Source organism: Mustelus asterias, unplaced genomic scaffold (assembly GCF_964213995.1).
Source record: "Mustelus asterias unplaced genomic scaffold, sMusAst1.hap1.1 HAP1_SCAFFOLD_941, whole genome shotgun sequence".
Classification (NCBI taxonomy): domain Eukaryota; kingdom Metazoa; phylum Chordata; class Chondrichthyes; order Carcharhiniformes; family Triakidae; genus Mustelus; species Mustelus asterias.
In genome coordinates, this window is record NW_027590887.1 from 75 (window position 1) to 72,163 (window position 72,089).

Consider the following 72,089-nt stretch of genomic DNA (forward strand, 5'->3'; position numbering starts at 1 on the left):
CCTCCCCTCTCCCCCCTCCCCCTCCCAAACTCCCTCCTCCCCTCCTCCCCCCTCCAACCCCCCCTCCCTCCCCTCCCTCCCACCTCCCTCCCCACCTCTCTCTCCTCCCTACCCCACCCATCCCTCCCTCCCCCCTCCCCCTCCCTCCCCCCTCCCACTCCCTCCCCCACTCCCTCCTCTCTCCCCCACTCCCTCCTCCCTCCCTCCCCCTCCTCCCTCTTCCCCCCTCACTGCCCCCTCCCCCCTCCCCTCCCCCTCCCCTCCCTCCCCTCCCCCCCCTCCCCTCCCCTCTCCCCCTCCCCCTTTCCCTTCCCCTCCCTCCTTCTCCTCCCCCCTCCCTCCCCCTCCCCTCCCTCACCCTCCCCCTCCCTCCCCCTCCCTCACACTCACTCCCCCTCACACTCCCTCCCCCTCCCCTTCCCCTCCCTCCTCTCCCCCTCCCTCCCCCTCCCCCTCCCTCCCCCTGCCCCTCCCTCCCCTCTCCCTTTCCCTCCCCCTCCCCCCTCCCCCTTTCCCTCCCCCTCCCCCTTCCCCTTCCACTCCCCCTTCCCGTCCCCCCTCCCCCTTTCCCTCCCCCCTCCCCTTCCCCTCCTCCCTCCCCTTCCCCTCCCCCTTCCCCTCCCCCTTCCCCTCCCCTTCCCCTCCCCTATCCCTCCCCCCTTCCCCTCCCCCTCCCCCCTTCCCCCCCTTCCCCTCCCCCCGACCTCCCCCTTTCCTTCCCCCCTCTCCCCCCCTTCCCCCCTCTCCCCCCTCCCTCCCCCCCTCTCCCCCTCCCTCCCTCCCCCTCTCCTCCCTCCGCCTCCCCCCACCTCTCCCCCTCCCCCTCCCCACACCTCTCCCCCCTCCCCCACCTCTCCCCCTCCCCCTCCCCCACATTTCCCCCCTCCCCTACCCGCACCTCTCCCACTCCCCCTCCCTCCCCCTCCCCCTCTCCCTCCCCCTCCCCCTCTCCCTCCCCCTCCCTCCCCCTCCCCCTCCCTCCCCCTCCCTCCCCCTCTCCCTTTCCCTCCCCCTCCCCCCTTCCCCTTCACCTCCCCCTCCCGTCCCCCCTCCCACTTTCCCTCCCCCTCTCCCCTTCCCCTCCCCCCTCCCCTCCCCCCTCCCCTCCCCCCTCCCCCTTCCCCTCCCCCCGTCCTCCCCCTTTCCTTCCCCCCTCTCCCCCCTCCCTCCCCCCTCTCCCCCCTCCCTCCCCCCCTCTCCCCCCCTCCCTCCCCCCTCTCCCCCTCCCTCCCCCCTCTCCCCTCTCCGCCTCCCCCCACCTCCCCCCCCCTCTCCCTCCCCCCCACCTCTCCCCCCTCCCCCCATCTCTCCCCCTCCCCCCACCTCTCCCCCCTCCCCCTCCCCCCACCTCTCCCCCCTCCCCCTCCCCCACCTCTCCCCCCTCCCCTACCCCCACCTCTCTACCCTCCCCCTCCCCCCACCTCACCCCCCTCCCCCTTCCCCCACCTCCCCCCCGCCCCCCCCCCCCGCCTGTACTAGATGGACAGTGGGTGATGTTGATATTCAAAGTGCCTAAACCAGAGGTGAAAGAGGAGGATCCGGCCGATGAAAATAAAATGGTAAAATCAGGAAAGGAAGCATTTGTTTAAATTATTTTCATTTGTACATAGTATTGCAATTCATTCATCCATGGAAAGTCACTTTGCTTTACATTCATTTTAATTTGGATCAAGTAATTAACAAATTAGAATTTGTTAGGTTATCATTTAAGGGGAGCTAATGGCCGAGTGGTATTATCATTAGTCTATTAATCCAGAAACTCAGCTAATGTTCTGGGGACCTGGGTTCAAATCCCACCACAGCAGGTAGTGGATTTTGCTTTAGGGCGGCACGGTAACACAGTGGTTAGCACTGCTGCTTCACAGCTCCAGGGACCTGGGTTCGATTCCCGGCTCGGGTCACTGTCTGTGTGGAGTTTGCGCATTCTCCTCGTGTCTGCGTGGGTTTCCTCCGGGTGCTCCGGTTTCCTCCCACAGTCCAAAGATGTGCGGGTTAGGTTGATTGGCCATTGTAAAATTGCCCCTTAGTGTCCTGGGATGCGTAGATTAGAGGGATTAGCGGGTAAAACTATGTAGGGATATGGGGGGAGGGCCTGAGTGGGATTGTGGTCGGTGCAGACTCAATGGGCCGAATGGCCTCTTCCTGCACTGTAGGGTTTCTATGATCTTGGGGACCAGCTGTGTATCACTGCCACCACCCAAAGAAAGTACAGCTTTGCTCGAGGGTGCTGGTCTTGTGAGCTTTTTGTTTTAAATTCTTCAGCTTTACCGCTCCATCTTTTAGAGCAGGAGCCCATTTAATCCTCGCCCATCAGTGCTGACTCGCAATACTTTCACCCTGAATTTCCCCAGAAGTGTGAAGCAGTGAGGTGAATGGCCGTCCATGACATTGAGGGAATATTTGACTAAGTGTGGCATCAAGAAGACCCAGCAAAATTGAGCTCAGTGGGAATCAGGAAAGCTGTCCACTGGCTGGAGTCATACCTCACACAAAAGAAGATCGTTGTAAATGTTGGAGGCCAATCATCTCAGCCCCAAGACATGATTGCAGGAGTTCCTCAGGGTGGGGCCCGAGGCCCAAACTTTTTCAGCTGCTTCATCATAAGGTCAGATGTAAGGGCGTTTACAGATGAGAATTGCACTGCGTTTTGTACAGTTTGCACCTCCTCAGATACCGAAGCAGCCTGTTCTTGCACGCAGCAAGACCTGGATAATGTTCAGGCTTGGACTGACAAGTGGCAAATCACTTTTGTACCACCCAAGTGCCAGGCAATGACCACCTCCAACAAGAGAGACTCGAGCCATTTTCCCCCTTAATAATCAGCCGCTTTACCATTGTTGAATCTTCCGCCATCAACATTCTGGGGGTTACCATTGACCAGAAACTGAACTGAGCAGATAATTACTGAGAGCTACAGGAGTAGGTCAGAGGCTGGGAATTCTATGGCGAATGACCCACCACTTAAATCCCCAAAACCTATCCATAATCCATAGGCAGGAGTCAGAAGTGTGAAGGAATATCCTTCATTTGCCTGGATGAGTGCAGTCCCAACAACATTCAAGAAACTCGGCACCTTCCAAGGCAAAGCAGCCACTTGATTGTTACTCCATTCACCACCCATAAATTAGCAGCAGTGTCAACCAGATGCAAGATGCACTGCAGTGTCTTTTCAAGGCTCCTTTGACAGCACCTTCCAAATCCATGGCCTCAAACACCTAGAACATCAAGGACAGCAGATGGAAGACAACACTAGGAGGGGCAACAGTAGACCACATGGCTCTTCGAGCCTGCTCTGCCATTCGGTTTGATCATTGCTGATCTTGGGCTTCAACTCCATTTCCCCTTCCATTCCCCATATCCCTTGATTCCTTGAGAGACCAAAAAACTGTCTATCCCAGACTTTAAAGTATTTATGGAGCATTCACAACCACCTTGAGGCCGAGAATTCCAAAGATTCACAACCTTTGGGTGAAGTAATTTCCTCATCTTGGCCCGAAATGATTGGTCCCTTATCCTGAGACTGTGCCCCCATGTTTTAGATTCCCCAACCAGCAGAAGATGCTTGGGAACATAACTTGCAAGTTTCCACCCAACTCAAAAACAGTGCCTGGAACTATATCACTATTGCAGGGTCAAACTCTTGGAACACTCTCCCTTACAGCATTGTTGGTGTATGTACCACACAGACTGCAGCAGTTCAAGAAGGCTGCTCACCACCACCACCAACTTGAGGGTAATGGACGCCAGTCTACCGAGTGATGCCCATATCCCATGACCCTCCATTTTGTGGGGTGCGATAAGTGGAGTTGTGGCCTTTTCAAATCAGCAATTAGTTGTCTTTTTGCATTGTTCAACTGTATAAATATAAACTGTATAAATATTCCCTGGTGGTTCATGGATGGAACGAATCATATTTTTAATCCCTCAAAATTGAACAGGTTTTGACTTTCTAAACTTGGACACACTTGCTTTGGCTTTGCAATATCCTCTGAGCAAATGGAGCAGTTTTAGCATCAGGGTAGTGCCAGCAAACCATTGGAAATGGTATCGAATAGAGGTTATTAACTACTGAGCTATTTTAGAAATATTGTGGGAGATAAATGGCTGCTTTTACCATAAGATTTTAACCACCAAGCTTCCTCCTCTTGCCTGCACAAACATTCTACTAACTAGTGCTTTTAACACTTTTTATAGAGAGCTAACATGAACAGTGCTAAATTTGAAGCTGGCACGTACAGTACTATACACATTTGTGTACTGTCCTGTATGTAGAAATATAGGTTGTGTTTGAAGAGCATTTTTGAATTTACTAGCACAAAGTGAAATCTCAATTACAGTGGGAATGATTTAATAGCCCCACAGCAGAGAGGGTTGTCTTTATTCTTCTTTCCCCACCTCACCCAAATGTTACTCAGTTGCCCAATTTACAAAGTAATAACAGGTGAAAGGCTGTTTTCCAAAGACACGGACTATTACGCTTCAATAAAAACAAATCTGCAGCCCCCACAAGGAGAACTGTAGATTGACTGTAGATTAAATGAGATGTGTTTGCACACTCTTGTGACGTTAATTCTCAATGCTTTATTTTCTTATTCACATTTTTTTCTTGTTCAACAGAAAGCAGACAGGGCAAATATATTTGATTATCTGCTCCAACAGACTGAGCTTTTTGCCCACTTTATCCAACCTGCTGCACAGAAAACTCCAACGTCTCCTTTAAAGATGAAACCCGGGCGCCCTCGATTAAAGAAAGATGAGAAACAGACACTTCTGTCGGTTGGAGAGTAAGATATATTCCAGCCAATGTGTTTTTGGATTCATGATGCAAATTCTGAGAGATTTCAACTTGGAAAGTGTTCCTCGCGTTCGAAGGCCAAAGAGGCGTTAATGTTGGGATCAAAGTAGAATGGTGGAAGTAAAGCTTTCGTTCCTCCTTGAGGTTTTGGGGCCTCGGCTTTCAGTGATTTGGATATAACTCTTTACTGCTTCATCCATATTTACAGACTAGGTTAGGAGCAACCACAAATTGGGATCATATGATGGAGTTGCAAAGAGGGCATAGCCCAGTGAGTGTGCAAAGCTGTGGCAAATGTAGTTCAGTGTGGAGAAGTGTGAGGCCACCCACTTTGGAACTGAGAAAGGTGAATCTGAGTGTTTTCGACAAGAGAGATTAGTTGTGGAGGAGCAAAAGAGATTTGAGTTTCCATATATACAAATAACACGATATTACTGCACTGTTACGAAAGATAATGGAATATGCTAAGAGGAAGATGGCATTTATCTCAAAATAGATTGGGATGAAAAAATGAGGAAGTTGTACAGAGCCTTGGTCAAACCTCAGCTGGAGAACTGCCTTTAGTTCTGGGCAATGAACCTCAGGAAAGTAATATTGGTCTGGCACCGGAATGCTGTCTGGTCTTAGTGTCAGGTTATGAGAACATAACATGTTCCATAAATTTGGCTTTTATTCCGTTGAGTTTAGAGTATTAAAGAGTGACCAAATTGAGGTGTTTAAAATGATTAGGGGATTTGATAGGGTAGATACAGAGACTAATTTCTTTTGAGGGAAATCTGGTTCAAGGGGGCACATCTTAAAATTAGAACGAGGTTAGTTAGGATTGAAAGTGAGGGCTATTTCGTTCCACTTGGTGGAAAGGTCTGCCCCAAATGGCTATGGGTGTTAAATTTTCTGAATTGATTTTTTTCTTTGTTGGGTGCACTATCAAGTGATATGAAGCAACAGCAGGCATGATTTAATTGAATAAACAGATGTCTGAGGTTGCATGGCCGACACCTTTTCTCTGCCTTTTTAAAGTTGAAACAGCATCTGAGTCACCAAGTGTTAAAATATCTTGCATCCGTATAACAGGCGTGGAATTCCTGTCAACCTTGCATTAAAAACACTGATGTTCTTAAATTTGTCACGTGTATGATTGAAGAGTATGTTGACAACTATTGGCACAAAAGATTATACATGTGTAATTACCTAATTAAATTAAAAAATACTCATATGCTGTGCAATCTACCATGGTCTTGGTCGAGTATTTACATAACAGTAGATTTCAAAGTTTATGTTTGGAATCAGCTTTAAATTAAAATAATGGCCATCTGCATGAATTGCAATTTTGAATCTTAGTTCAAGAACATGCTGTACGTAGGGCATGGTGGCACAGTAGTTAGGATGGCAGTGTGGCAGTGGTTAGCACTGCTGCCCCACAGCGCCAGGGACCCAGGTTCAATTCCCGGCTTGGGTCACTGTCTGTATAGAGTTTGCACATTCTCCCCGTGTCTGCGTGGGTTTCCTCCGGGTGCTCCGGTTTCATCCCGCAGTCTAAAGATTAGGGTTAGGTGAATTGGCCATGCTAAATTGCCCCTTAGTGTCAGGGGAACTAGCGAGGGTAAATGCATGGCATTATGGGGATAGGGTCTGGGTGGGATTGAGGCCGGTGCAGACTCCATGGGCCAAATGGCCTCTTTCTGCACTTTAGGATTCTATGTACTAATCTTCACCACAAAAGTGATGCACAATCTCCAAAATAATTTGTAAGGTGCTGTGTATTCTGAAGTGATTGTGGATTTGAAATTGACTGCAGTAACAGCTCTTTTAAAATTGTTTGGAAAGTAATAGTAACCCCTCGCACAAAACAATTCACTTTTAATTCTTAGCTATCGGCATCATCGTACGGAACAGGAAGAGGATGAAGAGCTACTGTCAGAAAACAGCAAGACAACCAATGTCTGCACAAGGTTTGAAGAATCCCCATCATGTGTGTAAAGCCATTTTATTCATTATTTCAGACATGAGTTAATGTAGCTCAGTTTTCACTCCCTTTTCCCAATTGCTTTCACATTTTCAGTCACCATTCATCGATGTGCGGTATTCAATTTTGTCAAAATTAGACTTGTGGGACATTTGAGACTGTTGTAATTAAATCTCCAAAAACAGCACCTCCCGTTCTCCTGGTTTAATTGGCTGTATTTATTTGCATAAGGGGTCTTTTTAATGGAACAATCTACTCATGCTGACAGACACCACGGGCCCACTCCAGCCTAACTTGGAATCTGACATCATATTTTCTGACTGGATATTGTGGATATTGAGTATTTTGAGGTCAAATTAAGCATGAATAAAATGCAGGGTAAAGCTGAAAGATCTCCCTCATGCCAGTATGACATGTGTTTCATATATCAGCCTTTCACCTTGCTCTTTGTTTTGTTCAGCTTTGCCCTCTCAACCAGTGCTCCCAAGGAACTGAGTTGAAACTGCTCCAACTTATTTTTCGTGGGGTCCGAGCAGCCATTTTAACATGTTAGTGTGCGCCACATGGAAAGGAACCATCTGTTTTCATGAGGAATAATTGGATTATCATACAGATTGCGTACATGTAACATGCTGTCCTTTTGGTGTTGAGAATCATGTATAATCAGTTCCTTACCCTATGAAATGGTGAGCTGAATGATCTGTTCTCCCAAATGGCATTTCCCCAATCAAAGAACAAAGAAAAGTACAGCACAAGACAGGCCCTCCAGCCCTCCCAGCCTGTGCCAATCATGATGTCCTTACTAAAATAAAGAAAAAACCTTCTGTCCTTATTTGGGTCTGTATCCCTCTATTCCCTCCCTATTCATTTACCCGTTGAGATGCCTCTTAAATGTTGCCAATGTGCCTGCTTCCACCACCTCCCCTGGGAGTGCATTCCAGGCACCCACCACTCTGTGAAAAACTTCCCCCACACATCTCCCTTAAATTTTATCCCTCTCACCTTGAACCTGCGCCCCCTTGTAATTAACACTTCCACCCTTGGAAAAAAGCTTTTGACTATCCACCCTGCCTATGCCTCTGATAATTTTGTACACCTCTATCAGGTCTGTCCTCAGCCTCTGTCTTTCCAATGAAAACAATCCTAGTTTATTCAACCTCTCCTCATAGCCAACACCCTTGAGACCAGGCAACATCCTGGTGAACCTTCTTTGCACTCTCTCCAAAGCTTCCATGTCCTTCTGGTAGTGTGATGACCAGAACTGCACGCAATGCTCCAAATACTCATAACATATTAAAAATCCCAGTAATGTCCATGCAATGATTTCTTACAAAGCAGTCAAAGCCCAGTAACCTGGTTCCTCACCATCATTCCTTCTCTCTGCCCTCCCAATCTTGCTCATACTTGCCTTAGTGAAGTTTAGGTGCTTTGTTTAACTGTTTATGTTTCTGTATATACTTTGGCCTTGTTTTATTGGTCAATTTAGCTGCTATAGAATGGTAGTAGTCATGGTGAAAATCACTACCTTTGTTTTGGAGCCTGCGTCTGAACGCTGACATTCTTTATGCAAACATTGAGACCCTAATACCAAATGGATTGTGCTGCTTGCTTTTTGTTGTCTCAAGCTATCATGGTGCTTTCGGTTCAATGGTTCCTGAAACAGTAATACTTTTCCTTTTGGTCATGGCACTGATTTCATTTCCCCTTAAGCTGTATTTTGTGCTGACTCTTGCAACGGTTGAAGGCTCTAAATGTTTGGGGTCTCTTCCACAGATGTAAAAGGAGAGAAACTCCGCGACTATCAGATCCGTGGAGTGAATTGACTGATTTCTTTATATGAGAATGGCATTAATGGTATCCCGGCAGATGAAATGGTATGAATACACATTGATTGTAGACATAACAATTGTTTGGCGTAGGCATGTGAGATGTTTAGTTTAAAGGATTTAATAAGATAAATGTCTCTGTCATGTACTGGTTATCACGTTCGCCCAACGTGAAAGGTTCCCGGTTCAAAACGGGGCGAGGCATTCATTATATGTATTCAAGAGGCGGCTCGGTAAAGCACTTGGGGTGAATGGGATCAAAGGTTATGGGGGGGGGGGGGAAGCAGGATGTGGCTATTGAGTTGGATGATCCGCCATGATCGTAATGAATGGGGGAGCAGGCTTGAAGGGCCAAATGGCCTCTTCCTGCTCCTATCTTCGATGTTTCTCAATAGGGAACAAGTATCTTCTCCCGGATGTTCGAGGGTGAACCATTCAAAGATTAGCGGAAACCTGGAACGTTTGTTTTCTCCTCCTTCCTGCCAAAACCTAGCTTTTTATTTGATAAAAAACTTGAGGCATGGTTAGTCTGGACATGTCAAAACTGAGACTCAGGTTTTTGTTACATTAGTGTTAAGGGAAATGGAACCAAGGCAGATAAATGGAGTTACGATGTAGATAAGCTATGATCTAATTAAATTGCAGAACAAACTTGATGAGCCGAATGGTTTCTTCCAGTACATTTCAGAAATGCTTCAGGACAACACTGATGAAAAAACAGTCTTTGATTCTAAGAGAATTAATTGTTTTACTTTGTTTAACAGGGTCTCGGGAAGACTTTGCAAACTATTGCTCTTCTTGGGTACATGAAACATTATAGAAACATTCCTGGACCTCACATGGTTCTAGTCCCCAACTCTACACTGCACAACTGGATGCTTGAGTTCAAAAGATGGAGACCGACTCTTCGAGCTATTTGTTTAATAGGTGACAAGGATCAAAGGGTAAGAACTGCGTTTTATGTTCCCAAAAATACTGTTGGAAAATACAGCTGATGCATGGAGTTTAATTTGAAAATGCATTGCACGTTGTGGAAGTAATCCGTGCAGTGCTTGTTGGATCTCCTGCCACATGTTGGCCGACCCCAGTGGGAAAGTACAACTACCCTTGGTGCCCCAGCATCGGAACAAGAAAAAACAGCCAGGATTCTTAAAGTTGGTGCTATCTCCACATCTGTCATTTACCAAATAGGAATTAAGTAATCCGCAAGCACTTGCTGTCAAAACTTGTGTGTGAAAAAGCTGCAAGGGTGAAGTACCAAAGGACATACAGCATCTGTTGGGCAAGTCGCGAGAGAGTCAGTTCATTCACGGGGGAGCAAGATTCTTTTTACAACTCAACACGGACCCGTGAACCATAACGGCAAATTTTGGAATACCTCCCGAAGGGAGGGGAGTCACACTCGAGGGCATAGGTTTAAGCTGAGAGGGAAGAGATAGGAAAGGGTCCAGAGGGGCAACTTTTTCACTGAGGGTGGTGAGAGTCTGGAACAAGCTGCCAGAGGTAGTAATAGAGGCGGGTGCAATTTTGTTTTTTAGAAAGCATTTAGACAGTTAGATGGGTACGGAGGGATATGGGCCAAACGCGGGCAATTGGGACGAGCTAAGTGGTTTAAAAAAAGAGCAGCATGGACAAGTTGGGCTGAAGGGGCTTTTTCCATGTTGTAAACCTCTATGACCTTGTTCAAATTGCTGAATAAATAACCACGAGCATTGCAGTTGTGTGAACAAGCACTTTGTGTAATAAAAGTACAATAAATGAAGGACTCATAAAACCTGGGACACAATTTTAATAAATGTAGACTTGACAAATTGAAATTTAGTATTTGGCCATTGTTCAATCTTTAATATTAATCCTGCCTTTCACTGGATTGAATTTACTTTCGTCGACTCTCTCAAAAACATGTTTTCAACATGCATGCGGAGAATGGATCTGTCGCCAGTGTTCACGTCAGCCCTCAAGGTTCCTTGAGACTGGCTTTGGAGATCAGCTTTCCTTTGCTCTGTGTAACTAAAATCCGAGATTTGCCACGCATACAACATTTGAGTGTAAATTTGCAAATATGTTCAATTATATTGTAATTTATTGCTCTCTCCTTGCTTTGCAACACTCTGGGTGGGATTTTCCAGCCCCATCAGTGGCAGGGAAAATCGTGTGCTGGGCTGGAACATCTTGAAGTGGTGGCACAGTGGTTAGCACTGCTGCCTCACAGTAAGAGTTTTAACAACACCAGGTTAAAGTCCAACAGGTTTATTTGGTAGCAAATGCCTTTCGCTTTCGGAGCGCTGCTCCTTCGTCAGAAGTCTCACAGTCCAAAGAAGTGCAGGTTAGGTTGATTGGCCATGTTAAATTAGCCCTAGTGTCAGGGGGGGTTAACAGGATAAATATGTGGAGTTACAGGAATAGGGCCTGGGTGGGATTGTGGTCAGTGCAGACTCGATGGGCCGAATGGCCTCCTTCTGCACTGTAGGGATTCTATTCTATTCTATTCTAACTAATACAGTCCCATAGATCCTGTAGTTAAAATTCTGCATCTATAAGCCACAAGATTCCGATGGACTGAGTCCGCTCCAGTAACAGGAGATTTCAACTTCTGGACTACAGAGAGGGAGAGCTGGAGAAAGATCGAGGAGGCCATGAAATAGAAAGAAAGGGAGAGAGGGGGTGAGAGACAGACAGAGCCAGCTCCAGACAGAGAGGGATTCTATGCTTTGGAGAATAGGGCCTGGGTGGGATTGTGGTCGGTGCAGACTCAATGGGCCGAATGGCCTCTTCCTGCACTGTAGGGATTCTATGGTTTGGAGAGTTGCCAAGAGCCAATTGACCTTTGGCCGCTCTCCACCTTTGCCCGTCCTGCCCTTGACGCTGCTCATTGCTGGCGGGGCTGGAAAATCCCAACGTCAGTGTTTTATTCAGCTAAATTTGTCTGATTAATGCCTGTGATCAGATCTGTTTCTGCTGCATCCCAATTCTATTCTCGAAAAATAAATTTCTGATGTTTGGAAAACTGAAATGTAACCCATTTCTTACTTTATCAGGCAGCTTTCATCAGAGATGACCTCCTTCCTGGAGAGTGGGATGTCTGTGTGACGTCGTATGAAATGCTCATCAGGGAGAATTCTGTTTTCAAAAAATTTAATATCTGGTTCTAGATGAAGCCGACAGGATCCAAAATGGGAAATCCAAGGCAAGTTTGTTTTCCCTTCATTTTCTCTGCTCTCTTCCCCATCCCGTCCATTCCCACCAGAGTTAATGGCTACCATTGTACTGAATGCTACATTTTCTGCCTCATCTTCAGGTGAATTGGGGAGAAACGCAGGCTTGATTTGTAGCATGGGGGCATGAACAGGGGGCGACATGGCAGCTCGGTGGTTAGCATTGCTGCCTCACAGCGCCAGCGACCCAGGTTCGATTCCCAGCTTGGGTCATCGTCTGTGTGGAGTTTACACGTTCTCCCCGTGTTTTCGTGGGTTTCCTCCGGGTGCTCCGGTTTCTACCACAGTCCAAAACAATTGCTGGTTAGGTGCTTTGGCCGTGCTAAATTCTCAGTGTACCGAAGTGTGGCGACAAGGGGATTTTCAGAGTAACTTCGTTGCAGTGTTAATGTAAGCCTACTTGTGCCACTAATAAATAAACTTTAAATCTTTGTAAACCATGTGTCACATTCTCGGTTATATATCATGGAGTGAGGTTATTTTTGAGCAAGGTGCATTTATGTGTGGGACCAGACAGAAAATGAGGCACAGAAGTTTGCTGCACACTGTTCCCCTGGAGAGGGGAATGCAAAGACGGGGTAAGACGGAGTGGCAAAGAACAGTAAAAAAGAATTCAGTGTGGATGGAAGTGACTGTTCTATGGTGAATGAGATAACGAAGGACAGGAAGATTGAAACAAAAGGCTGGAGGGAAATCCAGGAATAGAGATTTTGAAATGAAGGAAAATGATACATTTTGAGTACTAATGGTTAATATAATTGTTATTTGCTGCTTTCACTGTTCCTTCGCACTTCCATCAAAGCTTTAAGAGCGAAATTAAAAGGGTTATTTATTGTCACAGATGGAATGCGAATCTTGAGGAAAAGAGCGCTTTAATCTCGCAATCCAATGCAGACAAATCATTTTTTAAGTTAAAGTTTAATAGTGTCACAAGTAGGCTGACATTAACACTGGAATGAAGCAACTGTGAAAATCCCCTGGTCGCCACACTCTGGCGCTGTTCGGGTACACTGAGGGAGAATTTAGCACAGCCAATGCACCCTAACCAGCATGTCTTTTGGAATGTGGGAGGAAACCGGAGCACCCGGAGGGAACCCACACAGACATGGAGAGAACATGCAGACTCCACACAGTGACCCAAGCCGGGAATCGAACACTGGCCCCTGTTGCTGTGAGGCAGCAGTGCGAACCGCTGTGCCATTGTGGTGAACCATCGTTGGTTCACCACTGGGGGTTGTTATGATGTTACTGTTGGGCTAGGGTGTTGTTACTGTGGGGGTTGTACAATGTTGTTGGGTTAGGGTGTTTACCTGTTATAAGTGTTATCATGGCACATTCCAGTGGGGTTCCGCCTCCGGTGGCGAGGTATAAGACCCTCTGCTCCGGCAGGACCCCTTCAGTCTGAACTGGTGTATTCGTGTTAGTAGTTCCATTGTTACACAATAAAAGCCTTCAATATCGAAGCCTTGGTTCCACGTGCTTAATTGTCACGCATCAATTTTATTGTGTAACAGAAAACTCACAGCTGTACAAAAAAAAAAGAGTATGGAACAGATCTTAAAATCGGATCGTCTGACACTGGACCCACGTGCGGTCGGTGCCGCTAACACATTCGACCATTGGTGGAAGTGTTTCGAGGACTACCTGGCAGCCTCGGTAGCTATCACTACAGACAGTGATAAACTCCAGGTCCTCCATGCAAGGGTAAGCGACACGATTTATCTCGCCATTCGTGCAGCTCCCACTTACCCGGGTGCCGTCGAGCTCCTAAAAAAACGATACACGAAGCCACCCAACGAGATACACGCTCGTTACCTCCTCGCTACACGACGTCGGCAGTCGGGCGAAACCATGGAGGACTACGCCAATGAGCTCCTGCAGCTTGCCAGGGGTTGCGATTGTAAAGACGTATCAGCCGAACAATATATGTACGACCTCGCCCGAGACGCATTCGTAGCAGGGGTAGGGTCCTCGTACATCAGGCTTAAATTGCTGGAAAAGGGGAAACTCGACTTGACCCAAGCAATGGAGATGGCTGTGATGCTGGAAGCGGCGTCGAAGAGCTTGGCGCTGTACCCCGAGGACCACGTGCAGTCAACGTGGCTGGAGCAAGCTCAGCTCCCTCCTCGCCCCGCTAACCCGCGCTCCCAGATCGATCCGACGACGGCGGCAGCTCCAGGTGGCCAGCGATGCTATTTTTGTGGTGGGGCCAAGCATCCACGGCAACAGTGTCCGGCAAGAACGGCAATCTGCAGCCAGTGCGGTAAAAAAGGCCACTACGGCAAAGTCTGCAGGTCCAAGCCTAAAAACGGCAGTGCAGCTTGTAACCCTCCAGAACGGAGACAATCTCCTTCGGCGTCGCAGTACCCACGAGGTCCGACCACGTGCGAACCCAGGACGGCGCCATCGTGGCTGACGGAGGAGGAGGAAGACCACCAGGAGTCGCTGCGTTTGGCGCCCTCGCCCACGTGCGATTCATGGGGGCGGCCATCATGGTCCACGACGACTAGGAGCGACCAGCAGGGGTCCTCAACATCAACATCGGCAGCATGCAGTGACGCCCAGGGGCCAACGGTGGCGTCGATCTCCCTGGATCAGACCAGGCACTACAGACTTGAAAATTCCATGATGGATATAAAGGTTAGTGGTCGAACTGTGAATTGTCTGTTTGACAGTGGGAGCACCGAAAGTTTCATACACCCTGAAACTGCTAAAAGGTGTGGACTCCGGGTTCTCCCTGCCAAGCAGACAATTTCCATGGCATCACGGTCCCGGTCTGTACCGATCCAAGGATGATGTATGGTAACTCTTGAGGTACAGGGCACAATTTACGAGCAATACAGGCTCCTTGTGTTACCTCACCTTTGTGCGCCAATTCTCCTCGGACTAAACTTTATGGTCCACATGAAGAGTGTGATCCTACAGTACGGTGGGCCACTCCCTTCACTGGCAGTAGGGAATCAGCCGCAGCCTCCAAATTGCCCAAAGCGCCCTGCATGCAATCTATCCACCCTGAAAATCACTACACCATCCCTTTTTAAAAATCTGGTACCTGGCTGCAAGCCCATCGCTACTAAAAGTAGGCGTTACAGCGCTGAGGACCGGATCTTTATTAGATCTGAGGTTCAGCGGCTCCTCAAGGAAGGGATCATACAGGCCAGTGCTAGTCCGTGGAGAGCGCAGGTCGTGGTAGTCAAAAGCGGGAACAAACCTCGGATGGTCATCGACTATATTCAGACCATTAATCGTTATACGCTGCTGGATGCGAATCCTCTCCCGCGCATTTCTGATATGGTCAATCAGATTGCGCAGTACCGAGTGTTTTCTACCATAGACCTTAAGTCCGCCTACCATCAACTCCCCATCCGCCCAGAGGACCGACAATATCCGGCTTTTGAGGCGGATGGTCGTCTATACCAATTCCTCAGGGTTCCATTTGGTGTCACCAATGGGGTCTCGGTCTTCCAGCGTGCTATGGACCGAATGGTGGACCAGAACGGGTTGCGGGCTACCTTCCCGTACCTGGATAACGTCACCATCTGCGGCCATGACCAGCAGGACCACGACACGAATCTCCAACACTTTCTGCGCACTGCATCTCGCCTGAATCTGACCTATAACAGGGAGAAGTGCGTATTCCGTACGCGCAGGTTAGCCATCCTCGGATACGTGGTGGAAAACGGGGTCATTGGCCCTGATCCTGACCGTATGCGCCCACTTACTGAACTTCCCTTGGCCGCTAGCACGAAAGCACTGAGGAGATGCCTCGGGTTCTTTTCGTATTATGCACAGTGGGTGCCCAGCCACGCGGACAAAGCTCGTCCGCTCATTAAGTCCACGACCTTCCCACTTACGCCGGAGGCCCAATTGGCCTTCAAGGCTTTGAAAAGCGACATCTCGAAAGCCACGATGCACGCGGTGGATGAATCCATCCCTTTCCAGGTGGAGAGTGATGCATCTGATTTCGCCCTAGCCGCCACACTAAACCAGGCAGGCAGGCCCGTCGCGTTCTTTTCCCGCACCCTTCAAGGCCCCGAAATTCGGCACTCAGCGGTGGAGAAGGAGGCTCAGGCCATTGTGGAGGCAGTCAGACACTGGCGCCATTACCTGGCAGGGAAGCGGTTCACCCTGATCACGGATCAACGATCCGTGGCGTTTATGTTCAGCAACACGCAGAGGGGCAAGATCAAGAACGATAAGATCTTGCAGTGGAGAATTGAGCTCTCCACCTATAATTAAGATATTATGTATCGTCCAGGGAAGCTCAATGAGCCCTCGGATGCCCTCTCGCGCGGAACATGCGCCATCATGCAGGAGGACTGCTTGAAGGCTCTCCACAATGATCTGTGTCATCCTGGAGTCACCAGACTCTACCATTTCGTCAAAGCCCACAACCTGCCCTACTCGGTGGAGGATGTCAGGTCAGTGACGAGAAGCTGTCGGATTTGCGCAGAATGCAAACCACACTTTTATCGACCAGACCGGGCACAATTGGTCAAGGCCACTCGCCCTTTTGAGAGGCTGAGTGTGGATTTTAAGGGCCCCCATCCCTCAACGGACCGGAATGTCTATTTCCTCAACATAATAGACGAGTATTCCCGGTTTCCGTTTGTTGTCCCCTGTGCGGACACGTCGACTGCCACCGTCATCAAGGCATTCAGTGAGCTTTTTACCCTGTTCGGGTACCCCTGCTACATTCATAGCAACAGGGGCTCGTCGTTCATGAGCAACGACTTGAGGCAATTCCTGCTCTCATTCGGGATTGCCTCTAGTAGAACCACGAGCTACAACCCTAGGGGTAACGGACAGGTGGAAAGGGAGAATGCTACAGTCTGGAAGGCTGTCCTACTGGCACTGAAATCCAGGGGCCTTCCAGTCTCCCGTTGGCAGGAGGTCCTTCCAAATGCGCTCCATTCTATCCGCTCCCTCCTGTGTACGGCAACCAATGCTACTCCCCACGAGAGGATGTTCTCATTCCCTCGGAAGTCGTCCTCGGGAACCTCATTGCCAGCCTGGTTGACGTACCCAGGACCTGTCCTTCTGCGGCGACATGTGAGGGCTCGCAGGTCCGACCCCTTGGTCGAACCGGTCCAACTCCTCCACGCCAACCCTCAGTATGCCTATGTGGCATATCCTGACGGGCGAGAGGACACTGTCTCCATTAGAGACCTGGCGCCCGCAGGGGACATCGCAATTCCTGTCGCTCCTATTCCCCCAGTCACGAATCCACTACTCCTCATTGCTTCCCCAGACGTGGCGCGGTCAGCACCGGGACCCGTGCATAACACTTTTACTCCCACGTACAGCTTGCCTGAGACTCGGAGATTGGCGCCACCATCATCACCACCACCACCACCACCAAAGGTTCCAGGATCCCCTGCATCATCGCCTCACCAGGGCCAGCCGGCCCGGGAGTCTTTGAGGGGACAGCCAGACGTTGTTTTGGAAAGAACGCCACCGCAAGCACCTGCTCCGGTTTCGCAACCGGTGTTGAGGAGATCACAGCGTTGGTGGGGTCCTCCAGACCGTCTGGACTTGTGAATTCTGTTTATATGACCTGTTTTTTTTCTTGCACCCCGCCACCTTTGTTCTTAAAGGAGGGGTGAATGTGGTGAACCATCGTTGGTTCACCACTGGGGGTTGTTATTATGTTACTGTTGGGCTAGGGTGTTGTTACTGTGGGGGTTGTACAATGTTGTTGGGTTAGGGTGTTTACCTGTTATAAGTGTTATCATGGCACATTCCAGTGGGGTCCCGCCTCCGGTGGCGAGGTATAAGACCCTCTGCTCCGGCAGGACCCCTTCAGTCTGAACTGGTGTATTCGTGTTAGTAGTTCCATTGTTACACAATAAAAGCCTTCAATATCGAAGCCTTGGTTCCACGTGCTTAATTGTCATGCATCAGCCATATTCAACCAAATAACTCCTGGAGTTCAGAAACTTCTGGGAAAGTTATTGCACCATCAATTATTGAGGCTCGATAGTTAATCTCTGGGTTTTAACACTCGTGGAAGAGTGGAGTGGAAACATTTGAATTGAAAATCAAAGATCAGATCTGCTTATTCAGACCGTAGTGTGCTCTTGTTTTAAAAGCTTTTGAACCAGCTGCTCCTTCCACAACCATTGCTTCGATTTGATAGAAATACCATTCAATTGTGGACGGCTCTGGAAGTTTCAATATTCCCGTCTTGCAAGTTATAGATAACCGTTTGTAATCTTGATGTACTATTACTACACTTGCTTTTTGCTTCCTAATGCAAAGCATTTGGCGCCACTATATCCGAATTCATTGGAGAAATGTCAAACACGAATAAACACCTAAAAGATCAGCGAACTTTTAAATGCAGTCTGAATCTACAGTTGTGCCAGTTGTATGATTCGAACTTGTACCCAGTTTGTACAGTAATGTTTTTAAATCTGCTAAATTTACAGCTCTCTGAAATAGTGAGAGAATTCAAAACAACAAATGGATTATTGCTCACGGGTTCACCACTTCAGAACAACCTGCACGAACTCTGGGCTCTGCTCAACTTCCTCCTCCTGGATGTCTTCAATTCGTCTGCAGTAAGTAATGAGAAAGGCAGCTTGACAGTGACTGGACCGTTTGTCGAAGGTTCAATTACCGTGTTTCAACCTATTTCCTTTTGGAAGGCATGAGAGAATGCTGCAAAGTTGTGTCTTTTTCATTTTTGAAGCTAGTGTCAGGGGAAGCTGTCCAACTTGCTGGAGGGTGTTGTGTGACACCATTGTTCCTTGCATTGGGAGCAGCCAGGTCGCTAAATGGCCGCAGTCTGTGTATTAATTTGTTCACCTGCCCACATTTTCTGAGCACTATATTCACCATATGTGTGCCGATGCAGAGTCCAATTGGTGATGTCTGCTCCTCGAACCCTTCAAACTGCTATTGACCATTCCTGATGCTCAGTGTCACATCTGCCTTACACGGCGAAGCGGATTTAACATGCTTGATGTTTCCTTGAGCAAAACTGTCACCTTGTGTCACAATTCTAAAATTACATTAAAAGCATGTTGGGGTGAGAGCTTCCTTTATCCATATCCATCTCAATCCACAAATTAGCCATCAGAAGTATATTAGTATTTCATTTTTGTTTGTTAAAGTAACAAAAGCTATGTTTATAACTGAATGCCTAACTGACCATTCTTCCTGTGTGGGTGTCCTGTAGCTTGTTACAGAGATGGAAGTCGGTTGTCCAAGGGAAAAAATGATTTTTTTCCATGTTAAATTGCTCACCTGCCGACCAGCTGAAACTGATTTGCAATTGTTATGAGCAGCTGTGCATCTGTTTTATGATATCATTTGTGAACGATCTAATTTGGATGCTACCTTTTAAAATTGCCATTCTTGTTCTTCGAGTGATAAACAATGTAATAATTGAAACCATTGGATGTGGCGTTGATGGAAGTAACACAATATGCTAAAACGTTTGGGGTTGGCATGACTAGAGCCGCTTGTTGTTCTTTGCAGGACTTTGATTCTTGGTTTGACACAAACAACTGCTTCGGGGACCAGAAGCTGTTTGAGCGATTGCACATGGTAAGCTTCTTATCTTATCTGTATTCTGATGCTGGGACGTCATTAAAATGCAAAGTTATTTCGGGCCCATCGCCCTCAGAAATATGATTCAAAAAGTTGTATATTTGTGTGATGAAGTGATGTGCCTTGAGAGTGTTTGGGGCTAATTTGAAGAAACAGCAAGGTTTCTTTTCTTCATTTACTGGGTGTGGATGTCGTTGACTAGACCAGCATTTATTGGCCTTCCCAAGTTGCCCTTCAGAAGGAGGTGGTGAGCTACCTTCTTGAACCACTGCAGTCCCTGAAGTTCTAGGTACATCCACAGTGCTGTTAGGGAAGGAGTTCCAGGTTTTTTGACCCAATGACGGTGAACAAGCAGCGATATGTTTCCAAAGTCAGGATGATGAGTGACTTGGAGGGAAACCTCCAGGTGGTGGTGTCCCCAGGTACCTGCTGCTCTTGTCCTTCCAGGTGGCAGTGGCTGAGAGTTTGGAAGGTGCTGCCTAAGGAACCCTGGTGAACTCCTGCAGTGCATCTTGTAGATGGTACACACGGCTGTCGCTGTTCATCGGTGGTGGAGGGAGTGAATGTTTGTGGAAGGGGCAGCAATCAAGTGGGCTGCTTTGTCCTGGATGGTGTTGAACTTCATGACTGTTGTTGGAGCTCAACTCATTCAGGCAAATGGAGCGCATTCCATCACACCCCTGACTTATGCTTTGTATCTGGTGGAGAAGCTTTGGGGAGTAAGGAGGCAAGTTATTCACCGCAGGATTCCTGGCCTTTGACTTGCCCTGGTAGATTTAGAACGGTTAATTTATTGATTAAAAATGTGATGGCAAAAACTGAGGATCTATATTCTACGAAATGTTTATCCGAGCAGTGTTAAATTTTGAGTTACTGCGTGTGAATTACAAATTAATTTGACTTTTATGAAGTGATAAAGTTAATGTAGTTGCCACCACTTCTTGCAGACATGACTTACCTGCGATCCACTGGAATTAAGTGGTGGCTCTATTCGTGTAACGGGAATGGTTTCCGCCCAGTCCAACTGCATCCCACTTAGAATGGATTAGAAATGTTAAAGGACACAAAGCTAAATGAACATTTCCCAGGTGTTCTTGCATTCAGTAAATAGTGCTTGAAGTAAACATGGCATTTAAGGTGCTGTAATAGGCAACTTAGAAATTGATGACACGAATAGATAATTATTGCCTTTCACTCGATGTAGGCAACTACCACAGGTGTTTTCAATTAGGGTGGACATTTTACCCAGATCTGAATAATTTGAATCACTTCAGATATTACATAATATGGTGAAGGGGGAGAGATTTCTTCAGCTTCATTTACTCTCAATTATTTTTTCTGTCGCCATATATTGAACTCCTCAGTTGACCTTGGTAACAAGGCCCATTAAGCATCCCCACGGGCTGTTCCAATTGCTGATCCTGACTTTGATAAGAGCATTTCAATTGATGCTGGATCTCGAGTAGAACTGCTTCCTGGTCAGGAAGACTTGCTAAATTAAAGTGTTTTTATCACTGATGCGCTATCAATAAGGCGAAAGACTACCGATATGCCAATATAAGTGTAGGCTTTTATTCACAACAGAATCAGGAGCAGGTCCCAACAAAAAACCAACCTGGACTGAACAAGGGGGAGGAGACAGCCACCTTTATACTAGGTGCCGAGGGGAGGAACCAAACTGGAAGGGGATGTGTCCAGGTATGACAAGCACACACAACGGTGGTCCATATAGGACAAAGGCACAATTGAAGTCCACCACAATCACATTTTGGGAGGTGCAGGGTAAGGGAAATAGAATAATTTTTATTTGCTTCAATGTCTATCCCCTATTTCAGAAGCTGAAATGGGTTGGGGGAGGGGAGGAATGGTAGGTTACAATTACTCGGATTTATCTCCTCTTCTGTTCACACTACAAGCTCCATTTCCTAACCATTCACTCCAAACCTCTGTCTGGTTACTGTCTGTCTGAGGCTTCACCAAACTCTTTGCAATTGTGATATCCTAATTGAGCCTGAACTACATTTCCAACCCCATATTCTCAATATTACCAATACCACCACCATAATATCGCCCGCCCTTGTTCAATCCCTTAATTAGCACTCGGTTTTCCTAAACAGCCTCCCACCTTGCACCACGTGGAAGATTCAATTCATCAGAACTGCTGCTGAAATGAACCAAGTTCTGTCCACTGCTCCATTTGTGCATCGCTGATGGTCAACCTTCAGCTGTTTAGCCCAAAGCACTGGAATTCTTTCCCTAAATCTCTCTGCCTCTCCAGCTCATCCTTATTTAAGACACTGCTTTAAAAACTCCATGGTCACCTCTCAATGGGTTTTTTGGGAGCTCGGTGTCAAATTTGTCTGATAATTGCCCCTGTGATGATCCTGTAGACATCTTATTTTCATAGAATCCCTACAGCGCAGAAGGAGGCCATTTGGCCCATCAAGTCTGCACCAACCCCACATATTTACCCCGTCAATCCCACTGACACCAAAGGTTTATTTAGCATAGCCAATCAACCTAACCCGCACATCTTTGGAATGTGGGGGGAAACCGGAGCAGACACGGGGAGAATGCACAAACTCCACACAGAGAATGACCCGAGGCCAGAATTGAACCTGGGTCCCTGGCGCTGTGAGACAGGAGTGCCAACCACTGTGCCACCATGCCACCTATGTTAAAGGTGTTGTAGAAATGTACATTGTTGAGGAATGAGGAAAGTGAATTTAAGGTTACTGTATTTCTTTCTCATAAAGGGTTGGATTCCAAGGTCTGATCTGTTCTGTTTCAGAATAAAGCTGTTGACAATCTAATCTGAAGTTGTAGGTGTTTTCATCAAGTCAACATTCAGCCCACACCAGTAGATGTGCTTCAACCCATGGCTTGTTCAGCTGTTTTTGTTGAACCTGTGCTTCAGTCCACAGAACTGTTCAGTGCAGCTCTGGTAACATTGCATTATTTTGCTTGACCTTCTTGGGCATCATCAGTGTGTAAAAAGCATGTATTCTCACCTGAATTAGGTATTGAGACCCTTCCTCCTCCCACATATTAAAGCTGAGGTAGAAAAGAGCCTGCCGCCAAAAAAGGAAGTCAAAATGTATGTCGGCCTGAGCAAAATGCAACGGGAACGGTGAGTGCACAACTTGTGAATCTTAATGTGTTGCATTGTGAAGTACGGCATCATCTTGCAACAACTCATTGAAATTGTGCTGCACTTCAATCAACAATTAGAGCATTTGTAGAACTAAGGGAATAGATTCACCAGTGTAAGCGAGTGTGATTTTACCCAATGCATCAATAATAGGCTGACTCCCGACTATTGACCATCTTGCTTCCGTCTGATCTGTAAGATTTTTGTGTTTGGAATTCTAACTTCCCTCAATCATTTCCATTATTTTTGCCCAAAACAGAAGATCATCATTGAATTCAGACTGGACGATTGCCATTCAAGTGTGATTATTACAGAGCTTTCAAACTACTTTGCTCTCAGCTTTGGGCTTTCTTCTTTCAAACCCGAATGCAGCCCATTATTGATACCCACCTGATCAGGTACTAGTGACGTGTCCCCTCCAAACTTATTAACCATGTCTATCTAGTTGGTCAAGGAGAACGCTGCAAAACTCTTCAAAATGAGACTGCACCCGATGTAACACAATGTCATTGCCTCACGATGATGCCAGTATCGATGCCATAAATATAAAATAGTCACTAATACATCGAACAGGAATTTAGGAGAAGATTCAAAAAAGAAAGTGGCAGAGTGGTTAGTGTGGAGCTCACTACCACAAGGAGAGGCATGAAATTGGTGCATTTTAGGGAGGTTTGTTCAACACAGAATGGAAAAAGAAATCGAAGGAGTGAGGAGACTCTTATCATGAACACTGATCTGGAATTGTTGATCTAAATGGCCTATTTCTGCGTTACAAATACCTAATCCCAGAGTACTTCATATTGCTCGCATCCATATTACATGAAAAGGAATATTCCCATCCCCTCAAACCCTGACCACCTGGAATGAATTGTACTTTATATCAAAGAACAAAATGTTGAGTGTGTATTCGTCATAAGATATGGGTTTCTATATCTGTGAGGTTTAGATGGAGCACCCTGTTCCCTGGTAGGTGAGAGGGGTTGGAATGTGGATCCTAGACTTTGTCCTAGGCACCGATAGAACAAAGCATCCATTTTACGTTGTAATTGTTTTCAGTTGAGCTACATTAGAATCATGAATTTATCTCCAAGTTGGTGTGATGAGTTTTAATTCTGGCCTTGCTGACAGGTACACCAGGATATTAATGAAGGATATTGACATCCTGAACTCCTCAGGGAAAATGGACAAAATGCGTCTATTGAATAGACTGATGCAACTGCGCAAGTGCTGCAACCACCCCTATCTGTTTGACGGAGCTGAACCTGGCCCACCTTACACCACTGACACTCACCTGGTAGTTAACAGTGGCAAAATGGTGGTACTGGACAAACTGCTGCCGAAAGTGAAGGAGCAAGGTCAGCCGCAGGCCTGGTCAAGGCTTTTGTTTCCCTTTCTGTCTTTCAATCTTTCTATAGGAAGGAGACATTTAGTGAGTTGATAGTTTTGTGGATACTTGAGTAGCTGGGACGGGGTCGGGGGTGGCCAACATAAGGCATAATGCCCAAATTAACGATTGCCAGGACGTAAAGGGAAATTAATTGAAAATATTCCAAAATGTGTTATAAATTAATATGCAATAAACACTGGAATCAGCAATGGTTTTAGTTATAGTCGGACAGGCAAAGAAGCTTCATGAGATATCCTTGAGGAGATAACCAAACTAAAACACAATGCAAATTAGGTTTTTAGAATATGTTCAACAAATCTGTTATTAGAGAGTAAATATAGTAATAAAGTTCACGCTTTGTGAAATAGATGACATTGTCTCAATGGATTAGGATTTAGCTTAATGTTAAAGTTCCTATTTTGGGAGGATGTAGGTTTGGATTCAGATTCGATTGGAAATTCAAAGAGCATGCCAGTCACTCGAACTCGAATCCATGACCAAATTAGTTGAGACTCTGGAGACTAGGAGGAATTGAACAAAAACTACTGTGCAGTCCGATCCATACAGAAGGAAATCCGGTGGAGTGGAAAATCAAACATCCTGGTATATAGATTAGCTGTAAACAACCGCCTGCATGGTTATTTGTGCATTTCCGAGTGCAATGTCAGACTTTGTCATGCTCCGGAACACTCCTGTACCTGTGCTGCAGACTGATCAAAAATAGAACAGGATTTTTAGTAAATGAAAGGGGTTTGTGATGTTTAGCCTTCGGAAGCATGCAAGGATTTCCACGACGATGTCTGCAAAATAATTTGAAAATGATCACTGATGACACCATGGCAGCATTTGACCTGTGCAGCAAGGTACATCAGATTGCACGCTGTGATGTTTTGGGTTACAAATCAGCATAGGTTTTAATGAGTTAAAAACTGCTGAAAATACTCAACTAATCTGGTAGCATCAGCGAAGGGTCAACTCTGACTCTTCAGAACTCCCCTCTCCACAGATGCTGCCTGACCTGCTGAGTATTTCCAGAACTTTGCTTCCATCTATTTAGCTTTTATTTCACAAGTTTTAGTGACTGTTTAAAACAATAGTGTGTCTTGATCTGAAATAGCATCCTGTTTTAGTCATTCTGGCCTGCCACACGCCATCCACTGGGGCTGGGGTCTCCCAAAAACTGGCCGATTTAGCATCAAATATTCTTCATGAGGAGAGTTGGATCACAGGCCTCTGCGATGCTTGATGGGCCCCATCCTCCTTCCGGGGGAATAGTTACAGGAGCCAAATATTCTGAAAATTAGGGGCTGACGTGTTGGGAGAAGGTGAATGGAATAATTACATGGTTTGGGATTGCAGCTATTTTTTGATTAAGGCTTAATTTTTGCTGCCCAAACTGCAGCACCGTCTGGAATCCACCTGGAATATAAACCCTTTGAAATCATTCCCATCAATCAAGGCAGCTGGGTCACATGTACAGTTCACATTGTATGAATTATAAAATTGGAGTTGGTTATGTCTGTTCATTTATGCCTCCTTTACTATAACTAGTTGATGAGATTACTCTTAATCCTGCATGTTACCACTGAAATTTGGTTTCCATTATCCACATCAGTAGATGTAGGTTTTTGAAGCATTTGTGTATTTGCGCTGTGTTCTTGGCTACCGATCAACCGATTACCCTGATGAATGATCTTCTTTTCCACAGGTTCTCGGGTGTTGATCTTCAGCCAAATGACCAGGGTGCTGGATATCTTGGGAGATTATTGCATGTGGAGAAACTACGAGGATTGTAGACTGGATGGACAGACACCGCATGAGGAGAGACAAGTATGTTTCTTGCCCTGTGCTTTCAAAACTGAGTTTGTTTGAGGAAAGTTCTCACCTCTTAAATTGATCTGAGGCTCTATTATCTAAGAATTCTAGACTGAAGGTTACAAAACTGACTCAAGGTTTTCAAACAAGAAATATGAATATTCAATTTGAATCTAGCATCTATTTGTATTTTTAAAAATGAAACTTTCCAACAATTAGTAAAAAGATTGGTCCCAATCATTTGTTCAATTCTGGCTTAACTTTTCTCTCTCATCCCTCCAGGATTCTATTTCTGCTTTCAATAGTCCTGGGAGCTCAAAGTTTATCTTCATGTGAAGCACACGCGCTGGGGGTCTTGGTATAAATCTAGCCACGGCAGATGTAGTAATCCTATACGACTCAGACTGGAACCCTCAGGTAGACCTCCAAGCTATGGTAAGTTACTGAGCGATTAGTTATTTGTGTTCTGAAAGCCACGTGCTGTTGAATATATAACTATCGTAGCTGGTTTTAACATCCAAGTGCACTGATCAAGCGACATTTGGTATTTTACTGCCACTGATACCCCCTCAAATCTTCCGTGTGTTGCTCCCATGCTTTCTTTAAAACTCTGCTCGACTGAACTGGTGGAAATATTTCAGCAAAGATCTTCAGTTTGCTTCTCTTTATTTGAATGGAGCGTGCGGTTGTTTTCAGAATTGGCGTGGGATGATTCCAGCTGACTGGGCATCTTGTTTCTCCTCACCAATTAACTTCCAAATCCAATTGAGAGTTTGGAAATGAAATCCATTTGAAGTTTCAGTAATGCTGAGGTGTCACTATAAGGAACTGCCTTCCGTGATTCAGTTTTACACAAAACAACTGATGCACGGATTTTAATAAGTGCTTCGTGATTGCCTCGTGTACCAAGGGCTTATGAATTCAAATCTCACTCATTTGTGAAGTTTGAATTAAAAAGTTTATAGTGAGCTGCAAAAGGGAGCAGAGCTACCCAATTGTTCAGGTGGTTCACTAATGTGCTTCAGGGAAGAGCATCTGTCAGTACTTGACTCCAATCCACAAACACAGTGGTGATTCTAATTACCCTCCAGTGTGAACTGGCAAGTTTCTAACCAGTAAGAAGTTTAACAACAACAGGTTAAAGTCCAACAGGTTTATTTGGTAGCAAAAGCCACACAAGCTTTCGGAGCTCCAAGCCCCTTCTTCAGGTGAGTGGGAATTCTGTTCACAAACAGGGCATATAAAGACACAGACTCAATTTACATGAATAATGTTTCGAATGCAAATACTTACAACTAATCAACTTTTTAAGAAACAAAACAACGTGAGTGGAAAGAGCCTGTCTTGATGCTCTCTTCACTCACGTTTTTTGTATCTTGAAGACTTGATTCGCTGTAAGTATTTGCATTCCAACCATTATTCATGTAAATTGAGTTTGTGTCTTTATATGCCCTGTTTGTGCACAGAATTCCCAATCACCTGAAGAAAGGGCTTGGAGCTCCGAAAGCTTGTGTGGCTTTTGCTACCAAATAAACCTGTTGGACTTTAACCTGGTGTAGTGAAACTTCTTACTGTGTTTACCCCAGTCCAACGCCGACATCTCCACATCAAGTTCTCACCAGCCAGTTACTGTATTGCAATCAATGCATCTGAGAAATAATTAAATAGGTCCAGGTGTTTCCTTTGTTTTCCCCTGCTGTAACAATTGTTGATGTTGACTGAGTAATTAGAGAGGGTTAAAACATGCAGGAGATAGCCATCCAGAAATCATATCTTTGCGAGCTTATGATCAGCTTGGAGATTTCCAGGAAGTTGATTTATTCCCAATCCCCAATGTTAAGGTTTTGATAATCAGAGTTTTTGTTTGAAATTCTTGGATTTCTTAATTTAGAAACAATGTTTGCTGGAAAATATATGAATGTGCTGTTTTTACAGCTGAATGTAAAGGAATGTTAATTGAAATTGTTACTTGATTGTGTGGATCTGCCATGTAACTTTAATTGTGTTCTTTTTTAGGATCGCGCCCACTGAATTGGTCAAACAAAAGGAGTCAGAGTATTCCGATTTATAACTGACAACGCTGTGGAAGAAAGGATAGTGGAACGTGCTGGAATGAAATTTAGACTGGACTCTATTGTAACTCAGCAAGGTGGCTGTTGAAGTTGGTTGTTTTTTGGATGGGAACTGCATGGGGAGGGTAGCACAGAGTCCTCAGTATATTTCGGTGCTTTGAGGTATTAACTTTAAATGGCATCGCTGAAACTTCGGGGTACCATGAGAAGTGTCAATCATTCCCAGCCTTCACTCCAGAATTTTATCTTGCATTCTTTTCTCCGACTGAGTTATGGCACGGATGTTAAAACTTTGTGTTGGGGATTGTGAATGCATTGGATACTCCCTCAGTCACCTGTTCTTTTTCAAATACCGCAGAACATTTTAAAATTCAACTTCAATATTTTCACAGCGAACTTCTGTGATCGCCAATGATTTTAAAATTAATTATCATGACAATAGATTAGGACCTACCACCTGGAACTGTGCCATCTGGCATATGTGTTCCTGATTTTTGGTGAAATGGTCTTAAAAAATGCAAAAATGAACATAAAACCCTCTGCAATCTTCCACAGAGTGTGAACAGCCAGTTAAAGTACGCTGTGCAACAAAGTGGGCTCAATAATTTCCCCTATAGCCCTTGTATGTCTATTTATTAACATCTGAACCCGTCTCTTGCATTACTACAAGTTTACTGCCCTCCATACCAGGATGTTGCCTGGTATGGAGGGCATTAGCTATGAGGAGAGGTTGGAGAAACTTGGTTTGTTCTGACTGGAACGACAGAGGTTGAGGGGTGACCTGATAGAAGTTTACAAGATTATGAGGGGCATGGACAGAAGGGATAGTCAGAAGCTTTTTCCCGGGGTGGAAGAATCAATTACTCGGGGACATAGGTTTAAGGTGTGTGTGGCAAGGTTTAAAGGAGATGTATGAGGCAAGTTTTTTTACACAGAGGGTGGTGGATGCCTGGAACTCGCTGCCAGGGAAGGTAGTGGAAGCAGACACGATAGTGAGTTTTAAGGGGCGTCTGGACAAATACATGAATAGGATGGGAATAGAGGGATTTGGTCCCCGGAAGGGTAGGGGGTTTTAGTTCAGTCGGGGCAGCATGGTCAGTGCAGGCTTGGAGGGCCGAAGGGCCTGTTCCTGTGCTGTAATTCTCTTTGTTCTTTACAATTTCTTAACATCGAGACTGAATTCTTTCAGGAAGGTTAGTCGATCAGAATCTCAATAAGCTGGGGAAAGATGAAATGCTGCAGATGATTCGTCACGGTGCTACCCACGTCTTTGCTTCGATAGAGAACGACATTACAGACGAAGATATTGATGCGATATTAGAGAGGGGTGAAAGAAAGGTGAAACTAACATCAGGAACGGGAGTGCCCCTTGCTCTGCCATTCCAATCCTGCAACTTCATGGCTCACCTGTGCAATACTCTTCTTACAATGCTGCTGCAATATTTTCATCGGCACAATAAGTCTCACTTAATCTGAATCTCATAAAGTTCTGCAAACTGAGTATCAAAAGCTAATTGCATTCAATGCATTGTACTCTGATGGTTTTGTGCAGTCTCTTTTACTCCATACCATTGTCATTGTGCCAAGAGGAGATGATTAAACAATTGGATTAAACCCTTAATTTCAGCTTTGGAATTGTTTATGTTTACAGCAAAAAAAATTTTTAAAGCCTTTATTGTGGGTTTTGACAAAACGATTCAAATGAGTTCATCTGTCTTGGTGAAGTTAGGGCCATTGAATCAATCTTGCTATGCTAATGTAAAGTGTTTAGCTGGCAGCTAATACCCAAGTACAAATGTATATTCTGAAATGGTTGTCATCGGCTTCACACATCAATATCTTTGGTGCTAAACAAATAATTTTGGTGTTTGTATACATTGCATCACTGGAACTAGTTTTCTATGTAACAGGAATTACACTGTCTAAAAGCTAAACTAAAGTACCATTATTTGAAATCTCCTTGGTTTCAAATACGATGCTATTGCAACTTCTGAAGGCCTGTGGAATATGAACAATTACTTCGAGTCATCGAGGTTTACAGCATGGCAACAGGCCCTTCGGCCCAACTTGTCCATGCCGCCCTTTCTTTTTTAAAACCCCTAAGCTAATCCCAATTGCCCGCAGTTGGCCCATATCCCTCTAAACCCATCGTACCCATGGAACTATCTAGTACTTGTGTGGAACACAAGTCGAGACAAACCTTTGTCATAGAAGCATGGAAGGTAAGACAGGAGGAGTCCATTTGGCCCTTCGAGCCTGCTCCGCCATTCATTGCCATCATGGCTGATTGTCCAACTCCATAGCCTAATCCTGCTTTCTCCCCATAAACTTTTTATCCCATTCGTCCCAAGTGCTAGATCGAGTCACCTCTTGAATGCATTCAATGTTTTGGCGTCAACTACTTCCCGCGGTAATGAATTCCACAGGGCTCACCATTCTTTGGGTGAAGAAATGTCTCCTCGTTTCGTCCTAAATGGTCTACCCCGAATCCTCAGACTGTGACCCCTAGTTCTGGACACTCCCACCATCAGGAACATCCTCCCTGCATCCGCCCTGTCTAGTCCTGTTAGAATTTTATAAGTCTCTATGAGATCCACCTCTCATTCATCTGACCTCCAGTGAAAACAATCCTAACCTAGTCAATCTCTCTTCATACGTCAGTCCATTTTACCACTGCACTAAGCTTTGATCTCAGTGAGAAGTCTCATAACACCAGGTTAAAGTCCAACAGGTTTATTTGGTATCACGAGCTTTCGGAGCGCTGCTCCTTCCTCAGGTGAGTCACCTGATTAAGGAGCATGATAGCCATGATGTGGAGATGCCGGTGTTGGACTGGGGCGGAATGGTAATAAGTCTCACAACGCCAGGTTAATGTGAATCAGGTGATGAAGGAGCAGCGCTCCGAAAGCTCATGATTCCAAATAAACCTGTTGGACTTTAACCGGGTGCTGTGAGACTTCTTACTGGATAGTATAGTGTCATCTCTTAAAGAAATCAGTTGCCGTTTTCGTAGAATTTTGAAGTTGCCAAAGTGGCACAAGGTGTGTGGCCCCAGAAAATTCAGTTCTAAAATATAACCTGGCACCGCACGGTGGCACAGTGGTGAGCACTGCTGCCTCAGTGCCAGGTATCCAGGTTCGATTCCCGGCTTGGGTTACTGTCTGTACGGAGTCTCCCTGTGTCTGCGTGAGTTTCCTCCAAGTGCTCCGGTTTCCTCCCACAGTCTGAAAGATGTGCTGGGTAGGGTGCATTGGCCATGCTAAATTCTCCCTCAGTGTGACTCGAACAGGCGCCGGAGTGTGCCGACTAGGGGATTTTCGCAATAAATTCATTGCAGTGTTAATGTGAGCCGACCTATGATACTAATAAATAAACTTTTAAACTTGACAAAAAGTGAACGCTAAAGTTTTGCTCAAACTCTGATTAACTATTTTTTAAAATTGCTGATTAATTTTATTTCTTTCGAATGGGAGATCATGGCCAACTCTGAGTAATGCATTTTCTTCCAGTCAGCTGCAACATTCTTGCCTCTCGGTTCGATGATTATCATCGAAACTCTACAGTGCAGAAGGAGGCCAGTCAGCCCATTGAGTCTGCACTGACAACAATCCCACCCCAGGCCCTATCCCCACAACCCCACACATTTACCCCACTAATCCCTCTAACCTACACATCCCTGGACACTTTGGGCAACTTAGCGTGGCCCATCAACCTGGCCCCCACATATTTGGACTGTGGGAGTGAAGTAGGCCATTTTCCAAAGCCATATTTTTATTATCTCATCAATATTCACCTCATGAAACATATTCATTTATTGGACTGATTGGCACCATTCATAACGTGCCCACAATGCAGAGGGGAACACCCGAATGGACATTCGTTTAAATCCCCCTCTGCACAGCTGAGAAACCTTTAATTCAAGTTTGATGGAAGATCCTTATTCTGCCCAGCAACAGCACGAAGCTCTGCACAGCTGAGACACCTTTAATTCAAGTTTGATGGAAGATCCTTATTCTGCCCAGCAACAGCACGAAGCTCTGCACAGCTGAGAGACCTTTAATTTCAAAGCCGACAAAAGATCCTTATTCTGCCCAGCAACAGCACGAAGCTGCATTTTTAACCGGCCCTTGGCCAGAAGATCGGGATATCTGCGAGTCAAGACTTGGCAGTGGGATATATGGCACAACTGTACTGTAAATAAAATATTATGGGAATAAAATGGCCAAGGCAGGCTAGGAAACTTAATAAACCAGGATAAAAAGAATAAAAGATTAGATTAAATCCCCCTACACACACAGGACAAAATGACACTAACACCTAATCTTGCAAGCATAGAATACAGACACAAAACATCAGAGGTCGATTTAGATAAGGGGACACATCGAGAGGATAATGGGAAACACATTAAAACACCGGGGCAAGAACAGGCAGTCCCATTAACACGGACACACACCATACAGATGCAAATTGACAAAGTCTCTCAGGGAACTTCCTGGCCAGATAGGCCACTTTTTAGGTATTGTAAAAATGTATGAGCAAATGTTCCCGCTCGAATTTGGATTCCTATAAATATCCAGAGCAAATGTGTAACTGTTGAGATCATTGTGGCCAAGGCACTGTTTCTGAGCTGGCTACGGGGGTCTCCCTGGGATCCCAGTGATTGTACAATAAAGAAAAACACTTTGAACCTTGCCTTGCGACTCGACCTCCTTGAATGCACTGGTACAAGGGATTTTTCCCGACAACAACCTCCAACCCGGCCACCGGCTACAAATTTAACCCCGAGCCGAACATTATCATCAACCCTGATCTGAAAGCTCACGCCCGGGGAAGGCACCTCCAACCCGGCCAGGCAATGCAAATCTAACCCATAACCAAATCCCATCATCGACCCTAATCTCAATCTCATGCCTGGGGAAGGCACCTCCAACCCGGCCACCAGCTGCAAATTTAACTTCGAGCCTAATCCCATCACCGAGCGTAATCTGAAATCTCATGCCCAGGGAAGTCTCCTCCAACCCGGTCAGGTACTGCAAATTTAACCCCTAGCCGACCACCATCACCGACCCTGATCTGAATGTTCAAGCCCGGGGAAGACACCTGCTAACCGGCCACTGGCTACAGATTTAACCCCGGGTCAAAGCACATCACCGACCCTGATCTGAAATCTCATGCCCGAGGAAGGCACCTGCAACCCGTCCGACCCGGGCAAATTGCCCCCCTTGCTCCACTCACCATGAACCCAAGGATTCGAAACTGAATATTTATGCCGACCAAAGCGCTCCTCCAAGCGGCCACTTTTCAAATTTCACCGCAAGGTGAAAATTAAACCCGCCTCCGCTCATTAAAGCCCCGGCGCAGCCGCCAGGACAACTCATTCACCAATTTTTTTTTGTATGGAAATCATTAACCAATTGTTCCTGAGCTCTGCTGGCCGAGCAGTGGAGTGACAGGACAATCTGGCTGTCTCTCTCTCTCTCTATCTTTATCCGGCTGAGCAGAGGGTTCAATAATTCACAAGGATGTGCAGCTTAGGTGGTTTAAACATGCTAAATTGTCCCTTCGCGTCCAAAGATGAGTAAATTGGGTGGATTAACTATGCTAAATTATCCCTTTGTGTTCAAAGATTGGTAAATTTTGTGGATTGGCCATGCTAAATTGCCCCCTTAGTGTCCAAAGATGTGTACATGACGTGGAATAACAATGCTTTAGTGTCCAAAGATATGTCGGTTAGGTGGATTGGCCATGATAAATTGTACCCTTAGTGTCCAAAAATGTAAAGGTTAAGTGGATTGGCCTTGCTAAATTGCCCCTAAGTGTCCAAAGATAGAACAGATTAGGTGGATTGGTGTTGCTTAATTGCCACTTGGTGCCCAAAGATGTGCAGCTTCGGCAGATTGGCCATGCCACTTGCCTGGATGAGTGCGGCTCCCGACAACACTCGAGAAAGCTCGACACCATCCAGGACAAAGCAGCCCCCCGCTCGATCGACACGCTAACCACAAACACTCACTCCCTCCACCACCGACGCACAGTGGCAGCCGTGTGTACCATCTACAGGATGCACCGCAGCGACTCGCCACGGCGCCATCAACAGCACCGTCCAAACCCGCCACCTCTACCATCTAGAAGGACAAGGGGGGCAGCAGACACATGGGGAACACCCACCGCCTGCAAGTTCCCCCCTCCGAGCCCTCACACCATCCCGACTTGGAAACATATCGGCCGTTCCTTCACTGTGGCTGGGGTCGAAATCCTGGAACTCCCTCCCTAACAGCACTGTGGGTGTACCAACCCCACACACAGGAACTGACTGATGTCCAATAACAATCCTGGAACTCCCTCCCTAACAGCACTGTGGGTGTACCTACACCACACACGGGGACTGACTGATGTCCAATAACAATCCTGGAACTCCCTCCCTAACTGTGCCATGGGTGTACCCACACCGACACATGGGGACTGCAGCGGGTTCCAGGGGGCTTTCAGAGAGGGGGAATAAATACTCGCAGAGGCAGCACACAATCATAAACACACCCAGACATTCAACTAGGGGAGGCAGCACACAATCATAAACACACCCTGACATTCAACTCGGGGAGGCAGCACAGAGTCAGAAACACAACCCTGACATTCAACTAGGAAATCTGGCATGTCCGCTACAACTCTCACACCAACGTTTAAAGATGCACCATAGAAAGCATTCTTTCTGGCTGTATCACAGCTTGGTATGGCTCCTGCTCTGCCCAAGACCGCCAGAAACTACAAATGGTTGTGAACGAAGACCAGTCCATCACGTAAACCACCCTCCCATCCATTGACTCCGTCTACACTTCCCGCTGCCTCGGGGAAATGCAGCCGGCATAATCAAGGACCCCACACACACGGGACATTTAATTTGCAAACTAAACACAGGATTGAGATAAATGATTTTTTGGGGGAGAGGGAGTAGAGGGATGTTTAAGATGTAGGGGGCTGGAGGAGGTAACAGAGATAGGGAGGTGTGTAGGGGGCTGGTGGTTGTTACTGAGATAGGGAGCGGTATAAGGGGCTGGAGGAGGTTACAGATGTAGGGAGGTGTGTAGGGGGCTTGCGGAGGTTACAGAGATAGAGAGGGGTGTAGGGTGCCGGAGGAGGTTACAGCATAGGGAGGTGGTGTCAGCGCAGGAGGAGGTTACAGAGATAGGGGAGGGGATGTAGGGGGCTAGAGGAGGTTACAGAGATAGGGAGGGGTGTAGGGTGCTGGAGGAGGTTACAGGATAGGGAGGGGGTGTAGGGGCTGGAGGAGGTTACAGAGTTAGGGAGGGGGTGTGTGGTGAACCATCGTTGGTTCCCACTAGGTAGTACTGAGCCATGGTCTGGCCAGTACTACGAGTATGTATATATGTTGCTGTTGGGGTAAGGGATGGGTTGTTCTACTTGTTGCTGTTGGGGTTAGGGTTGGGCTGTTACACCTGTATTATAGTTATTATGGTACATCCCAGTCGGGCTCCGCCTCCTGGGAGAGGTATAAAGGTCATTGCTCTGTCTGGGACTCAGTCTGGGATTGTGTACTATACATGGTAGCTTCGTTGTAATAGTAAATAAAAGCCTTTATTTCCTTGAGCAGCTCAAGCCTCGTGTGTGATAACGCGCATCAATTTTATTTACTATTAATTAAACTCTCGTCGTTAAAAAAAAACGATACAGAGAGTATGGAGCAAATGTTAAAACCCGAACGTCTTACACTGGATCCACGTGCGGCGGGCGCCTCTAACACCTTCGACCACTGGTTGAAATGTTTTGAGGACTACCTTGCAGCCTCCGCAGCGGTCACCACAGACGACGATAGACTCCGGGTCCTCCACGCGAGGGTAAGCGACACCGTATATCTCACGATCCGTGCGGCCACCGACTACACAAGGGCCCTTGAGCTTCTTAAGAAGCGTTGCATTAAACCGCCAAACGAGATGCATGCTCGATACCTCTTAGCCACTCGAAAACGGCAGCCTGGCGAAACAACGGAAGAATACGCGAACGAGCTCCTTCAGCTAGCCAGGGGCTGTAACTGCAAAGCAGTGTCGGCAGACCAGAACATGAACGACCTCGCTCGAGATGCGTTTGTGGCGGGAATCGGATCATCTTATATCCGACTCAGACTGTTGGAGCAAGGTAATCTTGATCTCACTAAGCCGATAGAACTAGCGGATACGTTGGAGACGGCCTCCAAAAGCCTAGTATTGTATCCCGAAGACCACTTGGAGACAACGCGGCAGGAGCAGTCGCTGATCCCTCCTCGTCCCTTGGGTTCGAAAAGCTGCGTGATGGCGTGCCCACACTCGGGCCTGACGATGGCAGCAGCTCCGGGCGGCCCGCGGTGTTACTTCTGTGGGGGAGTGAAGCATACTCGGCAGCGATGTCCCGCTAAAGCTGTGTTGTGCTCCGCCTGCGGTAAGAAGGGGCACTATTCGAAGGTATGCCGATCCAAACGTACTTCCAGGAACAGCAGTGCGGCCTGCGACTCCCCGGAGCCCGGTTCTTCGTCATCGGCATCGTCGAGGGTTTCGATCACGTGCGAGGCCAGGACGCCGCCATTACAGTCGACGGAGTTGCAAGAGATGCGCGACCACCAGGGGTCGCTGATTTTGGTGCCATCACCCACGTGCGACCTATGGGAGCAGCCATATTGGTCGGCACCGACCGCGAATGACCAGCAGGGGTCATCTTCATCTATCTCAGCTGCCTGCAGTGGCGCTCATGAACCAACGGTGGCGTCGATCACCCTGGACCAGGCCAAGCCTCACAGACTCGACAAGTCGATGATGGACATTCAGGTAAACAAACACTTGATTTATTGTCTGTTTGACAGCGGGAGCACTGAGAGTTTTATTCACCCAGATGCTGTGAAGCGGTGTGGCCTCCAGATCCAACCTGTCAACCAGACGATTTCGATGGCATCAAGGTCCCGGTCTGTCACCGTGCTAGGGAGTTGCGTGGTAAATTTAATGGTGCAGGGCACGGTTTACGAGCGCTTCAAGCTCCTTGTGTTACCGCACCTTTGCACGCCAATACTCCTCGGACTAAATTTCATGGTCCACTTGAAGAGTGTAACCCTACAGTACGGTGGCCCATTCCCTCCGCTTTCAGTGCGAGAACAGCAGCTTCCAAATTGCCCAACGCCTGTAGCCTCTCGACGCTGAAGATTACCACACCCTCCCTGTTCCAGAATCTTGTGCCAGGCTGCAAGCCCATCGCGACTAAGAGTAGGCGTTACAGCGCTGAGGATCGGATCTTCATTCGATCTGAAGTTCAGCGGCACCTCAAGGAAGGGATCATACAATCTGGCGCTAGTCCATGGAGAGCGCTGGTCGTGGTGGTCAAGAGTGGGAACAAACCCCGGATGGTCATTGACTATAGTCAGACCATTAATAGAGACATGCAGCTGGATGCGTATCCCCTCCCGCGCATATCTGACATGGTCAACCAGATTGCGCAGTACCGGGTGTTCCCCACCATAGACCTCAAGTCTGCCTACCACCAACTCCCCATTCGCCCAGAGGACCGACAATACACGGCTTTTGAGGCGGATGGTCGATTGTATCACTTTCTCAGGGTTCCTTTTGGTGTCACCAATGGGGTCTCGGTCTTCCAGCGTTCAATGGACCAAATGGTGGACCAGAACGGACTGCGGGCTAACTTCCCGTACCTGGATAACGTCACCATCTGCGGCCATGACCAGCAGGACCACGACACAAATCTCCTTCAGTTCCTACGCACTGCATCTCGCCTGAATCTGACCTACAACAGGGAGACGTGTGTATTTCGTACCCATTGACTCCGTCCCATCCAATTGACCCATCCATTGACTCCGTCTCCACTTCCTGCTGCCTCGGGGAAAAGCAGCCAGCGGAATCGAAGACCTCCCCCCTCCCCAACTCCACCCACATTTAATTTACAAACCAAACACAGGATGGAGATAAATGATATTATTTTTTGGGGAGTAGAGGGATATTTAAGTGACAGGTTAGGATGGGGGGGGGAGGAGTGCTGCCTCCCCTAGTCGAATGTCAGGGTGTGTTTCTCACTGTGTGCTGCCTCCCCTAGTCGAATGTTAGGGTGTGTTTTTCCCTCTATGCTGTCTCCCCTGGTTGAATGTCAGGGTGCTTTTCTCACTGTGTGCTGCCTCCCCTAGTCGAATGTCAGGGTGTGTTGTTCACTGTGTGCTGCCTCCCCTAGTTGAATGTCAGGGTGCTTTTCTCACTGAGTGCTGCCTCCCCTACTCGAATGTCAGGGTCTGTTTCTGACTGTGTGCTGCCGCCCCTAGTTGAATGTCAGGGTGTGTTTCTGACTGTGTGCTGCTTCCCCCAGTTGAATATCAGCGTGTGTTTCTCATTGTGTGCTGCCGCCCCTAGTTGAATGTCAAGGGGGCTGTATCTCACAGTGTGCTGCCTCCCCTAGTTGAATGTCAGACCCAGCCTTCATCACCATTATTCCTGCGAGACTCATCTCCAAACTCCGTGGCCTGGGCCTCGGCCCCTCCCTCTGCGACTGGATCCTGAACTTCCGAACCCACAGACCACAATCAGTAAGGACCGACAACAACACCTCCTCCACGACCATCCTCAACACCGGTGCTCCACAAGGCTGTGTCCTCAGGCCCCTACTATACTCCTTATACACCTCTGACTGTGCGGCCAAGTTCCCCTCCAGGTTTGCCCAGGACACCACCGTAGTGGGCCGGATCTCAAACAATGACGAGACAGAGTACAGGAATGAGATAGAGAATCTGGTGAACTGCTGCGGCAACAATAATCTCTCCCTCAATGTCAACAAAACAAAGGAGATTGTCATCGACTTCAGGAAGCGTAGTGGAGAACATGCCCCTGTCTACATCAACGGGGACAAAGTAGAAATGATCGAGAGCTGCAGATTTCTCGGTGTTCAGATCACCAACAACCTGTCCTGGTCCCTCCACGCTGACACTATAGTTAAGAAAGGCCCACCAACGCCTCTACGTTCTCAGGAAGCTAAGGGTGCCTGGAACTCACTGCCGGGGGAGGTAGTGGAAGCGGATACGACAGTGAGTTTTAAGGGGCATCTTGACAAATACATGAATAGGATGGGAATAGAGGGATACAGTCCCCGGAAGGGTCGGGGGTTTTAGTTAAGTCGGGCAGCATGGTCGGTGCAGGCTTGGAGGGCCGAAGGGCCTGCTCTTGTGCTGTACTGTTCTTTGTATTAAAGTGGCTGCTGCAGGTTTCATTCGACCGCCGAGTCCATCGATTTGAACCCAGGCACTGTTCGGGAATGAAGCAAAATGCAAAAGCCTTCCTGAGGTTAGGCCTGGAAGTGAGGCCTATTCACAGAGGCTGCATTACACCTTTTATTCAACCAATGAATTCAGACACTTCAACCCTGTTGGGGAATGAAGCGAATGTAAAATTGCTCCTGAGATTTAGGCCTTGAAGTGAGGCCTAGTCACAGAGGCTGCATTGAACCTCAGCTGGAAAGAACTAATCTCCCTCTCTCCCTCTCCCCCCAGTTAACCAGAACAATCCTCTCCACCCACACCCACAAATCCCAACGCCCTGTCTAAAAACACAAGCAGGATTCTGGGATTGAGAATAAGCCTTTCCCCCAGGCCCAGGAATTTGAATTTCAGCTCCCTCTCCCTCCCGAGTGCTTTGCAGTGAGTTGGAGAGAGAGAGCGAGACTGGGAATGTTCCAATCCGGATCCCACAGGGAGTCCCACACTGCAGGAGGACACCCCTCACCCCCAGAGCCTCTGTCTCTTTGCCCTACCCCCCTCCAGTGAGCCCCCGGGAATTCCCCTGGGAATGCCTGCCTGCTGAACAGGGCAAGTGAAACCATCCTGGCTAAATATCTCATCGCTAAAGAGTCAGAGAGAGAGATATCTGATAGATAAATGTGTTACTGAACCCAGTCTGGATGCTCCCTCTATCTCGCTCAGTAAGTTTATTGCAGTGTTACTGTGACAGTAATAAATAAACTTTACATTTTTAATCTGTCTCTTTCTCTCTCTCAGTAACTTAACTGCAGTGTTAATGTAAGCCTTACTTATGACACTAATAAACAAACTTGAAAACTTTAAATCCCCCCTCTCTCTCTCTCTCTCTCTGTCTCCTTATCTCTGTCTGCGGCCCAGGTTTGAATTGAAATTGGAAAGGCTGCAGAATATTGAGTTTAGTTTCTGTCTCCCTCTCACTCTCTGTCTCTTTATCTCTGTCTCTCTCTCTCTTTCTGTCTCTTTATCTATGTCTCTGTGTGTCTCTCTGTCTCTCAGTAACTTCATTGCAGTGTTAATGTTAGCCTTACTTGTGACACTAATAAATAAACTTTAAAACTTTCAACTTTAAAAGCTCTCTCTGTCTCAATTCAGACACGAGCTGACTGCCAGATTGAGAGGGGCTCAGTGTTGAGCAGAATGGACAGGCAGTTTGATACAGAGTTGAATGTTTGTCAACATGTTGGGGTTGTGGAATGGTCAGTGTGGAACAAAGCTGAGGGAAGGTGTTTCCAGTTCACATGTTGCTGCTGTTTGGCAATGGGAGTTAGCTTTGCGTTTACAGGGAGCTCTGAAGCCTCATGGCTTTCTGCCTGCCTCTGTTTGAACAGTTTAATATGTTTAAACACTGAGTCCTCTGGCTCTTGTTGGGAATATCAGTATACCAGAATACCAGTATACCTCACTGCCCACGCCCCCCCAGTACACCCCCCAACCCCCCACCCTGTGTGTGTGTGTGTGTGTGTGTTGTCCCAAATCATGAGACTTCCCCACAGTCCCCTGAAAAGTTTTAAACTCCCTCTGAGAAAACCCTCCATTTTAAAACAAAATCCCTGTGGTGCACAGCAAGTTTAAATTGTATTTTCAGTGTACATGTATTGTGCGCCTTGGCCAACTTTGTTCTGAGTGCAGCATGATGGGAAACACAGTGGGAGACAGACCAAATTCCTTGAATACAATGGGGCACCGAAAGGCCGCTTCTCTGATCTGTTTCTGGATTCACGAAAACAAGTTGAAATCACAGGCCTGCTGTTGAAGGGGGTAAATTCGTTGATGGGGACGAGGCTGGAGCGGTCTCTCAAGCTGATAAAAGAGGCCCAGGTTCCAGCAAAAGAGTGACTCCTGTCAGCAATTAAAGATCACAGATGTTAATAATGGCCTTGGTGACTGGGTTATGTTTCCCAGGTAAAGGGGAAGGAACCCACATGGGCAAGAAGCTGATCATCTCCTATTCCTGTTGTCAGGTGGAACATTGTTGGCTGAGGTAATAATGTTGAACATTGTGATTGGGTTCTCCAGTCTGATTGACGAGACTGGGTGGAATATTGAAATGTTCAGAATAATATAATAACATTACCTCGCAATATTATACCCTCAGTGACTGTGTCTCTCTCCTGATGTCTGCATTATCAAATACATTCCTTTTTGTTCTTTAACTATATCCTGTCTTTCTCAGTCTATGTATTGGTTGAGTGAGGTTCAAAAAGTACAGAGCACCCCAGGGGATACCTGAGAACACTCCTCTTCAACCCCTAAGCTACACACCTTTGGCACAGTAAGTAGCCTCACAACACCAGGTTACATCATGGCAACACATCTTTGGACACTCATGGGCAATTTAGCACAGCGGATCCACCCAACCTACTCATCTCTGGACACTAAGGGACAACTTTGCATGGCCAATCCACTCAACCTACAGATATTTGGACACTAAGGGGCAATTTAGCATGGCCAATCCACCTAACCTGCACATCTCTGGACACAAAGGGGGCAATTTAGCATGGCCAATCCACCTAACCTAAACATCTCTGGACACAAAGGGGGCAATTTAGCATGGCCAATCCACCTAACCTGCACATCTCTGGACACAAAGGGGGCAATTTAGCATGGCCAATCCACCTAATCTGCACATCTTTGTGAATTATTGAAACCTCTGCGCAGTGGGATAAAGAGAGAGACAGACAGACAGACACAGAGAGGATTTGCCGTGGTTCCCCGTGGACGGCAAGAAGAGTTAATCAATCAGAATAGAGAGTCTGAGTCTTGATCTTCCAGGCAGCAAGGCTTTATTAGCTAATACATTTCAATAAAGCCGGGATTTCCAGATGAATCCAAAAAACCAGTGCTCTGACAGTCCTTTTTATCCACATTTAGCTTCATATTTCATCATTCTTATCTTACAGTCAAGGTTTTTTTGTTGCAGACCCCAAGGCCACTTTTCGTTAGCCACCATGATTTACTAGACCTACGTTATCTGCCTTCTTTCTGTTTTTTCACTAATGAATGTGCTATGATATCACTGTGGTTACATCCTGCCTTCTTATCTGAAGTTTATTGTCTCATCAGCCAAGGTTTTTGCTTGTTCAACCATTTTAGGGCATCCTGCTATGCCAAGTCTTTTTTCCCGTTGTCTGACTTTCTCACGTTTATTTAAGAAATTACTTTCAGCTTCTATGTTCATTTATGTGAGTATCCATGTGTATGCTTAATAAGATATGTGTAATATGAGAGCTTCTCAAGTAGTGATTATCTCTTCTATGTTAATTATTATCTCCTACTTGTCCTAATAATTATTCCTTCCAATATATGTTGTCTTAATGATTATTCCTTACATATCCCCTCTTTGAGACATCATTGTCTCACTAAACTATTTCTTGATATATTTTCCCAATATATGTCTTAGTTATGTTTGGTTTCACGAAATGTGGAGGAGCTTAAGTGTAGGATCAATATCCCTTTTTGTTTATTAATAGCCTAATTGCGAACTGCTCCTCCAGATTTCCTTTACCTGATAGTTCATTAAAATACATTTTTGCATTAATACATTTCATACACTTTGTACTAACACATCTCTCCCTCCTTGATTTTGCTTGATCATTTAGTATTTCCCTCTATGCGTATGGTATCTAGGGTCATATTATCTCCTCTTATTTTCAAACTACTGATAATGGTACATGCTGTCCATTGCCCTGTTAATTACACATCGACATAAGCATCCTGCTAACGCTATCCCTACTATTATAAGCAACAGTAACATAAATGATTTAAAAATCCAATCAAACATCCCATTTCCTACCCATCCTAACCATCCAGGTGGGTTATAATCATGGAATTCGTGACCTATCTTTTGGAGTTGGTCTGCTTGTGCCTTGATATGCTTTGCAAGGTTAATTATATTCTCAGATTTATCTGGTATGTAAGTACAGCATTCTTGTTAAATTATGGCACATGTTCCTCCCTGCGAGGCCAATAGATAGTCCAAAGCCAGTCTATTTTGCAGGGCTACTGTGCGGACTGCCATCAGTTCTGCTGATACTTCTGTCAAGGCTTGCCCTGTTTTTCGAGCTTCAGCTGCAGTGATATTAGCCAGTTGTTCCAGGGCTGTGGCCATCAGAATTAACTCGTTTGTCATTCTTCCTGTCCCATGTAATGGAAAGGCCATCATAAAGAACCAGTCAGTCTTACTGATTGTTCGTTTTGATCGCGAAGGGTAGCTTCGTAGGGAAGGCATGTGGTGCATATAGGGCACTACATATCCCAGATAACAGGAGCCTGTCCAGTTCGCAGGAAGCCAGGGATATGCCTTTGTACCGCATATAAACTAAGTTCCATTGTAGGCCGTAAAGTTATCAGCCAACGTCATCCAAGGTTGTACAGCTTTTCCTTCCCACACGTTGCTTGATGTGATGTTGCATATTTCAGTCCAGTCTACTTTGAACATACCAGCTGTACTTAAATCTTTCACAGGTGGTTGCCATTCTACAGTTTGCTGACATTTACTTTCTCCAACTCTTGCTCCATCCACATTTTTCTTTAAACAGAAGGATCCTGGTCCATTTGATTTTAGGACCGTCGGTACAGGTGGGAACTGGGAATGGTCGTAGGTTGGTTGGTACCATGTAGCAAACCTGGTCATTCTATACCCAGCTGACTCCCACATTGTCATGTTTCCTCCTTCCCCTGTCTTATTTTGTCTCAATATCCATTCTATAGTTTCTGAAATCTGAAAAGGGAGAGACTGGAGTGGTAGGCCTTCTTGGGAATGGCTTGGGACATGAGTGCAGACCCAACATTTGCTTATGTTCAATCTTTCTGCATACATATATGACATATATAGGTAAGTATTTATATGCGATCTGTCTTCTTCCTGTTCATTTTTACTCTTGCCACCCCCCATACTAAGTACTAGTATTATCCCCATACATCCTACCCCTACTTTTCCCATGCTATCACAAGGAGGGAGAGTACAATTTATCACAGTTTACACAATTCTTTTCCCGCGCTTAGTCGCCGCTACTACTATTTAGTTTATACAGTCTTTCAGCTTCAATTTCAGTGATTTTTCTTGTTTTGTCAGTTCAGTTGATAGCTCAGTTTCCTGGGTCGAATTCGGTGAACCATGAACTTGAGCGGTAGAGTTTGTGTCAACAGTCCTTGTTCCTGAGGAAGGAAAATACTGATCACTGGTATACAAATCAAATTTCCATCTTCTTTTAACGCATTGAAACAGATCTTCCCCTCTTTTGCAGTCTTTAGTGCTACATTGCAAAACAAGGAGCGTCAGTCTCAATCAAAGTTATCATGAGTCTATTCGGTGGGGGTAATTCAACTTGACCCCATTCCTGGACTTCTTGTTCGGGGATTTGTTCATTCTCGATTCGCACTACCATTTGTCGCATCATTAGTCTGGTAATAAAAGATCTCAAAGCAGGCAGTAAACAACAAAAGATTAGTCCAATTACGATCATTACTACTACTATTATAACCCCTGCCTTTGCAAACCATGCTCCCCATTGTCCGAATACATTATCAAGCCAATTCCAAATATTATGGCCAATTCTTTTGGGCCCATCATAGCTTGTATTAAGGCTTTTATTTGACTTTCATGCTGTATTGGTCCCCCACTACTTTTCATAAAGCCTCTCTGTTTCCAGATTGATCCAAACAGATGACACACTCCATGTGCATAAGCCGAATCTGTATACACTTCTACTGCCTCCCCTTTTGCTAATTCACATGGTCTGGTTAGTGCCTTAAGTTCTGCTAGTTGGGCCGAACAGGGCTGTTCACATTTTTCTGCTTCTATAACTTCAAGTCCTCCTGGTCTTTGTTCAACTATGGCATAGCCTGCGTGGTTTCCCAAGTGATCCCTGTAACATGAGCCATCTACATACAGTGTCCTCTTCTCTTCTGTCACTAGTCCCTCTGCTCTTAAGTCTTCTCTCAGTTTCATAAATGTTTTTGCTTCTCTTAAGCATTCATGTTCTTCTCCTTCATGAGGTAATGGCATGTAATCAGCTGGATTTACTCTGTTGCACTTTATTATCGTGATATCTGGAAATGTGGTTAGCATTCGATAATGATGGATCCTAGCAGGTGTCAGCACAAATTTTCCTTGCTCAATCAATTCAGCTACTTTGTGGTGTACATGTATGTTTATTAAATATCCCATTGTGATGGTAGCTGCTTTTTCGTAAGCCCACCAAGCAGCTGCCAAACCCTGATAACATGGAGGGTACCCCAGGGCCACATCATCTAACTTGGTGCTATAATAAGCTATTGCTTGTTTCTTTCTTCCTTTACAGCTGTCCGGCATTAACACAGCAGTTGCGAATCCTGTTTCCCTGTTGCTAACAAAAAGGTCAAAGGGTTTATCATACGAAGGCAGCATCAGTGCTGGTGCTTGCACCATCTTTTGTTTCACGTTATCAAATGCTTCTGAGGCCTCCCTGTCCCATATCAAGATCGCTTTTAACTCCTCACATCCGGCCTCTTTCATTATTTTCCTTAACGCTTGTGTTTTTTCTGCATAGTTTTCTATCCATTCTGAACTAAATCCTGTCATTCCTAAGAATGTCATCATCTGTCTCACTGTCTGTGGTTTTGGGATTTTCAATACTGCTTCTATCTGCTGGTGAGCTATTCTTCTTTGTCCAACAGTTATTTCCCTTCCAAGTTATTCTACTTTTCTTTGACAGAACTGTAATTTCATTCTTGACACTTTATGTCCTCCTTTCGCCAGTTTTTCCAGCAGTTTTAAACTTTCTTCCCTACACTGTTCCTTTGTTTCTGTTCACAACAACAAGTCATCCACATATTGTATCAGTGTGCCTTCTAGTTGTATCCCTGCCAAATCTGCTCTCAACACTTGGTTGAATACATGTGGGGAGTGTTTGAATCCTTGTGGCATTCTATTGTACTTTCCCTCGTACTTGAAAGCAAATAAGTACTGACTCGCTTGTGCCAAGGGCACACTGAAAAGCGCTGAGCATAAGTCTATTACTGTAAACCATCTGTTTTCAGACGGTATGTTAGTCAATAAGGTGTAGGGGTTAGGGACTTCTACTGGCATATTTTCAACTACTTCATTAACTGCTCTCAGGTCGTGTACTAACCTCCACTTTTCCCCATCTGCCTTTTTAACAGGTAATAAGGGTGTGTTACATTTACTTCGGGTTTCTTTTAATATTTCTGCGTCTACTAATCCTTTGATTGTTTCTCTTATGCCTTTTACTGCTTCTGCCTTGATTGGATATTGTGGATTATAAGGTCCTTGACATCCTGGCTTCAATTTTACTTCGACTGGGGTAGCTGTTTTAACTTTGCCTACATCTGTGTCGTTCTTTGACCACAATTCCTCAGGGAGAGAATCTAAATCTTTTTCTAACTTTGCTCTCCATTCTTGCTCTACTTCTTTATTTTTTAACTCTATTTTTACCTCTTTTGGTCTTCCAGTCATCCTTGCATTAACAGATATTTTCATCATTTGTCCGTCAGTCGACATCCAAATATTCTCATTGTTTGCTTTAATAAATTCCAGTTCCTGTGCCCTAAACGTCATAAGTCCCAAATCCTTTGGTCTGTAATCAGGATTCACCTTTAGCGTAACATGTGGTTCTGTCTCAGGCACTGAGAACCATTTTCTGACCCATTCATTCTTTCTAATTGTGAGGGCTGCTCCCTCTGGTCCGATTAAAATGCTGTCTGAATTTATTTCCTGTTCTTGTCCTGCCTCTTTATTCCACTTCTCCTGTATCTCTGACTGTTGCATTTTATCAAAAATCATTGTGCTATGTAGTTCAGTTTTTGGCCATTCTGCGTCTGGAATCTGTGCCTCTACAAATGTCCCCCAAATTTCCCATACCTGCTTTTTAATTTGTTCTTCTATGTCCCCTAGCCAATATACATTGGCCCACTCTTCTCCCCTTACCCGAATTACGTACATGCCCGTCAGATTAATTCCTTGAGTTGTACACTCTAATTTTAACCCTAACCCTAAGATTGCATCCTGGCCTAACAAATTCAGTGGTGTTTTATTGCATACTAACACAGGCACATGAGTGGTTTTGTTTCCAACGGTGATAGGCACCGGCATCGTCATTTGAGTCAATACTGCTTTCCCCGAGAACCCCATAGTTTTTACAAACTGACCTGACAATGGTAGGTGTCCTGCATATTTTTCCTGTATGCACGTACAAGTAGCTCCTGTATCTATCATCATGGGGATCTCAACCCCCCCTATTCTAACATTGATTACAGGTTCTTGATTTGCTGTGTCCGTTATTTGTACATACTGGCCTAACATTTCGGGGTTCTCTGGGCCTCCCTATAGGAAACTGGTGATTTACTGGCCCCTGACTCATTGGGCAGTCACTGGTTGGCACTTGCATCATTTGCTGACTCATTTGTTGTTGACCTCCTTGTCTATAACTGTTTTGGGGACAATTCCTTTTTATGTGTCCTGTTTCCCCACATCCCCAGCATACCCCTGGAGGGCCAGGTGGTCCTCCCTGCCTGGGGCCTTGATTATATCCTTGGTTTTGTCCCCTCTGGTTCTGATAGGGTGCTTTTCCCTGTCCCTGTCCTTTTCCTCCTGCATTTCCCTTGCTATATTTACATTTTTCATCCCATTCTTCCTTACCCTCCTCCTCTTCACACCTTGCCTCACTGTCCACTGCCTCCTCACCTTTTTTACTCTGTTCTTCCTCTATTTTTCTATTTGCCCATTTTAACACCCTTACCCGAACCAACTCTTCCTCTAACTCTTGCCTCATACGGCGTATGCTATCCAGTTCTCCTTCCACTTTAGCACCTTCTTCTTCCCTTTTTACCTTTCTTTCCACCTCCTGCTTTGCCCATTGTTCGCGGGTCATGTCCCTTTCTTCATATTCCCCCTCAAAATTCACTGTCCCCTTTATTACTGGATACAGCCCAGCAAAATCTTGGTTTTCCTTATAAGGGGGCGGGGCTATATTTGGGTCTTTCAATTTTTCCTTTTCCTGAATCTGAACTGGCATTTGCATTTTCCATATGCGCTTTTTCTCTTTTCCTTCCTTTTCAAATAATGTTAGTATCTCCAATTCTTTTCTTCTTTTCTGATTTCTCTTTTGTGATTTATCCCTTAGTTTATAGTTCTTTACCAGTCCTTTCTGATCCTCACATCTTTCTGTACACCAGGTGCCTCCCTCTGGCCACTGTGTGTTTAATTTACTTGTTCTTTTGGTCCATTTTTGGGAGATATGGGCTATGTCTCCTTTCAGGGCTGGGTACTTTTCTCCCAGAATTTCCACCGGTGTCTTAGTTTGATATGGCATGTTCTGTTTCTTTGCACTGCCTTGCGGCTTAATATTTTCTGATATGTTGGTATTTGGCACTATTGTTATTTTTATGCGATATACTGTTTTCCCTTTTTCTCTCCTTGGACTATCTTCCCACTGCACTTCCCTGACTGACACCTGTATTTCCAACCGAGGTCTCAGTATTTGCTTCCCTGTTCTTCCCTCTCCTGGTGATAATCCTTTTTCTTCTGCTAGTGGATAATATGCCTCCACTTGCTCACTGATTTCCAACAGAGCCTTACTTGGTCTGATTTCTTCTATTTATTCTGTCAATGTTTCTTCTACTGCTTCACTCGTCCAATTTTTGTATATTATTTCGTCCCAATTTACGTATGGCCACTCCTTATTCACTTCCTCCAAATTAACTACTTCAGTTATTCTTCTTAGCAGGGCATTTCTCTCACCCTCATACCACTCCCTAAAACCTCCTCTAACTATTTTTACTAGATCTTCTCTAAAAAAATGTGTGTTAACACCACTACTTAAGAAATCTATTACTGCAATATTCCTACGTGATTCATCACTGTCGTGATCCTGCTTGACACTCCACATTTACCAACAGCTGCTTACACCGCTATTCCAGATCAACCTTTTCAGGCTTCTCCTTGTAGCCCCTTTACTTTATTTCACGACCTATCCCCTCTCTTCTTCCGGCGATCAACGTAGGTCCTTAATTACTATATCAGGTAGGAGACCAATCTCTCCTAGATCTCTCCTTCCTCTCGGCTGACGTCTCTCTCTCCGAGGTCCTGGGTAGGTTTGGACTGGCTACACCTACTCTCCTTGGGCAAGTCGTAACCTGGAAGCCCGCTCCAAACCGCTCGACTAACCTAATTGCATCAATTAGCGTTCGGTTTTTGTAGCTTTTTACCCATTCGTGGACAATACAGTACATAAAACTAAAGGGTGCTTTTTACATGCAAAATTTGCCCTTCCGATCAGACTCAGTCTCTCAATATTTTACACAATTTTAACTTTACCAATGCAGGTTATCTTTTGGGCAGGTGAGATCCAGGACCAGTGGAGAACCGGGTGCGCCAGGCCTCGAAAACCCCTTTCTGACAACAAGGATTTACATGCATGCAAGTCTGCTCACCTTGTTGACAGAAGGCCGGCTGGGGACTTCTCGGTTTCGGTCGGACCACCGTCTCCCTCGATCCCTCCGGGGTTGAGTCACCGGACGACCTCAACTCTACCCTGCTCGCAGCGCCAAATTTGCCGTGGTTCCCCGTGGACGGCAAGAAGAATTCATCAATCAGAATAGAGAGTCTGAGTCTTGATCTTCCAGGCAGCAAGGCTTTATTAGCTAATACACGGTAGCACAGTGGTTAGCACTGCTGCTTCACAGCTCCAGGGTCCCGGGTTCGATTCCCGGCTCGGGTCACTGTCTGTGTGGAGTGGGGCGGCACGGTAGCATAGTGGTTAGCACTGCTGCTTCACCGCTCCAGGGTCCCGGGTTCGATTCCCGGCTCGGGTCACTGTCTGTGTGGAGTTTGCACATTCTCCTCGTGTCTGCGTGGGTTTCCTCCGGGTGCTCCGGTTTCCTCCCACAGTCCAAAGATGTGCGGGTTAGGTTGATTGGCCAGGTTAAAAATTGTCCCTTAGAGTCCTGGGATGTGTAGGTTAGAGGGATTAGCGGGTAAATATGTGGGGGTAGGGCCTGGGTGGGATTGTGGTCGGTGCAGACTCGATGGGCCGAATGGCCTCCTTCTGCACTGTAGGGTTTCTATGATTTCTATGAAAGCCGGGATTCCCAGATGAATCCAAAAAACCAGTGCTCTCACAGTCCTTTTTATCCCCATTTAGCTTCATATTTCATAATTCTTATCTTAAAGTCAAGGTTATTTTGTTGCAGACCCCAAAGCCACTTTTCGTTAGCCACCATGATTTACTAGACCAACGTTATGTGCCTTCTTTCTGTTTTTTCACTAATGAATGTGCTATGATATCACTGGTTACATCCTGCCTTCTTATCTGAAGTTTATTGTCTAATCAGCCAAGGTTGTTGCTTGTTCAACCATTGTACGGCATCCTGCTATGCCAAGTCTTTTTTCCCGTTGTCTGACTTTCTCACGTTTATTTAAGAAATTATTTTCAGCTTCTATGTTCATTTATGCGAGTATCCATGTGTATGCTTAATAAGATATGTGATATATATGAGAACTTCTTAAGTAGTGATTATCTCTTCTATGTTAATTATTATCTCCTACTTGTCCTAATAATTATTCCTTCCAATACATGTTGTCTTAATGATTATTCCTTACAGCACAGGTAACAAACCAGAGATAACAACTTTGTTTGTTCTCGCCCTAATCTTCCACCCTAACTCCCTGAATTTCTGCCTTACATCCCCATCCTTTTCCTACCTATGCTTTAGTGCCTATGTGAACCACAACTTGGGGCTGGTCCCCCTCCCCCTTAAGGATATCAAAAACACGATCCAAGACATTGCGGACTCTGGCTCCTGGGAGGCAAAACACCAACCGCGAGTCTCTCTCATTCCCGCAGAATCTTCTATCCGTCCCTTTAACTACGGAGTCCCCAATGACTAATCATCTACTCCTCTCCCCCCTTCCCTTCCGAGCCAGGGCAAGGCTGATCATTGGGGGAGGGGTAATTATGATGCGATTAGGCAAGAATTAGGGAGCATAAGATGGGAACAGAAACTGTCAGGGAAAGGCACTAATGAAAAGTGGAGCTTGTTCAAGGAACAAATACTGCGTGTCCTTGATAAGTATGTACCTGTCAGGCAGGGAGTAAGTGGTCGAGTGAGGGAACCTTGGTTTACTAAAGAAGTTGAATCTCTTGTGAAGAGGAAGAAGAGACGTGAAAGCTCATTTAGGGCGCTTGAGAGTTACAAGTTAGCCAGGAAGGACCTCAAGAGAGAGCTAAGAAGAGCCAGGAGGGGACATGAGAAGTCTTTGGCAGGTAGGATCAAGGAGAACCCTAAAGCTTTCTATAGGTACGTCAGGAATAAAAGAATGACGAGGGTAAGATTAGGGCCAGTCAAGGACAGTCGTGGGAAGTTGTGCGTGGAGTCTGAAGAGAAAAGAGAGGCGGTAAATGAATATTTTTTGTCAGTTTTCACACAGGAAAAAGACAATGTTGTTGAGGAGAATACTGAGATACAGGCTATTGGACGAGATGGGATTGAGGTTAATAAGGAGGAGGTGTTAGCAATTTTGGAAAGTGTGAAAGTAGATAAGTTCCCTGGGCTGGATGGGATTTATCCTAGGATTCTCTGGGAGGCGAGGGAGGAGATTGCAGAGCCTGTGGCTTTGATCTTTATGTCGTCATTGTCTACAGGAATAGTGCCAGAAGACTCGAGGATAGCAAATGTTGACCCCTTGTTCAAGAAGGGGAGTAGAGACAACCGTGGTAATTATAGACCAGTTGTGGGCAAAGTTTTGGATAGGATTCTGATAGGATTTATAATCACCAGTAAAGGAATAATTTGATTAGGGATAGTCAGCACGGTTTTGTGAAGGGTAGGTCGTGCCTCACAAACCTTATTGAGTTCTTTGAGAAGGTGACCAAAGAGGTGGATGAGGGTAAAGCAGTTGATGTGGTGTATATGGATTTCAGTAAAGCGTTTGATAAGGTTCCCCACGGTAAGCTATTGCTGAAAATACGGACACATGGGATTGAGGGTGATTTAGCGGTTTGGATCAGAAATTGGCCAGCTGTAAGAAGACAGAGGGTGGTGGTTGATGGGAAAGGTTCATCCTGGAGTTCAGTTACTAGTGGTGTACTGCCAGGACCTGTTTTGGGCCACTGCTGTTTGTTATTTTTATAAATGACCTGGATGAGGGCGTAGAAGGATGGGTTAGTAAATTTGCGGATGACACTAAAGTCGGTGGAGTTGTGGACAGTGCGGAAGGTTGTTGCAGGTTACAGAGGGACATAGATAAGCTGCAGAGCTGGGCTGAGAGGTGGCAAATGGAGTTCAATGCGGAAAAGTGTGAGGTGATTCACTTTGGAAGGAGTAACAGGATTACAGAGTACTGGGCTAATGGTAAGATACTTGGTCGTGTGGATGAACAGAGATATCTCGATGTTCACGTGGCATCGATGAAAGTTGGCACCCAGGTTGATAGGGTTGTTAAGATGGCATACGGAGTGTTAGCTTTTATAGGTAGAGGGATTGAGTTTCGGAGCCAGGAGATCATGTTGCAGCTGTATAAAACTCTGGTGAGGCCGCACTTGGAGTAACTTGCCTTTATAGGACGGGGCATAGAGTATAAAAGTTGGGGTCTGATGTTGCAGATGTATAGAACATTGGTTCGACCGCATTTGGAATACTGTGTCCAGTTCTGGTTGCCACACTACCAGAAGGATGTGGAGGCTTTGGAGAGAGTACAGAGGAGGTTTACCAGGATGTTGCCTGGTATGGAGGGGCTTCGTTATGAGGAGAGATTGGGTAAACTGGTGTTGTTCTCCCTGGAAAGATGGAGGATGAGGGGAGACTTAATAGTGGTGTATAAAATTATGAAAGGCATAGATAGGGTGAACGGTGGGAAGCTTTTCCCCAGGTCGGTGGTGACATTCACGAGGGGTCATAGGTTCAAGGTGAAGCGGGGGAGGTTTAACACAGATATCAGAAGGACATATTTTACACAGAGGGTCGTGGGGGCCTGGAATGCGCTGCCAGGCAAGGTGGTGGAGGCGGACACACTGGGAACGTTTAAGACTTATCTAGATAGCCATATGAACGGAGTGGGAATGGAGGGATGCAAAAGAATGGTCTAGTTTGGACCAGGGAGCGGCACGGGCTTGGAGGGCCGAAGGGCCTGTTCCTGTGCTGTATTGATCTTTGTTCTATGTTCTTTGTACAGTTCTGTTCACCGCATTATAGGAAGGATGTGGAAACATTGGAAAAAGTGCAGAGGAGATTTACTGGGATGTTGCCTGGTATGGTGGAAAGGTCTTATGAGGAAAGGCTGAGGGACTTGAGGTTGTTTTCGTTAGAGAGAAGAAGGTTAAGAGGTGACTTACAAGAGGCATACAAGATGATCAGAGGATTAGATAGGGTGGATAGTGAGAGCCTTTTTCCTCGGATGGTGATAGCTCGCATGAGGGGACATAGCTTTAAATTGAGGGGTGATAGATATGGGACAGATGTCAGAGGTAGATTCTTCACTCAGAGAGTAGTAAGGGCGTGGAATGCCCTGCCTGCAGCAGTAGTGAACTCGCCAACATTAAGGGCATTTAAATGGCCATTGGATAAACATATGGATGATATTGGAATAGTGTAGGTTAGATGGGCATTACATTGGTTTCACTGGTCGGCACAACTTCGACGGCCGAAGGGCCTGTACTGCGCTGTAATGTTCTATGTTCTAGGTGGAGAATGAAAGGATGAGGGATAGAGGGACACGGTGAGGGACGAGAGACAGGATGAGGGAGGGAATGACAGGGTGAAGGAGGGAAAGACGGGGTGAGGGAGGGAGAGATAGTGAGATGTGGAGTGAAGGATGGAGGGACGGGGTGAGGGAGGGACAGACGGGGTGAGGGAGGGAGAGATGGTGAGGTGTGGGGTGAAGGATGGAGGGACGGGGTGAGGGGGGGACAGACGGGGTGAGGGAGGGAGAGATAGTGAGGTGTGGGGTGAAAGATGGAGGGACGGGGTGAGGGAGGGACAGACGGGGTGAGGGTGGGAGAGATAGTGAGGTGTGGGGTGAAGGATGGAGGGACGGGGTGAAGGAGAGGGAGACGGGGTGAGGGAGGGAGAGATAGTGAGGTGTGGAGTGAAGGATGGAGGGACGGGGTGAAGGAGAGGGAGACGGGGTGAGGGAGGGAGAGATAGTGAGGTGTGTGGTGAAGGATGGAGGGACGGGGTGAAGGAGAGGGAGACGGGGTGAGGGAGGGAGAGATAGTGAGGTGTGGAGTGAAGGATGGAGGGACGGGGTGAGGGAGGGACAGACGGGGTGAGGGAGGGAGAGATAGTGAGGTGTGGGGTGAAGGATGGAGGGACGGGGTGAAGGAGAAAGTTTGGTGATGACTGAGTATGAAGGGTTGTGAGGAATGGAGAAACTCACGAGGGAGTGAAAATTGGGGCGTGGGATTGACAGATCCGCCGAGTTTATTGAACACGGGGGAGGTGGGGGGGGAGGTTAACAGAACGCAACCGGGGAGAATATGCTGGTCAGCTTTAATTGAATTGAAAGTAATTAAGTGTTAAGATACTTGAGGATAGTTTGGAAGACAGACAGAATCAATATACAATCCCCAGTGAGATCAGGAACACATTCCCATTCTCTCTCCACTCCCTGTGTTGTGGGGACTTGCTGGAAGTATTTTAGGGGCTTGTTTGGTGCTCAGGTTTTATCCTCAAACTCTGACCCCTAGTTCCGGACGCCCCCCACCATCGGGAACATTCTTTCGGAATCAACCCTGTCTCATCCTGTTAGAAATTTATCATTGATATAAGATCCACTCTCTCACCCTTTTAAACTCCAATTGAGTGTGAGATGTGTGAGTGTGTGTCAGAGTTTGTTACTGTGAGACTGCATGCATGTGTGTGTGAATGTGTATCTGTCTGTGAGTGTGAGAGCTTACGATTTCTGGACTCATTGTGTGAGATAGTGTGAGAGAATGTGTTTGTGAGAGGGTGTGTGTATCAGAGAGATTTTAGTCTGTGTGTGAGAGAGCGGGAGCTCTGCATGTGAGAGAGTGGCAATGTGGGAGAGACAGAGACGGACAAATTGACCAAGTGTCTAATGGAGACAGACACACAGAGAGGCGGAGGGAAAGATTCGCCAATATTCAAATGATTGTGGATTTACAATGGGCCACAGGAAGTTTGAGAATTCATGGCCAATTACATCATGGAGTGACATTCTGGAAAATTGGCACTGCGAACACAGAAGCTCACACACACACACACACATAAACTTGGACACACACACAGACACACACACACACAGACACACACACAGACACACACACACACAGACACACACACACAGACACACACACAGACACAGACACACACACAGACACACACACACACACACACACACACACACACACACAGACACACACACACACAGACACACACACAGACACACACACAGACACAGACACACACACACACAGACACACACACAGACACACAGACACACACACACACATAAACATGGACAGACACACATACACACACATACAGAAAACACACACACACACACAGACACACACACACACATATAGAAAACACACACACACACATACAGAAAACACACACACGCACACAGACAGACATACACACACATATAGAAAACACACACACACAGACACACACACACATGGTGGCAGAGAAACAGACTGACTGATTCACACTTAGATTTCTAACAATAAACGCGCTGTTTAAACTGCCACTGGAGAGCGGGGTTAACCCAGCAAACCCACTCAGCTGGGTCAGGGTCAGAACTCACCTTCTGTACTCACTGAAACACTCCTGTATCACCTGCCTTATTGCAATGGGATGCTGCGTTTGGGAGCAGGACAGGGGCATGGGGTGTGGACAACTGCACATGTGGAGGATAAGGATGAGGAATCTATCAGAGAATCCACACAAACCAGGGAGAAACAAACAAGGAAACACATGCTGAAACTGAGAGATTGCTTTGTGGAAAGATTTAGAAATTGTTGGGAACATTGACCCAGTGAAATGTTGCCAATGTGATCAGAATAGATATGGTAAAATCTTTCTGCAGCATTAAGGCACGCAGTGTACTGAGTGGAACAATATTGTAGCATTCCAAAATAAACTCCATTGGGCTTTGTACTGTGTGAATACACCTGCTATTGGTCTGTGGTTCTGCAATTTCCTCACTGACAAAAACATGGATACAGTCTGTATAAATGATTCGAGCTTTTAACATGAGGTGCGCTTTGGATGTCAAGGAGAATATAGGACAGGAGAAGGAAAGGAAGGGAAGCTTCTGTTAGATTCTGAAATCTCACACTCAGCACAAAATAGGCGCACAATCACACTCACAGCCACATACTCACACTCAAACTGTGCTGCAGACAACGATTAAGAAGGGAAATTGCCAAAAGCTTTTGATGGGGACAATGTAGAGGGAACTTTACTTTGTACCTAACCCCGTGCTGTACCTGTCCGGGGAGTGTTTGATGGGGACAGTGCAGAGGGAGCTTTACTCTGTATCTAACCCCGTGCTGCAGCTGTCCTGGGAGTGTTTGATGGGGGACAATGTCGAGGGAGCTTTAATCTATATCTAACACCATGCTGTACCTATCCTGGAAGTGTTTGATGGGCACAGAGTAGCGGGGGCTTGGCTCTGTATCTAACCCCGTGCTGTACCTGTCAGGGGAGTGTCCAGAGATGTGCAGGTTAGGTGGATTGGCCATGCTAAATTGCCCCTTAGTGTCCAAATATCTGTAGTTTGAGTGGATTGGCCATGCAAAGTTGTCCCTTAGTGTCCAGAGATGAGTAGGTTGGGTGGATCCGCTGTGCTAAATTGCCCATGAGTGTCCAAAGATGTGTTGCCATGATGTAACCTGGTGTTGTGAGACTACTTACTGTGCCAAAGGTGTGTAGCTTAGGGGTTGGAGAGGAGTGTTCTCAGGTATCCCCTGCGGTGCTCTGTACTTTTTGAACCTCACTCAACCAATACATAGACTGAGAAAGACAGGATATAGTTAAAGAACAAAAAGGAATGTATTTGATAATGCAGACCTCAGGAGAGACACAGTCACTGAGGGTATAATATTGCTCGGTAAAGTTATTATATTATTCTGAACATTTCAATATTCCACCCAGTCTCGTCAATCAGACTGGAGAACCCAATCACAATGTTCAACATTATTACCTTAGCCAACAATGTTCCACCTGACAACAGGAATAGGAGATGACCAGCTTCTTGCCCATGTGGGTTCCTTCCCCTTTACCTGGGAAGCATAACCCAGTCACCAAGGCCATTATTAACATCTGTGATCTTTAATTGCTGACAGGAGTCACTCTTTTGCTGGAACCTGGGCCTCTTTTATCAGCTTGAGAGACCGCTCCAGCCTCGTCCCCATCAACGAATTTACCCCCTTCAACAGCAGGCCTGTGATTTCAACTTGTTTTCGTGAATCCAGAAACAGATCAGAGAAGCGGCCTTTCGGTGCCCCATTGTATTCAAGGAATTTCGTCTGTCTCCCACTGTGTTTCCCATCATGCTGCACTCAGAACAAAGTTGGCCAAGACGCACAATACATGTACACTGAAAATACAATTTAAACTTGCTGTGCACCACAGGGATTTTGTTTTAAAATGGGGGGGGTTTCTCAGAGGGAGTTTAAAACTTTTCAGGGGAGTGTGGGGAAGTCTCCAGACTTGGGACAACACGCACACACACACACACACAGGTTGGGGGGAGTACTCGGGGGGGGGGGGGGGGCGGCGGTGTGGGCAGTGAGGTACACTGGTATTCTGGTATACTGATATTCCCAACAAGAGCCAGAGGTCTCAGTGTTTAAACATATTAAACTGTTCAAACAGAGGCAGGCAGAAAGCCATGAGGCTTCAGAGCTCCCTGTAAACGCAAAGCTAACTCCCATTGCCAAACAGCAGCAACATGTGAACTGGAAACACCTTCCCTCAGCTTTGTTCCACACTGACCTTTCCACAACCCCAACATGTTGACAAACATTCAACTCTGTATCAAACTGCCTGTCCATTCTGCTCAACACTGAGCCCCTCTCAATCTGGCAGTCAGCTCGTGTCTGAATTGAGACAGAGAGAGCTTTTAAAGTTGAAAGTTTTAAAGTTTATTTATTAGTGTCACAAGTAAGGCTTACATTAACACTGCAATGAAGTTACTGAGAGATAGAGAGACACACAGAGACATAGATAAAGAGACAGAAAGAGAGAGAGAGACAAAGAGACAGAGAGTGAGAGGGAGACAGAAACTTAACTCAATATTCTGCAGCCTTTCCAATTTCAATTCAAACCTGGGCCGCAGACAGAGATAAGGAGACAGAGAGAGAGAGAGAGAGAGGGGGGGGATTTAAAGTTTTAAAGTTTGTTTATTAGTGTCATAAGTAAGGCTTACATTAACACTGCAGTTAAGTTACTGAGAGAGAGAAAGAGACAGTTTTTAAAGATTAAAAATGTAAAGTTTATTTATTATTGTCACAGTAACACTGCAATAAACTTACTGAGCGAGATAGAGGGAGCATCCAGAGTGGGTTCAGTAACACATTTATCTATCAGATATCTCTCTCTCTGACTCTTTAGCGATGAGATATTTAGCCAGGATGGTTTCACTTGCCCTGTTCAGCAGGCAGGCATTCCCAGGGGACTTCCCGGGGGCTCAGTGGAGGGGGGTAGGGCAAAGAGACAGAGGCTCTGGGGGTGGGGGGTGGGGGGTGTCCTCCTGCAGTGTGGTACTCCCTGTGGGATCCGGATTGGAACATTCCCAGTCTCTCTCTCTCTCTCCAACTCACTGCAAAGCACTCGGGAGGGAGAGGGAGCTGAAATTCAAATTCCTGGGCCTGGGGGAAAGGCTTGTTCTCAATTCCAGAGTCCTGCTTGTGTTTTTAGACAGGGCGCTGGGATTTGTGGGTGTGGGAGGAGAGGATTGTTCTGGTTAACTGGGGGGAGAGGGAGAGAGGGAGATTTGTTCTTTCCAGCTGAGGTACAATGCAGCCTCTGTGACTAGGCCTCACTTCAAGGCCTAAATCTCAGGAGCAATTTTACATTCGCTTAATTCCCCAACAGGGTTGAAGTGTCTGAATTCAATGGTTGAATGAAAGGTGTAATGCAGCCTCTGTGACTAGGCCTCAATTCCAGGCCTAACCTCAGGAAGGCTTTTGCATTTTGCTTCATTCCCGAACAGTGCCTGTGTTTAAATCGATGGACTCGGCGGACGAATGAAACCTGCAGCAGCCACTTTAATACAAAGAACAGTACAGCACAAGAGCAGGCCCTTCGGCCCTCCAAGCCTGCACCGACCATACTGCCCGACTTAACTAAAGCCCCTTACCCTTCCGGGGACCGTATCCCTCTATTCCCATCCTGTTCATGTATTTGTCAAGATGCCCCTTAAAACTCACTGTCGTATCCGCTTCCACTACCTCCCCCGGCAGCGAGTTCCAGGCACCCTTAGCTTCCTGAGAACGTAGAGGCGTTGGTGGGCCTTTCTTAACAATAGTGTCAGCGTGGAGGGACCAGGACAGGTTGTTGGTGATCCGGACACCTAGAAACTTGAAGCTCTTGAACATTTCTACTTTGTCCCCGTTGGTGTAGACAGGGACATGTTCTCCACTACGCTTCCTGAAGTCGATGACAATCTCCTTCGTTTTGTTGACATTGAGGGAGAGATTATTGTTGCCGCAGCAGTTCACCAGATTCTCTCTCTCATTCCTGTACTCTGTCTCGTCATTGTTTGAGATCCGACCCACTACGGTGGTGTCCTGGGCAAACCTGGAGGGGAACTTGGCCGCACAGTCAGAGGTGTATAAGGAGTATAGTAGGGGGCTGAGGACTCAGCCTTGTGGAGCACCGGTGTTGAGGATGATCGTGGAGGAGGTGTTGTTGCCGATCCTTACTGATTGTGGTCTGTGGGTTCGGAAGTTCAGGACCCAGTCGCAGAGGGAGGAGCCGAGGCCCAGGCCACGGAGTTTGGAGATGAGTCTCGCAGGAGTAATGGTGATGAAGGCTGGGTCTGACATTCAACTAGGGGAGGCAGCACACAGTGAGATACAGCCCCCCTGACATTCAACTAGGGGAGGCAGCACACAGTGAGAAACACACGCTGATATTCAACTGGGGGAAGCAGCACACAATCAGAAACACACCCTGACCTTCAACTAGGGGCGGCAGCACACAGTGAGAAACACACCCTGACATTCGACTAGGGGAGGCAGCACACAGTGAGAAACACACCATGACATTCGACTAGGGGAGGCAGCACTCCTCTTCCCCCCCCCCCCCACCCTAACCTGTCACTTAAATATCCCTCTACTCCCCAAAAAATAATATCATTTATCTCCATCCTGTGTTTAGTTTGTAAATTAAATGTGCGTGGAGTTGGGGAGGGGGGAGGTCTTCGATTACACTGGCTGCTTTTCCCCGAGGCAGCGGGAAGTGGAGACGGAGTCAATGGATGGGAGGTTGGGTTTGCGAGATGGACTGGGCTACAATCACGACCTTTTGTAGTTCCTTTACGGTCTTGGGCAGAGCAGGAGCCCAGACCAAGCTGTGTTACACCCGGAAAGGATGCTTTCTATGGGGCATCTGTAAAAGATGGTGAGAGTCGTAGCTGACATGCCAAATTTCCCTCGTCTTCTGAGAAAGTAGAGGCGTTGGTGGGGCTTTCTTAACTATAGTGTCGGCGTGGGGGAACCAGGTTGTTGGTGATCTGGACACCTAAAAACCTGAAGCTCTCGACCATTTCTACTTCGTCCCCGTTGATGTAGACAGGGGCATGTTCTCCTTTACGCTTCCTGAAGTCGATGAATATCTCCTCCTTTAGCCAGGCTAAAGTACAATTACTACCATCACTGACCTGGCTAAATTAGGGCCTGTTCTACTAGCCTCCCCCAGCCCCTGCACCCCTTCCCCTATCTCTGTAACCTCCTCCTGTGCCGACACCCCCTCCCTATCTCTGTAACCTCCTCCAGCCCCTACACCCCCTCCCCTACCGCTGTAACCTCCTCCTGCGCCGACACCCCCTCCCTATCTCTGTAACCTCCTCCAGCCCCCTACACCCCCTCCCTACCTCTGTAACCTCCTCCAGGCCCTGCACCCCCTGCCCTATCTCTGTAACCTCCTCCAGCCCCGACACCCCCCTCCCTATCCCTGTATCCTCCTCCAGCTCCCTACACCCCTCCCTACATCTGTAACATCCTCCAGCCCCTTATACCCCTCCCTATCTCAGTAACCTCCGCCAGCCCCTACACCCCCTCCCTATCTCTGTAACCTCTTCCAGCCCCCGACCCCCCTCCTTACATCTGTAACCTCCTCCAGCCCCTACACCCCTCCCTATCTCTGTAACCTCCTCCAGCCCCCTACACCTTAAACATCCCTCTACTCCCTCTCCCCCAAAAACTCATTTATCTCAATCCTGTGTTTAGTTTGGGTTTAATCTCAGTTGTTTGGGTTTAATCTCAGTTGTTTGGATTTAATATCAGTTGTTTGGATTTAATCTCAGTTGTTTGGGTTTAATATCAGTTGTTTGGGTTTAATATCAGTTGTTCTGGGTTTAATCTCAGCTGTTTGGGTTTAATATCAGTTGTTTAGGTTTAATCTCAGTTGTTTTGGGTTTAATCTCAGTTGTTTGGGTTTAATATCAGTTGTTCTGGGTTTAATCTCAGTTGTTCTGGGTTTAATATCAGTTGTTTGGGTTTAATATCAGTTGTTTAGGTTTAATCTCAGTTGTTTTGGGTTTAATCTCAGTTGTTTGGGTTTAATATCAGTTGTTCTGGGTTTAATCTCAGTTGTTCTGGGTTTAATATCAGTTGTTTGGGTTTAATATCAGTTGTTTGGGTTTAATCTCAGTTGTTTGGGTTTAATCTCAGTTGTTTGGGTTTAATATCAGTTGTTAATATCAGGGATTTGTTCCCAGGAGCGGGCTGAGGGTAAGAGAGTGGGTTTTCTGACCTTAATTAATTATTTATTTTTTCAGTTAATTTTGGGTTTAAAATCGGAGGTTTTTTTCAAAACCGGAAGTCGGGCCAGGGGTGGCCTGGGGAAGTTTTTGGAGGGTTTAAAAGCGCACCAAAGTATACAGCGGGCAGCATCGTAGCGGGCAGCAGAGTGAGTGGGAAGTTGAGTGAGCTGTCAGGGCTTTGGCTCACAGGGCTTGGACGAGCAGGGGTGAGTTTTTGTTTCCTTACACTCTTATTAACTTTTCACTGTCTTACTTGACATAAAGCGTCCAGTATGAGTGTGAAACCAGTGTGTTGTTCCCAGTGTAGGATGTGGGAGGTCCTGGAGGCATCTGGCCTCCCGGACATCCACATCTGTGAGGGGTGTGTCGAGCTGCGGTTCCTGAGGGACCGTGTTAGGGAGCTGGAACTGCAGCTCGAGGATCTTAGGCTGATGAGGGAGAATGAGAAGGTGATAGACAAGAGCTATCATCAGGTGGTCACACCAGGGCCACGGGAGGAGGCCAAGTGGGTGATGGACAGGAAGGGTAAGGCTAGGGTGGTTGAGAGCACCCCAGTGGATTTGCCCCTGCACAACAAGTATTCCTGCTTGAGTACTGCTGGGGGGGACAGCCCGCCTGGGGGAAGCAGCAGTGGCCGTGTCTCCGCAGTGGAGTCCAGCCCTGTAACTCAGAGGGCTAAGGAAAAGAGGAGGAAGGCGGTATTAATCGGGGACTCGATGGTGAAGGGGACAGACAGGCGTTTCTGCGGAGGTAGGCGGGATTCTCGCATGGTGGTCTGCCTCCCTGGGGCCGGGATCCAGGATGTCGCTAGTCGCGTCCCGGAAATCCTGAGGTGGGAGGGAGAGGAGCCTGAGGTAGCGGTACATATTGGTACCGCTGATGTGGGTAGGAAGGGAGAAGGGGTCATGAAAAGGGAGTACAGGGAATTAGGGAGACAGCTGAGAAAGAGGAAAGCAAAGGTAGTAATCTCAGGATTACTGCCTGTGCCACGGGAAGGTGAGGGCAGGAATGGAGTGAGGTGGAAGATGAATGTGTGGCTGAGGGACTGGTGCAGGGGGCAGGGATTCAGGTTCCTGGACCATTGGGACCTCTTTAGGGGCAGGGGTGATCTGTATACAAAAAACGGGTGGAACTTGAATCACACGGGGACCAATATCCTGGCCGATAGGTTGGCTAAGGTTACTGGGGAGAATTTAAACTAGATAGGTTGGGGGGATGGGAGCTAGAAGAGTTGACTAGGATCAAGGAACTAATTGATGGGGTGGAGGATGCAGGGGTAAGGGGAATTACAAAATTAATGGTAGAGGAGAGGGTGCAAGTGAATGAAGGCGGTAATTTAGATAAGGGAGTAGAGGGAGAGGGTGTTCGCGACTCATCAAAGCGGATCCAGATAAAAGCTGGAATAAGGACACTTTGCCTGAATGCACGAAGCATTCGGAACAAGGTAAATGAGTTGATGGTGCAAATCAGCAAGAGTGGGTACGATCTAGTGGCCATTACGGAAACGTGGCTGAAAGGTGACCAGGACTGGGAGATGAATATCCAGGGGTATCAGGCGTTTAGGAAGAATAGACAGGAAGGAAAAGGTGGTGGGGTCGCGCTATTAATAAGAGATAATATAAGGGTAGTACTGAGGGATGACATAGGCTCTGAGGAACAAAACGTGGAATCATTATGGGTAGAGATGAGGAATAGTAGAGGGAGAAAGACACTAGTAGGTGTGGTATATAGGCCCCCAAATAATAATGTTGAGGTAGGGAGGGCTATAAACAAGCAGATAAGGGGTGCGTGTAAAAACGGAACGGCAATAATCATGGGGGACTTCAACATGCACATTGACTGGCAGACTCAAGTCGGTAAGGGTGGAATGGAGGAAGAGTTCTTAGAATGCTGTCGGGATAGTTTCCTTGAACAGCATGTTACGGAACCGACGAGGGAACGAGCTATTTTGGATCTGGTATTGTGTAACGAGGTAGGTAGAATTAAGGATCTTATTGTGAAGGACCCTCTTGGGTCTAGTGACCACAATATGGTCGAATTTCTGATTCAGATGGAAGAGGAGAAAGTTTGGTCCCAAACCAGTGTCCTCTGTTTGAACAGAGGGAAATATGATAGGATGAGGGATGAATTGGCTAAGGTAGACTGGGAGAGCAGGCTGGCAGGTAGGATAGCTGAGGAACAGTGGAGGATTTTTAAGGAGATCCTTTTCAGTTCTCAGCAAAAATATATTCCAGCAAAAAACAAGGATTGTAAGAAAAGGGAGAACCAGCCGTGGATAACGAAGGAAATAAAGGAGAGTATTAAAATAAAAACAGCTGCGTACAGAGTGGCCAAAAATAGTGGAGAAACAAGTGATTGGGAAAAATTTAAGAAACAACAAAGAGAGACTAAGAAAGCGATAAAGAAAGGAAGGATACACTATGAAGCTAGGCTAGCAATTAATATAAAAAATGATAGTAAAAGTTTTTATAAATATATAAAAAGGAGTAGAGTGGCTAGAGTGAATGTTGGACCCTTGGAGGACGAGAGGGGGGAGTTAATAGTGGGAAATGAGGATATGGCTGAGTCTTTAAATAAGTTTTTTGTGTCGGTCTTCACGGTGGAGGACACAAATAGTTTGCCAAATATTAACGATAGAGGGTTGGCAGCAGGAGAAATACTTAATACAATTAATGTTACCAGAGAGGCAGTGCTGGGTAGACTAATGGGACTGAAGGTGGATAAGTCCCCGGGTCCGGATGGAATGCATCCCAGGGTATTGAAAGAAATGTCAGAGGTAATAGTGGATGCGTTAGTGATTATTTATCAAAACTCGTTGCATTCTGGGGTAGTGCCGGTTGATTGGAAAACGGCTAATGTTACGCCGCTGTTTAAAAAAGGAAGGAGACAAAAGGCGGGTAACTATAGGCCGGTCAGCTTAACGTCTGTAGTAGGGAAAATGCTGGAATCCATTATTAAAGAGGAGATAGCAGGGCATCTGGATAGAAATGGTTCGATCAATCAGACGCAGCATGGATTCATGAGGGGAAAGTCGTGCTTGACGAACATGTTGGATTTTTATGAAGATGTGACTAGGGCGGTTGATGGAGGAGAACCGGTGGATGCGGTGTTTTTGGATTTCCAAAAGGCGTTTGATAAGGTGCCCCATAAAAGGCTACTGAAGAAGATTAGGGCACACGGAGTTGGGGGTAGTGTGTTAAAGTGGATTGGGGACTGGCTATCCGACAGGAAGCAAAGAGTCGGAATAAATGGGTGTTTTTCCGGTTGGAGGAAGGTAACTAGTGGCGTGCCGCAGGGATCGGTACTCGGGCCGCAACTATTTACCATTTATATAGATGATCTGGAGGAGGGGACGGAGTGTAGGGTAACGAAGTTTGCAGACGACACAAAGATAAGTGGACAAGTGAATCGTGTGGAGGACGGAGAAGATCTGCAGAGAGATTTGGACAGGCTGAGTGAGTGGGCGAGGATATGGCAAATGGAGTATAACGTTGAGAAATGCGAGGTTATACACTTTGGAGGAAATAATAACAAATGGGATTACTATCTCAATGGAAACAAATTAAAACATGCTACCGTGCAAAGGGACCTGGGGGTCCTTGTGCATGAGACGCAAAAGCCCAGTCTGCAGGTACAACAGGTGATCAAGAAGGCAAATGGGATGTTGGCCTATATTGCGAAGGGGATAGAATATAAAAGCAGGGATGTCGTGATGCACCTGTACAGGGCATTGGTGAGGCCGCAGCTGGAATACTGTGTGCAGTATTGGTCCCCTTATATGAGGAAGGATATATTGGCATTGGAGGGAGTGCAGAGAAGGTTCACCAGGTTGATACCGGAGATGAGGGGTTTGGATTATGAGGAGAGGCTGAGGAGATTGGGTTTGTACTCGTTGGAGTTTAGAAGGATGAGGGGGGATCTTATGGAGACTTATAAGATAATGCGGGGGCTGGATAGGGTGGAGGCGGAGAGATTCTTTCCACTTAGTAAGGAAGTTAAAACGAGAGGACACAGCCTCAAAATAAAGGGGGGTCGGTTTAAGACAGAGTTGAGGAGGAACTTCTTCTCCCAGAGGGTGGTGAATCTCTGGAATTCTCTGCCCACTGAGGTGGTGGAGGCTACCTCGCTGAATATGTTTAAAGCGCGGATGGATGGATTCCTGATCGGTAAGGGAATTAAGGGTTATGGGGATCAGGCGGGTAAGTGGTACTGATCCACGTCAGATCAGCCATGATCTTATTGAATGGCGGGGCAGGCTCGAGGGGCTAGATGGCCTACTCCTGCTCCTATTTCTTATGTTCTTATGTTCTTATGTTTGTAAATTAAATGTCCGGGGTGTGTGGGGTCCTTGATTATGCTGGCTGCATTTCCCCGAGGCAGTGGGAAGTGTAGACGGAGTCAATAGATGGGAGGCTGGTTTATGTGATGGACTGGGCTTCGTTCACAACCATTTGTTTCTGGCGGTCTTGGGCAGAGCAGGAGCCATACCAAGCTGTGATACAGCCATAAAGAATGTTTTCCATGGTGCATCTGTAAAAGTTGGTGTGAGAGTTGTAGCTGACATGCCAAATGTCCGATTTGAATGTCAGGGTGTGTTTCTGACTGTGTGCTGCCTCCCCTAGTTGAATATCAGGGTGTATTTCTGACTGTGTGCTGCCTCCCCTAGTTGAATATCAGGGTGTGTTTCTGACTGTGTGCTGCCTCCCCTAGTTGAATGTCAGGGTTGTGTTTCTGAATTTGTGCTGCCTCCCCTAGTTGAATGTCAGGGTTGTGTTTCTGGCTGTGTGCTGCCTCCCCTAGTTGAATGTCACTGGCTGCAGAAACATCAATGCAGCAGCAGTGCAGCACTCCTGTGCCAGACACTGGGTGCAGCAGCACCAATGCAGCGCCCCTTTGTGATCCGGCACCAATGCAGCAGATGGAATTCAGTGGCATCAATGCAACAAAACACGGCAGAAATGTAGCACAAATGCAACCACAGCGCAGCAGCACCAATGCAGTTAAGCTCTGCTAATGCAGCAGCACCAATGCACCAGGCCAATGCAGCAGCCTGCGCCGGTCGCTGGGGGCAGCACCACCAATGCAGTTGGAATGCCGCAGCAATGCAGCAGCACCAATGCCATGTGTCGGTCACTGGGAGCACCACCACCAATACAGCTGCAAGGCAGCAGCATCAATGCATCAATGCCGCAAAACCTTGCAATGCAACAGCACAAATGCAGCATCCCTGAGCCAATCACTGGGAGCAGCACAACCAATGCGGCTGGAATGCAGTAGCAATGCAGCAGCACCGATGCATTTAGAAATCAGCAGCATGAATGAGGCATCCAACGCAGCAGCACCAGTGCAGCATTCATGTGCCAGTCACTGGGTGAATTAGCACCAATGCAGCACCCTTCCGGATCCAGCACCAATGCAGCAGGAGGAATGCAGCAGCACCAGTGCAGCAAAACACATCAGGGATGCAGCATTCCTGTCCCAGCTACTGGGTGCACCGGCACCAATGCAGCACCCCTTACTGGTCCAATGCAGCAGGAGGAATGCAGGAGCACCACTGCAACAAAACTCAGTCGCAATGCAGCACCAATGCAGCAGCCGTGCGTCGTAAAATGGGAGCATCACCACCAATGCAGCTGGAATGCTGCCACACCAATGCAGCTAAGATCTCCCGATGCAACACCAATGCAGCAGTGGAAGGCAGCAGGCCTGCGCCAGTCACTGGGTGCAGCAGCACCAATGCAGCACTAGTGCAGCAGCCCTGTACTGGCCCCTGGTTGCGGCAGCACCAATGCAGCACCCCTTTGTGATGAGCACCAATGCCGCAACAATGTGCGAAACACAACGGTAATGCAGCAGCAATGCAGCTAAACTGTCCCGATGCAGAAGCACCAAGGCAGCGGGGGCATCAGCATCAATGCAGCAGCCCTGTGCCGGTCACTGGGAGCAGTAGCACCAGTGCAGTTGGAATGCAGCAGCAATGCAGAAACTCTGTGCCAATCACTGGTAGCAACGCCAATGCAAATGCACCATTGCAGCAGCTCTTCGTAACAGCAGTGCAGCTGCAACAATGCAGCAGGAGGAATGCCGCAGCACCCACGCAATGTCTGGAATGCGATAGCATTGCAGCACCAATGCGCCAGCACCAATGCAGCGGCCATGTGCCGATAATGGCGTGGAGCAGCACCAATGCAGCAGCCCTTGTCAGTCGGAGCAGCACCACGAATGCAGTTTGAAATGCAGCAGCACCAATGTAGCTGGAGGAATGCAGCAGAACAAATGCAGCACAAATCATCAGAAACGCGGCACCAACGCAGCAGCCGTAACGCAGCAGCAGCAATGCAGCAAAACTCTCTAAATGCAGCAGCACCAATGCAGCTGGTGAAATTAGCAGGACCAATGCAGCAGCCCTTGTCAGTCACTTGGACCAGCACAACTAATGCAGTTGGAATGCAGCGGCAATGCTGTGGTAACAATGCAGCAGCACATATGCAGCAGCCCCGTGCCAGTCGCTGCGCGTTGCCACAACCGTTTGTGATCCAACACAAATGCAACGTGAGGAATGCAGCAACACCAATGCAGCAAAACCCAGCAGCGACACGGCAGCAGCACCAATGCAGCAAAGTCAGCAGGACCAATGTCATGTGCCAGTTACAGGCAGCACCACGGCCAATGCAGTTAGAATGCAGCAGCAATGCAGCAAAACCGGGACAATCCAGCAGCAGTGCAACATTCCTATGCCAGTCACGGGGTGCAGCAGCACCAATGCAGCGCCCCTTTGTGATCCAGCACCAATGCAACACAGCACCGATGCGTCAGCCGCAGCACCAATGCCACACAATAACGCAATGCAGCACCAATGCAGCAGGGGAAGCAGCAGTCCGAATGATGCAGCCCTGTGCCGATCACTGGGAGCAGCACATCCAATTCAGATTGATTGCAGCACCAACGCAGAATCCCTGCACCAGTCACTGGTTGCAGCGCCACCAATGCAGCAACAATGGAGCCACAGCACAGCGGCACCAATGTAGCTAAACTCTCCAAATGCAGCAGGGGAAAGCAGCAGCACCAATGCAGCAGTGATGTGGCAGCGTAAATGCCATGTGCCAGTCACTGGAAGGACCGCCAGCAACGCAGCAGCAATGCAGCAGCAACATCAATGCAGTGCGAACGCTGCAGCAATGCAGCAAAATGTGTAATGCTGCAGCATCCTTGCAGCAGAAAAAAGCAGCAGCACAAATGCAGCAGCTCTGTGCCGGTCACTGGGGGGGAGAACCACCAATGCAGTTGGAATGCAGCAGCAATGCACACCACCAATGCAGCACCACCAATGCAGCGCCAGTACAGCAGAAATGCAGCAGCACCAATGCAGCAGGGGAAAGCAGCAGCATCAATGGAGCAGCCCTGTGCCGGTCACTGACTGAAGCAGCACCACTGTCATCTACTGCATTGGTCCTGCTGCATTCCTCCTGCTACAATGCTGCTGCATTGGTGCTGCTGCATTTCGCTTGTATTCCAATTGCATTGGTGTTGCTTCTGCCGACGACTGGTACATGTAGTTTGTGATGCTGCATTGCTACTGCATTGGTGCTGCTGATAGAAGTGACTGGCACAGGGCTTCTGCATTGGTGCTGCTGGTTTCCCCAGCTGCATTGGTGCTTCTGCATTGTGAGAGTTTAGCTGCATTGTTGGTGCTCTGCGGCTGCATTGCTGCTGCACTCCAACATCATTTGTGCTGCTGCTCCCAGTGACAGGCACATGGCTGCTGCATTGGTGCCCATGTCTTTCCGCGCTGCTCTCGCGCTTCTGCACTGGGAGAGGTTAGCTGCATTGTTGCTGCTGCATTGGTGCTGCACTGCTGATGCGTTTCGCTGCATGGATGCTGTTGCAACCCTCCTGCTGAATTGGTGCTCATCACAAAGGGTGCTGCATTGATGATACTGCGCCCAGTGACTGGCACAGGAATGCTGAATTGCTGCTGCACTGCTGCTGTGGCAACCAGACTGGTACAGGGCTGCTGCATTAGCGCTGCATTTGTGCTGCTGTATTGGTGCTTTCCAACTGCATTGGCGGTGGTGCTCACAGTGACTGGCACGGGGCTGCTGCTTTCCATTGCTTCATTGGTGTTGCTGCATGGGCGTGGGAGGATCTTAGCTGCATTTGCGCTGCATTGTTGCACCATTCTAACTGCATTGCTGGTGCTGCTCCCAGTAAACGGCACAGGGTTGCTGCATTGGCGCTGCTGCGCCGTGGTTGCATTATTGCTGCATTGCTGCTTAGTTCTGTTGCAGTGGTGCTACTGCATTCATCCTGCTGCATTGGTGCTGGATCACAGAGGAGTGCTGCATTGGTGCTGCTGCACCCAGTGGCTGACACAGAAATGCTGCATTGCAGCTGCCCAGATGTTGCAACCAGTGTCTGGTACAGGGCTGCTGCGTTGACACTGTATTGGTGCTGTTGCTGCATCAGACAATCTTAGTTGCATTTGTGCTGCTGCATTGCTGCTTTTTGCTGCTGCATTCCAACTACATTGGTGGTGGCGGTGCTCCCATTAAACGGCACAGGGCTACTGCATTGGTGCTACTGCACTGTGACTGGAACATGGCTGCTGCATTGGTGGTGGTGCGTCCCCTGCTGCATTGGTGCAGCTGCGTTGCATTTTAGGCGAATTGCTGCTGCATTGGTGGTGCTGCTCCAAGTGACTGACACAAGCCTGCTGCATTGCATGTTTTGATGCATTGTTGCCATGATGGTGCTGCATTAGGGCTGCATTGGTGTTGGTGCTCCCAGTAAACGGCACAGGGCTGCTGCATTGGTGCTGCCGCGCTGCGGCTGTGTTGCTGCTTAGTTCTGTTGCATTTGTGCTTTGCAGTCATTCGGCTGCTGGATCGCAAAGTGGTGCTGCATTGGTGCTGCTGCACCCAGTGGCTGGCAGAGGGCTGCTGCATCAGTGGTGCTGCATTGGTGGTATTGCTCCCAATGACTTGCACCGGTCTGCTGCATTGGTGCTGCTGCATTGGAGATCTTTGCTGAATTGGTGCTGCATTGCTGCTGCATTTTTCTGCAGTGGTGCTACTGCATTCCTCCTGCTGCATTGGTGCTGGATCACAAAGGAGGGCAGCATTGGTGCTGCTGCACCCAGTGACTGACGCAGAAATGCTGCATTGTAGCTGCCCAGCTGCTGCAGCCAGTTTCCGGTACAGGGCTGCTGTATTGCTGCTGCATTTGTGCTGATGCATTGGTGGTGCTGCTGCATTTGAGCCCTTAGAACATAGATAGAACATAGAACATAGAACATTGAACAGTACAGCACAGAACAGGCCCTTCGGCCCACGATGTTGTGCCGACCTTCATCTGAAACCAAGATCAAGCTATCCCACTCCCTACCATCCTGGTGTGCTCCATGTGCCTATCCAATAACCGCTTAAATGTTCCTAAAGTGTCTGACTCCACTATCACTGCAGGCAGTCGATTCCACACCCCAACCACTCTCTGCGTGAAGAACCTACCTCTGATATCCTTCCTATATCTCCCACCATGAACCCTATAGTTATGCCCCCTCGTAATAGCTCCATCCACCCGAGGAAATAGTCTTTGAACGTACACTCGATCTATCCCCTTCATCATTTTATAAACCTCTATTAAGTCTCCCCTCAATCTCCTCCGCTCCAGAGAGAACAGCCCCAGCTCCCTCAACCTTTCCTCATAAGACCGACACTCCAAACCAGGCAGCATCCTGGTAAATCTCCTCTGCACTCTTTCCAGCGCTTCCACATCCTTCTTATAGTGCGGTGACCAGAACTGCACGCAATATTCCAAATGCGGTCTCACCAAGGTCCTGTACAGTTGCAGCATAACCCCACGGCTCTTAAACTCCAACCCCCTGTTAATAAAAGCTAACACACTATATGCCTTCTTCACAGCTCTATCCACTTGAGTGGCAACCTTTAGAGATCTGTGGATATGGACCCCAAGATCTCTCTGTTCCTCCACAGTCTTCAGAACCCTACCTTTGACCCTGTAATCCACATTTAAATTAGTCCTACCAAAATGAATCACCTCAC

General features: G+C 47.0%; 1 pseudogene; it reads left to right on the top strand.

Moving 5' to 3' along the window:
- The first annotated feature begins 1,493 nt into the window (after positions 1-1,493).
- Positions 1,494-29,260, top strand: LOC144487634 (SWI/SNF-related matrix-associated actin-dependent regulator of chromatin subfamily A member 5-like; annotated as a pseudogene).
- Positions 29,261-72,089: the final 42,829 nt, after the last annotated feature.